Here is a 71,843-nt window from a genome sequence, read left to right as displayed (position 1 = left end):
TTGATACTCATAGGAGACCTGACCTTTCCTGGAGGGAGACAAAGAAGGATGGGGATGTGGGGGAGAGACTGGGGGGGGGGAGGCTGCAGCCGAGATGTAAAATAAATAGATGAATAAAAAAAAATTTTCATGGAAGCTGAAAAAAAAGAAGATAAAAGGTTGTGAGGAGGGTAACATAAAATCTGGAAGAGTGTGTTTTGTTGTTTTTGAGAACACATACTTTGGCTTCTGAACAAGACATAGAGGAATCCCATCAGGTACTTACAGAAAGTTGAGACAAGGATCTGGAGCTTATATGAAGTGAATAATGTGGTCAGGCTGTATGTTTTTAAATCCAAGGCCATTCGGGTGGAAGATTTGTCACAGTGGGCATCTCAGTTAATTGAGGCTCTGACAGTAGTAGCCACCGAGACATCTGAAACCAGTCACAGCCCTGAAGCAGACTGACACAGCTTCAGTCACATCTGGCAAACCTCTGTATTCAGGTCTTGTGAAGTCCAGTTACCCCAGCGTGTTCACAATAATTGACAATCTCCAGGCCTGGCCTCACCTAAGAGCTGCTCAAAAATGAAGAGCCCCAGCCTCCCACAGTCTACTTTTAAACAGCATTTCCATGATTTGACTTATTTTTTCACTGAAGTGTGAATAGCATTTTCCATAAAATACTTGATAGTTTTGTAAGAAAATACAGGATTTTGTTCATGTATCCAATGGCAACTATTTGCTTCACCAACACTACCCTTGCATACCTCTGGTCTATATTTCAATGACCAAGTATAATGTATAATTTAAAATAATTAAAAATACCAATTACACTTACCAGGCATGCTCAAAATGCACAAACCTCATAACTGAAGCGACAAAATACACAGCTAAGAGCGAGTTTTCACAAACACACATGGTGACAACATCAGCTCCATGGCTGCCAGCAACCACGAAACGCCAGGAATTTCAGGTCCTGCTCTGTGGTTTCCCTTATTGCTTAGAGACGAGGCCTCTCACTGAACCTGAGGCCAGATGGCCAGAGTTCCAGAGATCCTCTTGTCTCTGCTCCCCACAGCGCTGGAGTTACAGGCACGCGAGTGGGCACACTCAGCACTTTATGTGGGTGCTGACCTACTTCCCCATCAAGCACTCTTACCCACAGTCATCTAGCTGGGATTAGTTTAACTCATCTTGTACCCACTCCAAATCCAAATGATTACTAAACAAATGCCAATCAGCACATGTGCCATGAGTTGAATAGAAATTGGGTTGTTGGTTTTTGGTTTTGGTTTTGTTTTAGGTTCATTTATTTTTATTCTGTGTGTATGACTGTTATGGCTGCCCACGTCTATCCACTATGTGCATGCAATGTTCTCAATGCTCAGGTACTGGAGTTACAAGTAGTTGTGAACTGCCATTTGGGTGCTGGGAACCAAACCTTGGTCCTCTGCAAGAGGAGTAAGTGATCTTCATTGCTGAGCCATCTCCCCAGCCCTGAGAAACTCATTTTTAAAGATTTTTGCTTCAGCTCTACTCCTAACAGACACTCTTTCTTCCCTCAGTACTAAGGCAGAACAGAGCCTGACCTCCTTTTGTTGGCCCATGGGAAGCGGCCCGCACTCCAGCAGGAGCTCTCCCACACGACCTGGATTGGCAAGCCACAGCACATGTGTTTCTCTGTGTGTTGACATGGTATTGCTCAACCTCAGGGGTAACAGGCGTTGGAAACTGGAGCGGAGCCATCATCTGAAGCCTTGGCTACTCTGTGTGTGCAGTTGCTTTGGAGGATGATTCTAGGGCGAGAGCTTTGGGTCTCGTCCACTCTACATGCTGAGCTATTGATGGAATTCACGGTGGCACTGGTCACTCTCCACGCTGTCACTGACACGTGGGCTGGTTCCTGCAGACGTGTAAGACAGAAGCTGCCCAGAACTCCACTGGGAATTTGGTTTCTGTTCCGAGAAGTCAGTCATGCTAACTGGTCCATTCCCGTACTATGAACACTGGAGACAGAAAACTATGATCATGGCAACAATTTACAGCTGATCTGTCACCACGGGTTAAAATTTCATGTCTTCTCTGACCACCTAGTCAGAAGTGACCTTTCCACAGAAATATCAAAGCAGTCTCTGCCACAGAACAAGGCACTTGGGTCATTGGCCAGTGTGTCTCTCCCTTCCTAAACGAAGCCCCTTAGGAGCTGAAGACTGCCTCGTTCTGTTCATCCCAGTACCCAATCCAGGGTTTCCACGAAGTGGATGCCTCGTGTGCTTGTTGGAGGATCCTAGAAACACAATGTGCTGCTGGAGTGATCCGGAAGTGACTGAACTAGAGGTGACTAGAATATCACTATCCAAAATGGTCAAACATGTTCTCATGGGGATGGAGAGAGGGCTCAGCAGTTAGGAGCACTGGCTGACGTTCCAGAGGAGCAGGGTGCAATTCCCAGCACCCACATGGCATCTCACAACCATCTGTAACTCCTGTTCCAGGAATCCAATTCCCCCTCCCGGCTTCTACACACACCAGGCATGCAAGTGATGCACAGGCATGCATGCAGGCAAAACACTCACAATATATAACATGAAAAGCAAAAACGAAACAAGTTATTGTTGTTTTTGTACTAGAACTGTTTGCCCTTGGTCTTAAAGTCCTCTTGTGTCCCTTAAACATCCACAGACAGAGGAACTAGAAATGACCGTTGGAAACTTTCCTTTCAAAAGTTCAGCTGAATAGAAAAGAATGACAGACTCAGGTTTGATATAATTTTCTAAAATATTTGCTAATGGATGGATGAATTTGTGTTCTTGAGTGTCTCTTCCCATCCTCATTTGGAAACACTGATAGCTTGAAATCAGTCAACTGGCAAAACACAAACAGAACTCTTCTCTTTCCTCCAGAGAGCCAGTCATTCAATATTTGTCACCATGCCACCAATTAAAGATTAAGTAGCTGGCATAAAGGGAGTCTGCACATGAGACCCTGCACTGCAGCTCTGCTTGCCAAGGAGGCCCTTTAAGGCCCTCCAACAACCTGTGCTTCTTCAACACCAGCACCTTCACAGGGTGGACACCTCACCCACTGAAACTCCATGATGGAATTAGCTGGAGGTCAGACTCTGACACTAATGTTGCCATTCCCACCAGCTCAAGTTGTTGACACCAGCTCCATACACACAGCCTCAGAAGCTGGCTGCCTATTCAGCTCAGAGCCTGGCTTGACAGCCTTCTTGGAATTAGGTTCCGATCATAGACTGAGAGCTTCCCACAAGCTCCCCACAGGGAGGGAACAGCCTGGACGCTCTGCTCCTACACCAGCTAGAATGAAAAGTTCCAGAAACTGAAGGTGTTTTCCTATGCCAGCTCCTGGCATCCAGTCCCCACAGGGAACAGATGTCCATGGGGCCACTGGGATAGAAGGGTAGGCACTGGAGTCAGGAGACACAGGTGCAGGCAATTAGCAGCTGTTATCAAAGAAGGCTGCGACAGCAGTGGCCTTCACTGCCTAGGCAACACTTGGCATCTTCCCATGAATAAGGAACTCATCTGCCTTTAGTTTTCTTGACTCCCACCATGAAGTTTTGGCTACTTATTTTTCAAGGTGCAAGACCCAGGCCTGCCATACAAAAACACTCAAAAAGCATTTGTTGAGTGAGCTGGCAATGAGAAGAGCATTGGAGAGCACAGATGGCAATCTCTTTGGAGATTCTAAAAATGTTCATTTTCTCCAAGAGACTTCCCAAATTCAGATGCCAAATAAATCTCCAGCCTAGGATACCACGAACACCTGAATCACCCATTCCTTTCTCAAAAGCTCCACAGTGCAAGTCAGACCAGCCTGGCCCTTACTTGGGTTTGTCTTGTTTCTTCAGGGAGAACATGAGTTCTATGACATCAAGGACCACAATCTTCTGTTTGGTCCTGGGTTCTTCCATGGAGTCTAGCTCAATGTTCTTGAGTTACACATGTCATAGGGGTCCCATGAAATCATGACAGTTGGTCATTGGCCAAGATCTCATTCACTGGATCCAGTTCAACTCTAGAAGAGGCTTTACATACACACCTTTTTTAAATATAACATTTTATTAATTCTTTGGGAATTTTATATAATGTATTTGGATCATTCACTCCCACCTCTAGCCCCAAACTCCTCCAAATCCACATATATCTTCTTTACATCCCTCAGCTTCATATCACCTTTTAAAAAAAACTAAATAACTATTGGGGCTGGAGAGATGCTCAGTGGTTAAGCGCACTGGCTGCTCTTCCAGAACACACAGGTTCAATTCCCAGGATTCACATGGCAGCTCACAACTGTCTGTAATCCAGCTCCAAGTGATTTGACACCCTCATACAAACATAAATGCAGGCAAAATACCAATACACATAAAATAAAAATCAATAAATCATTTTTAAAAAACTAACTATCAAGACCAATTTATGCTCCCAGGAGAATTGTAGGTGTAGGGCCACCTACGGGAGCACGGTGCCATCAACCTGCCAGAGGCCACATCCCTAAACAAGACTGACTCTCCCTTCCCAAGAAGCAATCAGCTATCCATAGCTCCTCAGTGAGGGGGTGGAAGCTAATGAGATGCTTCCCCCTCCATGCTAGAATGTTGCTTGGCTTGGTCTTGTGCGATAGTTACTGTGAGCTTATGAATATAGCGGTCTGCCATGTCCAGAAGACACTAGTTCTCTACAGTCCAACCTCTGGTTCTTACAACCTGTCTACCTTCTCTTCCATCATGGTCCCCCAGCCCAGAGGGGGTTGATAGTCCCACTGGTGGCTGAGTACTTTACTGACAGTCCCTGCACTTTGATAAGTTGTGAGCTTCTGTCTTAACCGCTCTCCACTGCACAAAGAAACTTCTCTGATGGGATCTGAGAGCTACAATTGTCCATGCCCCACCTTTATTAACACACATTGCCTAGGCGAGTCCAGAAGATGTTCGGTTCTTCACCTTTGGTTGCACAAAGGACTCCATGTTAGCATTGTTACCCCTCAGCCCCGAGGTTAGCGGAGCAGCAGTCACAGCCCCAATGAGGAAGATGCATGACCCATGGGCCAAGGACAAACAGCACTGCCGTTACTCAGCCAATGCTAGAGTTGGTTCCTCCATCATCTTGTTAGTGAAGATCATGGGCTGTGGAAGGGTAGACCCAGGAGCAAGGTGCCCCACAGAATCATGGGAGCTGCAGAAGGCACCTGGCTTTCCCCTATTCTAACTCAGGCTCAAAAAAAAAATCTCCAACTCTGGGAAGAAAATATTTTCCTCACCACTGAGAGACTAAGTCATGCAGGGAATATGGCAGGCACTTTGCAACCTAAGATATAAATTACATTTTTAGTTCCTCGTACAGCTTACAGTGCTAGTGTAGATACTAAAACTGAACAACGAAAGTATCTGCTACTTCACTACTGCAGAACAAGATAATCTCTCTTATCCCCTTTAATCTTCTTAGATAAAAACTCTAAACCCAGAAGACTTGGTATTTGTAATTGATTCCAAACTTGGCTCCATGGGAGCAGATTTGTTTGTTCAAATCAAATACTCTCATTCTATTATCCTTACATATACTTATCTGTCTTAGTCAGCATGGGCTGCCTTAAGCAAGCATCACAGATGTTTATTTTCTCAAAGTAACAGAGACTGGAGGTCCAAGATCAGAGAGCTGTCACCATCCTAGAGTGGCTTCTTCCCCTTCTAGATGGCCACCTTAGGACGTGTTCCCATGGCTTTCCTTAGCATGTGCCCATGGAGTGGGGGTAGAGAGACACGGGGAGAGAACATCAAAAGCTGCCAATCCTCGTGAGTCAGGACTCTATTCATCTGGTGTCTTTAACCCTAATTATCTCCCCAAAGCCCAGATACAGCCACACTAGGCCGAGTTTTCAACATAAGCATTTGGAGGTGGGGTACAACTTGGTCCTTGGCAGCATCTATGAAAAGTTTCACTGTGCCTCAAAGTCCAAGGTTCTTGCAGCCCCAGGAATCTTTCTCAGGGTGGGGGGATGCCTGTGATTAGACTGCATAACCCACTTACAAGAAACCTGTAAAAATGCTCTCCATCCGCAGCCTCCCCCTCCAGAAGCACCACTAAAGCACAGAGGTAATTAATTACCCATCTGGGGCCTTCAGTCCTCCCACATCACCTGAAGCCATCGCCTTTTGTCACAACAGATCACCTCATGAACTCTGACAGCCAGCCCCAGGAGCAGGAAGAATGCTCATTTCCCTCACCCTGCCAGGGTTTCAGAAAGAACTCAGCTCAAAATAGATGCTATTGAAGCCGGAGACACACGAGGAGGTACACACGCAGCCTATCAATACCTCCTCCCGGCCCCTCCTCACCCTCCAATCCTATTGACTGTGAGAGCCACCGCTGGAAGCTTTGTAATCCAAGACCATTAGCGTTTGTGGGGCTGGCAACCGCAAATAGAAACGGAGTTGGCTCGCTCCCTTTCAAATTAGTATAATGACATTATCTGGGAAATGATTAAAAAAAAAAAAGAGTTCAGAATTGGTTTGAATTTTCTTCTACCCTTCTGTTCAGGCCGTTTCCTCTGTTTTTCACCGTGTTTCTGTTGTGGTTTGGAGACCCTGGTGTTCAGTGGCCTGTCCCCAAGGAGGGAAGCTCAAGTCAGCTTTAACTTTGTGCTCCCATGCTGATATGACTTTTCAGTCAATCCCCACACACACCTTAATACACACACACACACACACACACACACACACACACACACACACACACTCACACACACCAAGAAGCCCTCTGAAGTTTTACATCTTAGTTGTCCTTGAATGTGTCTTTCCAGCATTCTGTCTTCCCCTCTCTCAGTGCAGGGACCACGGCTGCTTCCCTAACAGGTCTCTGTCTGCAGGTTCTCCAGGGAGCAGCCCATTCTCCGAATGGATGCCCAGGTCACTCTTCTTTAGATGTCGCATGTCCTTCCTCAGTCCTGCAGGAAAGCTCGAGTGCTCCTGTAGCCCTCCAGATAAAGCCCATGCACTTCAGAATAGCAGTCAAGGCTTTCTGACCTGATCACCTGCTAACTACGGTGTGACCATGGTCCAGGCCTCCAGTGCTTGCTGAAAACCACCACCAAGCTTCATGAGATGTCACTGAGGTCTAACACACCTCTTCATCCTAACCTTGGCAGTCGTGCAGGTAAGAGACCTGATGAGGCATCACATGAGGACCCTAGTCTCCAGCAAAGACACAACTGCCATGTCTCAAAGAGCCTCTCCCCGACTCGGTTTGATGCTGAATGTATCCCTTTGCCCGTCAGTGTTTGGATAAAGAACAAAAACACCACACGCAGTGCTCTGCCCGGTGAACTTCACATGGAGCAATGGATTGAGAAGCTCTCACATGGCTGCCCTTCCTACAGAGCTAACTGAAAGCTTCGTCACAGCACAGTGCTTTAGATGACTCACCCAAGAGACATCTCCTCCCCAGGGCAGCCCGCTCCATTCAACTGCGATTACAGTGGTTGTCTTACACAACACGAGAACCACACTCTGACAGTCCTGCTGATCCGAGGAGAGGAAAGAGGACAAGGCAAGCAGGACAGATTCGTTCTGGAAAATTAGGCATTTGCTGGGTTACCGTGGAGCCTTCAGCTTTGAATGTGGCCTCCCAGAGCAGTAAGTCGGCCTGAAATCTTTCTAAAGTAAGAACCATTACAGCACCAGTCACAAAGAGCCATTCTTGGGCTGCCAAACAGATAGGAGCTGTGTGGAGATAGAGGTTACAGAACAATGCAGGGCGAGAGCGTGTCTGGTGCATGGCTGCATCTCCACATCTTAAGCGAGAAAGTCACAGTGTATCCTGGGTACTCCCAGCTCCCCTCCTAGAAAACCCATGCTCCCATTGAAGGGGACCCCACAAGAGGCAGCCAGAGCCTTGAGTGGGGAAGCTTCACTTGAAGTTTCTTCCCCATTCATTTGCCATGACTTCCTAAATAATCCATGGCCCCAAGTCATGGAGAACCCCATACTCAGTACAGCAGACCATTTGGTCATGTCATAGACAGCAAAAGAAAAAATGGCCAAGGCTTTAACTGGAGGCGTCATGCCGGAAGTTCAGGGCCAATACTGGGAGCTAAAGGCACTTAGCCCTCAAGTTACAAGCCTTCTTTCTATCTGGTCTTTTGTGGGTAGATTCCAACAGCACAGAGGTGGTGCTGCCACCTTCAGGCCAGGCCCAGCCAGGACCAAGCTTGGATTAAATGTTGCTCCGTCCTCCCTTCCTGGTCCCCTCTTACTCTTCCACCTGCAGGCCCAGAAGGCAGAGAACGTCTGAGACTCCACTAGCTGGCTCTGTATTAGTCACAGTTCTGCCGCTGTGATAAAACACCACGGCCAGCAGCAACTGTGGAAGAGTTTGTTTGGGCTTACGGTTCCGGAGGGATGAGAGTCCATCGTGGTGGGGAAGCATGTCAGCAAGCAGCAAGCATGGCAGCAGGCACAGGGAGCTGAGAGCTCACCCCTCAGCCACAAGAACAGAGCGTGAACTGAAGGAGTGTGGGGAAGACTAAAAGCACCAAAGCCCGCCCCCAGTGATGTACTTCCTCCAGCAACAAACGCCACATCTCCTAAACCTCCATCACACACATCACCAACCAGGGACCAAGTGCTCAAAAACCAGGAGCCTATGAGAGACATCCATCTCTCATTTAAGCCACCATGGATTCCATCTTGTGTCCAGAGCTCTGAATGCTCAAGGCTCTGCCCAGGCTTTCCACACTGGGTTTTATCATCCTTGAGAATGAGCCTCACTGTGGGATTTTCTTCCAGGGTTTTCCTCATGAGCCAGGCAAGCCTGTGTATCTGCAGGAACTGGCTGGGCTCCAGAGTACCTTCTGGTATCAACAGACTAAACATGAAAAGAGAACAGTTACCTACCCTCAACCCCAGCAACCCACAATATTCTACTGAGCCATCTGTTTCTTGGAGTGAGCATGTTCCTTCCCTGTCTTCAGAACGGACAAATCCTCCTGGTAGATGTGAAGAGCATGACCTACTCCCAGAAAGTTCGTTCATGTGCGTAAACCAATCAGATCCTGAGTCCCTTGGAACCCATCACTGGTGGCACCTTGCCTAGTCCCCTAGACCACTCTCATATCACCATATAACTTCCCACTGCAAGTTCCAAAATCTCTTTACAGTTTTTCTGGACTAGTGGGGCCTGCCCAGCTCATAACAGAGAAGCCCAGAAGGCCAGACAGTTAAAAGCTGAACCTATTATGATTGGGAGATGAGGTTCAGTGCCCCAGCTTCCTTACCCTGGTGTGACAACTCAGAACCTATTTCTCCTGTCCTCAGGAGTTCTCAAGCCAATGCATCACCCATGAAGCTGGTCTGCTGGATAACATGGCCTGCACTAGATGACATGTCCTGCTCTGGATGACATGGCCTGCACTAGATGACATGTCCTGCTCTGGATGATGACATGTCCTGCTCTGGATGACATGGCCTGCTCTGGATGACATGGCCTGCTCTGGATGATGACATGGCCTGCTCTGGATGACATGGCCTGCACTAGATGACATGTCCTGCTCTGGATGATGACATGGCCTGCACTGGGTGACATGTCCTGCTCTGGAAGATGACATGTCCTGCACTGGGTGACATGTCCTATGCTGGTTGACATGTCCTTCACTGGTTCCCATCCCTTCCCTCTTTTCTCTTCTTCTCCACCCCACCCTCAATGTCTCTTGGGAGAGAAGCCAGGCAGGTCTTTTGTGACTCCCAAGTCCCAGACTTTCACAATACTGACAACACCCTACCACTCTGCCCCCTGGTTATCCCTCAAGAGGTAGACAGGGAAGTGGGACCCCATAGAATCCTGTCTTTGAGAGCCCACATTGCCTAAGGCAACAGCTTGACCACAGGTGCTGAACTCTTGGCATTCCATGCCTCGCCTCTGCATTCAGAGTCCAACCCAGGTGTTTGGCTGACTACCCAACCCAGAAGGTTTTTTCTTTTCTATCCAATCCAGAAGGGTTTTTTTTTTTCTTTCTTGAAGCTAGGCTGCCTCAAATCTCTTCTAATGTCAGAGACTCTGGCCTTAGGTACCCCGGAGGTCACTGTGGCCTTCATGTTCTACAGAATTATTCCATCACCCAAACAAAACTAGAAGTGCAGAGCATTTCCCTTAGAAGTCAGGGTTGAAGGTTTGTTCTAATCTTGAGGTCCTGATGCAGAGAGACCACAGCATAATTAACCTAGCCCCAGCTGCAGCCTCCTGGCCCCCGTGAGGTGGACATATATCGTTGTCTTCACACATGTGCTCATCTGGATTTGGGTGGCCTCGGGGGACTGAGGCATGCAAGATGAAATCCCACAAATCTCCATTATTAAATCCACAATACACTTGAAATCCCATCCTCCATCTTGGTCATGATGCCTCTGACATCCCCCCGAAGTGAGAGGGAGAAAGGGAAGACATGGGAGGGAGAGGAAAGGGGCCTCCCTGACATTTGTCCAGTACCTACAGCCGCCTTCCCGTCATCTTCCGAAACTGCCCCCACAATGACTGTCACAGGGCCTATCACCCGGGGACAGGTGTAGATCTGCTCAACTCCACTTACCCTGGTGCTGTGTCTCCAGGCTGCCTTGTGCCACCTTAAGTCAATAAGAGCCCTCTACTGAAGTCCAGGATTCTCCTGGGCCTACAGCCAGTCTCCCTTCTGAGCTCCTCACACCTCAGTGCCAAGCTAGACCAGGACCAGGGCAGCCTGTGTGTGTCTGTTGTGAGAGGATGATCATCCAGGTCTGGATGATGAGTCTTTAATCAGAGTGCACGAGCAGGCCAGCAGGAAACTGAGGGCAGAGCAGTAAGGGGATGTGCCCAGGCCTGGCAGCAGATCCAGAACAACTAGAGTGGCAGCGCCTTTATCCCACCACAAACATAAAGTCAACTCCAAGGCTCCTATGGTCAGTCTGGTCTCTCAGGATGCATAGACTTAACGCACAGATCTGGGCACTACTCCAATTCATTCCAATGAAAGTACCCAAGTAGTGTGGTGCATGAGAAGGTAGAATCTTGAAGCTTGCTCTACAAGAACACACACACACACACACACACACACACACACACACACACACAAAGTTCATAATACTGATTCATTTCCTGCCTTGATAGGGCAAGCCTCGCTGGCTTGAGAGCCCAGTGTTCTAACATTAATAAGCCACTGCTCACCAGGACCTAGAAGTCAGTGGTCAGTCATGCTGGAAATACAGGGTAGACACTTAAGCAGAGCTCACATGCCTGTGGACATTTAGAGGATGACTTGGAGGAAGTCCTGTACCGCAGGGTGACAGCTGAGTGCTTAAGAACCTTGGTGGATCTGAGCATCCCCCTTGGGAACTGACCTGTTAAAACTCACTGCCATCCACTTTGCTCCAGCTCCCACAGAAGACAGGTGGGGGCTGGTGAGAGCTGGCAGGTCTAGTTGCTTGGCTTGAAGTCTCAACCACACCACCCCAAAGTAGCTGGCCCACTTTCTTCTCGAAATGCGGAGACTTTCTGTGTTGAGAGTCATCCTTGAGCGTGGGGCAGGTCATGGGCTTACGGATAACTCATCGGTAGTCCAAACCACAGGAGATGTGGGAACGGGGAACCCAAAGGCCAGTGGTGGCCGCGCAGCTCGTGGAGGAAGCCAGCCTTGGTTTCTGGGCAGCTTCTTGCTCACAGGGTGCTGATGCACTTCTACGGTCAGCCTGTCCCTGCCCCTCATCCTGTGACCCCAGGGATCCTCTGTTTGGCAAATGTTACAATTAGCACAGGTAGAAATGGGGAGGGGGTCCCCCACAAGCTTGCCCCCCCCCATCAGTCACTTTCTTCTGTCTGTGCTTCCTGGGGACAGGAAAATGAGACTTTAGAATATGTCTGTGTCTCGCGGCTCAGAGAACCTCTCGGGGTACCTAGGGGCCCTGAGAACACTTTGGCAACAGCGGTGACGGGAAGGTGGATGAGGAGGACCTTGCCCATCAGAGCCTGTGAACAAGTTCACCTCTCAACAGGGAGCTGAGGCCTCCTGGGTCTGGACCCAAGAACCTTCCCAGCATTATACCCTGCTGCCTCCCCTCCCCCGGCTCCCAGGGGTGCTCATTGCTCACACATTGTGCTGCCCCAGTGTGCTTGCCCTGGCCTTTTTCTGTCCTCCTGTGTGGCTCTTCTCCCTGGAGACGTCCTGCCTTCAAGAGCTTTGTCTGTTCTCACTTCTAAGTCATTTCCTGGGCTCACACTCACTCAGACCCTAAAGTTGCCCTAACTGGGCTAAGTCCCCCACCCAATCTCCATGTCTGCTGTAGCCCTAATCATGAACATGGGAGTGAAAAGCTCTGAGCATGGCGCTCGTCCTGCTGACCCCACAGACAACACCACAAGAGGCATTGCGGGCCAGAGCAGGGCACACTTACCTCACACAAAGAGCCGCCACCCCACTTCATCAGAGCTAAGCCGCCTGATCCGGATGAACAATTCACATTTGATCTGTTGGCCACAGGCATAAAAGGAAGACACTTTCTCTATCATCGGCCAAGAAAAAAATATTCACCATCTTCTCCACACACACAATCAAACAAGCTTCAAAAAAAAAAAAGGCACAAAATTAGAAAAAATGTGATCTGGCCCCATCCAGATTTAGATCAATATAAGGGCTCCTCTACCTTACAACCAGGCATTTCAGAAACCTCATGGGAAAAATCAAGGAAACATTCACTTTACCAAAAAGGTGGGCACAGAATCGCATTTCCTGAGGGGTCCCTGTCACACCCACTGTCACTGTGTGCTCCACCACATAAGCATCACCGAGCTGTAACTTTCTATACATTTTTCTTCAATTAGTGTCATTCTTTCAATGTACTTCATGTTCTTGATCTCCACTAATCTAAGTCTGAGACCGTGGGCATTTCAAAAGACCTGGCTGTGTTCAGTCTGTACAAAGCCACCACACGGTAGCCCATTTGCTCTGCCGACCTCTCGATGCTGGGGGTTGAAATGTCAACATTGTACTCTTCTGGATCAGGGACCACGCACAGCGGTCACAGCTCTCAGGATGACTCATGGACCCTGCCCAGCGGCTCCTAAAGGCCCAGCCAAGGAAATTTCTGTGAGCAAAATTTACAAATGCTGGAAGGCAAGGCAATAGGTTAAAGCCAGGCTTTGTGCTCATTTCAGGGAATAACCACACCCACCCCAGTGGAGGCTCACACACATCCACTGCCTCCATCCTCAGGGCACCCCTACAGTGGAGAGAATCCGTACAGGGAGTCCTTTCATGAATGCCCAAGAGCTGCAGACTCTGCTGAAGGTGGGCTGGGAAACCTACCACCCCCTTATGGGATCCCTGGGGCAGAAGCCACAGCAGCAACTGAAGCATCCCTAACGGTCATGATGACATTGTGCCTTCCCAGAAGTCCTGTTGCACAAGTGCTGGGCTACTTTGTACAGCACCTGACACTTGGCATTGAGCATGGATAACCTTTACCAAGGCTGAGGAAGAAAAAAAAAAGATCATAGTAATTCTAACTATGGGCGCTTCCTCAGAATCTTACAGGGAGGAGAACTCTGACTTAAGCCTCAGATAGCCCCTCAAGGTAGTTATAACCAAAGGAAACCTGTTTCTAGAAAGAGGGCCCGAGGCCCAGCCTGCTGAAGCAATTTCCTTGGCTGGACCTTTAGGAGCCGCTGGGCAGGGTCCATGAGTCATCCTGAGAGCTGTGACCACTGTGCGTGGTCCCTGATCCAGAAGAGTACAATGTTGACATTTCAACCCCCAGCATCGAGAAGTCAGCAGAGCAAACCGGCTACCGTGTGGTGGCTTTGTACAGACTGAACACAGCCAGGTCTTTTGAAATGCCCACGGTTTCAGACAGCCCACAGTAGCTTCTGATCCTTGAGTAGCCTACTGCTTTTCCAATCCCAAGACTAGCCTTCCACAGCCATGCTAGTGCCCTCAGGTAGACACGCCCTCAGGGTGTCAGGGGTGACTGACACCCCACCCTGTGGTGGTATTGTGTTCCCCAAAATATTGTGTACTCGAATAAATTTATCTGGGGTCAGAGAACAGACAGCCACTAGATACAAAGGCTAGAAAATGGTGGCACTCACACCTTTAATCCTAGCATTCCAGAGATAGAAATCCCTCTGGATCTCTGTGAGTTCAAGGCCACATTGGAAATAACCAAGCATGGTGACTCACGCCTTTAATCCCAGAAAGCCAGCCTTCAATCCCAGGGAGTGGTGGTAGAAAGCAGAAAGATATATAAGGCGTGAGGACCAGAAACTAGAGGCATTTGGCTGGTTAAGCATGTGGCTGGTTAAGCTTCAGGCTTTGGAGCAGCAGTTCAGCTGAGATTCATTCTGGATGAGGACACAGAGGCTTCCAGTCTGAGGAAACAGGACCAGCTGAGGAACTGGCAAGGTGAGATAGCTGTGGCTTGTTCTGTCTCTCTGATCTACCAGCATTGACCCCAATAACTGGCCTCGGGTTTGATTTTATTAATAAGAACCAAGATTCCTGCTACACCACCCCCAGGAGATAAGCACCATGCTAACAGAGAAGCAGCAGGCTTCAGCTGACCTACCAGCTATTCTAGGTCAATGGACAGCCAGGATCCGAGCCTGAGGTAGAATTCTGGGAAAGAAGAGGTGAGAAATCTTAGTCAGGAAACTCCAGGACTTCCCAAGAGCAAGCTCTTGATGCTAAAAGACTTTCGCCTTTCAAAGCAATGGAGCCAAGAAGGGCTGTCCATTCACCACACATTGTTGCCATGGCAACATGTGGATAGGCAGCTAATACGATGCTGCAGGCACCTTGGATACATGTCTTTGTGCTGGGTCCAAGGAATCTTCGGTGCAGGGTGACTCAAGAGGGTTCTAGCGTCTGAGGCTCTGGTGCTCCCTATCCACCATGCTCCCTTCTGCCCCTCAGCCTTCTGTCTGTCCTCGTGGCTCCTGGACAGTCACACAACCTAATTCTGTTTCTGCTTCACTGAGCTACAGATCAAGTCCAAGACTACTGACTTTCCCATTATCATCACCTTTTAGTTAAACTCATGTCAAAAATCTCTTGCCCGGCCTCATCTTTTCATTATCTTCTAACATTTTTTCTCATTATAAATATATGTACATTGTGCAATCAGAAAACCTGAAAAGGAGCGTGTGAGAATCTCCCAAGCCAGCCACCCAGACACAAGCTCAGTTCCCAGGCTGCTATCACGTCTTTGCTTCTTTCCACCACTGTTTCTGTCTCTGATTATTTTTTATTTAAAAAAAATGAATCATGCTATCTGTAGCTTGTATCATGCACTTTTCAGTTAGTATGTAGTGAGCATTCTCTCATGTCATTTGGTGAAAGGATTCTTCAGAAACATGACTGCGAATGACAAGACTATCCATCATGTGAATGGGCCATGACGTAGCTAACTCTTACCACATTGTTGGAAATTTCATCTGTTTCCAATCTTTTCATATTAAAATAATGCAGCAATGAATACCTAACTATCTGAGCCTAAGTGTGGATCCATGACTCTTCCTCAGACTAAAGTCGTACAAGTTCAATTGTTTGGCCCTCACTATGGCTAGTTCTCAGATTCTTACTAAAAAGCATTTTAGAAAACTAGTCCAGGATGCCCCCTCAACACCTGAATATCAAAGTGGCCATTTCACTGTATCTCTGCATGCCTGGACCCTAAAACACTTAAAGCTTTCCCTCATGAATTCTGAGAAAGGATACATTGTTATACTGTGAATTTTTTAACTTGAGTGAAGCTTGGCATTTTCCTCTTTTATGTTTTCTTTTGTGGTTGGATTGTCCGTGTCCTTTGACCTTTTTGCTATTATTTTTAACTATAGAAGTGATAAAGAGAAGTGTATCAACACACCCTCACATTGTCTTCAGGCTTCAGGAGAGCAGTTCTGACGTTCACTCTCTCATGCATCTGGAATACATTTGGATGGATCCTAGTTAGCAACAGTTCCCACACGCTAATGGCAACTGTGTACCCTCCATCCCACACTCTAACTGGAACTTGAGAGTTTATAAGTGCCCTCCCTAGAGGCTGTAAAGCCTTTAGACACAACTTGATAAGCCCGGATATAAAGAAAACTTTTTTCAGCAATGAATGAATTGTCTGGTGTGTTTACTAAGTGACTATCGCCAATTGCTGTGAAATGGGAACAATACACTGTCCCCTTCGTTCAGTTGGATATAGTCTTAAGTTTCACTCTCTTCTGTCCTCATATCAAAACCACCACCTTGTGGTTAGCAAGACCTGGGACTACACATAAGCAGCTGCATACAAATGCCCCTGCATCCCGGACTACACATAAACAACTGTACACAAAAGCCCCTGCATCCCGGACACACATAAGCAGCTGCACACAAATGCCCCTGCATCCCAGACTACACATAAGCAGCCGCACACAAATGCCCCTGCATCTCTCATTCTGGACTTTATGTTAAAGACTTCCTTTCTGACTATTTGCACGTCTGTGGGTCTGTGTGTGAGTATGTGCATGTGAATGCCAGTGCCAGCAGAAGCCAGAGATGTTGGGTCTCCATGGAGCTGAAGTTACAGACAGTTGTGAGCTACCCAGTGTGGGTTCCGGGAGCCCAACTCAGATCCTTTTTTTTTTTTTTTGTATATCTATGACAATTTTTATTTTATTTTTTTTCCTTTTATTTTATTTTACAATACCATTCAGTTCTACATATCAGACACGGATTCCCTTATTCTCCCCCCTCCTACCCCCCTCCCCTTCCCCCCAGTCCACCTCCCATTCTCACCTCCTCCAGGGCAAAGCCTCCCCTGAGGACTGAGATCAACCTGGTAGACTCAGTCCAGGCAGGTCCAATCCCCTCCTCCCAGACTGAGCCAAGCGTCCCTGCATAAGTCCCAGGTTTCAAACAGCCAACTCATGCAATGAACACAGGACCTGGTACCACTGCCTGGATGCCTCCCAAACAGATCAAGCCAATTAACTGTCTCACCTATTCAGAGGGCCTGATCCAGTTGGGGGCCCCTCAGCCTTTGGTTCATAGTTCATGTGTTTCCATTCGTTTGGCTATTTGTCCCTGTGCTTTATCCAACATTGGTTTCAACAATTCTCACTCACATAAACCCTCCTCTTTCTCGCTAATTAGACTCCCGCAATCTTAACCACTGAACCATCTTACCAGCCCTGCATCTCTCAAAATTTTCTTGACTATTCTTACCAACTTGTTAAGAGTAGATAACCTCAGCAAAGTTTCTCCCAAATCCTTTCAGCATTTTCCTGCACATTCCCATAAACTGAAATCATTAATTTAGAGAAATTGATATAAAAATAACAGCCAACATGTGCTGTGGGATGTTCTGTATGTCCTGTGGGAGCCCTTCTTGGGTTCTTTGTGGCGTTACCCAGCAGGTCCGCATAGAGGATGATTAGGACCATGGGCCTGAGTGCAGGTGTCTGAGATGGTCTGCACTTGGCTGTGCTGGGGGATGGTCTGTATGTCAAGTTGTTCTGATTGATCAATAAATAAAACCTGATCGGCTGTGGCTAGGCAGGAAGGATAGGCGGGACTAACAGAGAGGAGAAATAAAAGGACAGGAAGGCAGAAGGACTGACTGGCAGCCACCGCCATGACCAGCAGCATGTGAAGAGCTGGTAAGCCACCAGCCACGTGGCAAGGTATAGATTTATGGAAATGGACTAATTTAAGCTATAAGCACAGTTAGCAAAAAGCCTGCCACGGCCATACAGTTTATAAGTGATATAAGCATCTGAGTGATTATTTTATAAGTGGATTGTGGGACTGCGGGGCTTGGGAAACCTGGAGAGAAACCCTCCAGTAACAAACATGTACTGAGCCATGTCTCCACCACAGGCAGTGTTCTCAGTGCTCCACAAGTACAGACTTGCAGTGATTGTATGAGGTAGACGTCATTATCATCTCCATTTTATGGATGACAAAATTGAGACCATCGTTTAGTAACTTACCCAGTAAGTACTTAGCTAGCACTTGGGTATAGTGATTTAACTACCAGCCCCTTGACAGGCTGCATACAGCACTTGTCTCAGACACTCAAGCTACATTCTGCTCTCTTCATGAACATAACATGCATTTCTGTTGATTCAAATAACCTTTAGTGGCTTTTGGAAATGTTCAGTAGTTTTTCTCAGTATCCATCCTGTGTCTTAATTTCATTTTTTCCTTGGTTATTTTATACATTAAGACAATTAAAATGAGATCAATATTTTGTATTAAATACTTTTCCAACTGGTTTATTATTGGTATATAAGAAAATTATAGCATACAAAGCATTTATGTAGTTTGCCAACTTACTGATCTCTTTTATTTGTTTATTTATTTTTATTTTATGTGCATTGGTGTTTTGTCTGCATGTATGTTTGTGTGAGAGAGCCAGGTCTTGGAGTTATAATTGTGAAATGCCATGTGGGTGCTGGGAATTGAACCCAGGTCTTCTGGAATAGCAGTCAGTGCTCTCAACCTCTGAGCCATCTCGCAGGCCTGACTTCTTTTATTAATACTAACACTTCTCTTGATGCTTTCAAGTTTTTGGAAGATAATTATACCACTTTAAAATACTGGGGAGTTTCTTCTTCAGTTTTTTTCTTGTTTTTGTTTTTTCAACAGTATATATTTCCTCTGGTTCTAAGCCTTTTTGCCTGGAGGGATATGAAATAGAAAAGCTGTGGCGGTCAGTCACACCACACTGGTGGTTTACAAAATAAATACAGAAGAATGTCTCTATTTACTTTTCCTATTTTCTACAGTTTCAGCTATTAGTTTAGACAATATTCTTTATTGTGTTAAGGAAACACTGTTGGCACCATGGCATTTAAAACTTTTAACTATTTCTGGGCTTGGGAGATGGCTCAGTCATGCAAGTGCCTTCCACAAAGAGCAAGAGGGTCTGAGTTCAAATCCCCACCACTTGCCACGGCAGCACGTGCCTGTATCCCAGCCGTGGAGACAGGACAGAGGGATGGGCAGATCCCTGAAGCTCATTGACCTTACAGTCTAGTGGACTCAACAAGCGTCATGTTTTGTAAGAAACTCTGGGTGGAGGACATACAAAGACATCTGATGCCAACCTCAGACCCCCACATCTGGGCACACACATGCACACACAGAAGATAATTTTTAAACTATTTCTTTCTTTTTTCTTTTTTCTTTTTTTTTTTTTTGGTTTTTTTGAGACACGGTTTCTCTGTGTAACTGTCCTGGCTGTCCTAGAACTCACTTTGTAGACCAGGCTGGCCTCGAACTCACTGAGATCCGCCTGCCTGCCTCTGCCTCCCAAGTGCTGGGATTAGAGGCATGTGCCACAACCGCCTGGCTAACTATTTCCGATTTTAGAATCTAAAACTGCTGCCTGCCTTCCTTCTTTAAACAGCGTTTATGGAACATAGCTTACACTGAATATTCAGAATAATCGATCGCAGGCCCATTGCCATGTGACTTCAAAACAGATGGCATGCTGCCGCCCGCTTACCAACCCATTCCCCAACATTGTGCCTCTTGGAATCTTGTCTCTGTGCTTATTGTCATGATTCTGTGGTGTCATTTCTTGCTGTCAGAGGATCCATCTACTTACCCAGCTTTGGCTTCCTATTTTTGGTCAACATAGGAATTAGAAAACTCCACCCAAGAAAATAATACATGAAGTGTGGATAAGCCCTCTGGAAGTGATTTTATATGATTAAGAGTCAGAGGTCATTTCCTAGTGCACCTTGAACCATTTGGACCACTCAGCAAACTCTTACCTCTGATTGCCTCTGATGTGGACAGGAAAGAACTCCGGGTGACTGAAGGACTGTGCAGAAAGTAAACACAGCATGCCTCGAGAGTTTCAGCAACAGCAGTGAGCAGCACAATAAATCAGGGGAGAAGATTGATTCCAACACATTCTGCAACCATCAGTAGGCATCCCACAAGCTTATTGGAGGTTTCTATAATAAAATATAATGAGAGATATTTTCATCAAAATCCTTACTGCCTTGGAATGGGTTTGGAGGGAGGGGATAAATAATCTGGAACAAATAAGCCTGTTTTGTTGTATGCATTCTACTCTTGCTAAATTGCTGACATGGCATAAGGCATGAGACTCTCAGGGAATTCTGGGGCCATATAATTCTGTATGAGAATCGGACTCGTACATAAATAATTAGAAGGAAATCAGCACACATGTGAGGGTAGGGGGAGTAATTTTTCAGGCCCAAGAAACACAATTTAAGTTGGAATACAGCCATGGGGGATAGGCAACTCCTTCATGTGCAGCAAGAAGAAAAGGCCATAAAACTGTGTCTGTGCGCGTGGGACTGGATGTGGGGGTCACTTACTCCCCTGCCTGGGCTCTGCCTGCCAGAGCTGGCCTCAGGCTGTCTTTGATTGGACCAGGCATATTTTATTGGCACCTACCAGATCCTCCATACCCCTCTCATTTTTTGTTACCAAATGGCCTACAGACATCTACTTTAAATAATTACGTACTTATAACTGACTTTTAAAACTGAGTTTTTCACTGTAAAGTGATATAAGCACATGGGTTTTTAAAAAAAAAACAAAAATTAAAAATAGACACACATTTAAAAGTGAATCTGTTTTACCTCAGCCCCTCCAACACACACTTCACAGTACACCCATCAATTTCTAGTGTATCCTTCCAGAGAGGTCTGCATATATGAATAGACAAGCAGTTCCATTTTACACAGCTTACAGCAGCCCACATGCTTTGTTCTTCCCCTGGCTTTGGTCGGTGTTGCGTGGTCCTGTTTCCAGGAGATGTGAACAAATGTCTACTCACCCCAGAAAGGAAACCACCAACAGCACAAACCATGGAAACTACCAGAGGCCAACCTGGGAAACCAATGAGTCCTACAGGAGTTACTCAAAGGGGTGGTAGTGAATGGGCAGTCACAGGAGCAGAAATGGCCCAAAGACAGCTGCACCACCAAAGCCCACCCTAGCATGACTGACAGCTCATGAAAGCTGGAAACCTGAAGCTCACTGCACAGCCTACAGGCAGCTTGTCAGGTTGGAGAGTGTCCTTTCCAGGTAGTTCAGTTGGGCTGAGCCTCTTCAAGACAGCTCAGCTGGTCTCTGCTTCTTCCAGGTACCTTGGCTAATCTGAGCACCCTCTGGGCCACTCAGCTCATCCCAGCTTATATATGCTTGGGGAGGGAGAGGTCCAGTGAATCTCGTCAGCCTCAGGGACTTCCTGAAGTTAATGAATTGTTATTCCTCCAGTTTAATAATTTTCCCTGAGGACGGAACATCCCACCTCCCTCAGAACACCCTGTTGTCTTACCTCCTTCTAGTATCCTGTGTCCTCCAACTTGGAAGGTTTATCTCAGAGAACTGTTAGGCAACAATTGGCTCTCTTGAAGATGAAGCTAATTCTACATTGGATGGACTCAAACCATTGCCAATGGTCCCAGTGGGGAGGATTTCTAAACCACATCCTGGAGATGGTAACAGGACTGTGTGTCTTCTCCACCTCAAATGAGCTCTGCACCCTGCCTCCTTGAGCCCATGATTCAGCATCAAGTCCCCTCAGAGATGAGTCTTCTCTGGTCCAGGAAGCACCCTCTTCCATCCCACATGACTTCTTCACTACATGTTACATAGTATCCAACTATTTTACATGCCATTTATTATTAGTTTATCATTAATCTCTTCTCATGAGACAGGTAGTTCCATAAGGGCCAAGGCTCTGATGACCTGCGCACCATTATATTCTTGGCACTCAACAGGTACACCCTATGGTAGATGCTCTATGTAGCCTCAGTGAGTAAATAACATGACACTGCCTACAAAGCTCATTGATGTCTCAGGGGAGCATAGTTGAGGTGCTAAGAGATGGCTGGGGTAAGAGGGACCCCAATTTACGGAAGGATAAGTAGGTTTTAATCCCATCATGGATCTCTGGCGAAGCCAATGGTACAATTCAACATGATCCCAAAACCCATGTTCCTTTCACCTGCAGGAAATGCCAAGTCATGATGATTGAATCTCGGCATCCAAAATGCTAGACCCTGCTTTCAAATAGAATGTCCACTTGACAAAAGTCCCCAAAGGCCCGTGACCTCCTTCATACTCTGTCCAGTTAAGACTAAAGATGTGCCCCAGGTCACTTCAGGAAGCAGCAGGTCTCTCAACAGACACAAACCACCCTCTACATATACTCCACTGCCACCCAGCCTGCCTACTTCCATGAGTCAGTGACGAAGACAATGAAGCAGGCCAGTCTGTGACATGCTCTGTGGGTGTTGTCACCCTGCATGCTGCAACATATGCACTGCCACTGCATAGCCAAGGTGGAGAGGAATGGCCCAGGGCGAAGCCTGCCCCTCCACAGATGCACCCGCCTTCTGAGAACTGCCTTGTTAGCTGGCCCACTGGGAGACATGCCAGGCCAGCTACACGTGAGTAAAGCTCTGCTCCCTAGATAGCAGTGAAATGTGCTACACAAGCTACACTCATCTTCATGGAGGAGCCCAATCCTGCTGTGGGCATCATCGAATGAGCCTAAACTATAATAGCCATTTGAGGTATTGCTGTGGATATCACTGTATAAATAAAATGCTGATTGGCCAGTGGCCAGGCAGGAAGTATAGGCAGGACAAGCAGAGAAGAGAATTCTGGGAAGTGGAAGGCTCAGGCAGAGAGACGCTGCCAGCCGCCACCATGACAAGCAGCATGTGAAGATGCCGATAAGCCACGAGCCACGTGGCAAGGTATAGATTTATAGAAATGGGTTAATTTAAGATATAAGAACAGTTAGCAAGAAGCCTGCCATGGCCATACAGTTTGTAAATAATATAAGCATCTGTGTGTTTACTTTATAAGTGGGCTGTCAGACTGCCGGGCTTGGTGGCACCCGGAGAGAAAACTCCAGCTACAAGGTATCTTTCAAACTAAGACCGTTCTGAGAATAGACAGAGATGTCGTAATATTTGCACAGGGATTTCAGGGCTATTTCAGGCAAACCAAGCGTAGACTAAGGTAACAAATCTGCTGTCTGGACTCATTTCCAAGCTTGAATCTTTTCGCCAAAGGCTCACTAAGCTGCACATCTCCACTACCTTCACTTATTTATTAAAAAAATTCCTAAGCCTTTTCATAGCCAAGATATTTTTGGGAGCCATGAAAACAAGTGTAAGCCCTACTTTAGAAACGAGGGCACAGAGGTGAGATAAGGCAAGGACACTTGTCCAACCTACACAGAGGTCAGTGGCAGAGATGGAAAAGAAACTCAAATCTAGTAAGGAAACTAATGCTGCCTCTCTTTCCACTGCCATACTGATAGCCAGAAATGTCAAGACAGAAAACCAGCCTGCTCTGAAGTCTCCAGATAAATTTCCTAAGAACGAATTCAAGTAAGAATCTCCACGAAAAGGAATTCTCCCTCCACCTGTTAGGGTTTGAATAGGAAATCTCTTCCATAGACTGTTTTGAATGCTTGCTCCCCAGTTGGTGGTGATATCTAGGGAGGCTGGGGAGCCTTCAAGCAGTGAGACCTACTAGACAGGTCACTAGAGGCCAACCTTTGATGAGAGGCAGGCCCTGCCAATCTCTGTGTGATATGGTCTGCTGTGATATGAACAGCCTTTGCCACATGCTCCCACCACCATGGGCTCCTCTGCCACCCTTCTCCATCATAACAGACTGGAACCCTCTAAAACGGTGAGCCAAATTAATCTCACCCCTGCTTGAAGGTGTTTCTGCAAGGTGTCGTGGCCACGGTGACATAAAGGTAGCGAACAAACTACTTAACCAATCCCTAGGGGTTTAACTTATTTCACGTAGAAACAGGAAGATACACACACTCAGAGATGCACATGCAATCGGCGTCTAAGCCAATCAGCAACAGTACAGAGAATCTACACAACATCTCTGAGCACTGCCAGTCTCATTCCAGAACACTGTGTGAACCTCATTCTCCTGAAGGCAAGAATCTGTGTCACACACAAAGCCCAGTCCAGGTCCTCAAATCTCACAATTGGATGGATTGTGGAAGAAGAAATGCACACATGTCCAAGTATGTACCTGCATGGAAATGAACTTGTCTCTTCTGATTGCTGTTATGCAGCTTTCTGTCATGACAAAATACCTGAGAAAAATCAACCTAACAGGAATATGGCTTCTTTTGGTTCAGAGTCGTCAATATTCATGGGCTCTAGAGCCATGGGCCTGTGGTAATGGACGATATGGGAAAGAATGTGGTAAGGCAAAGATGCTTACCTCATAGCAGCTAGGAAGCCAAGAGAGAGGAAGGGGTGAGCTCCAAAATACCCTTTAAGGCCACACCCCAGTGACCTAAACTTAAGTTTCCACCATCTCCCAGCAGCTCCACAGCCTGGTCACCAAGCCTTTACCCTACAGCTCTTTGGGGACACTAAAATCAAACCAGAGGACTAAGGATCAACTATAATTATCTATCCAGTAAAACTTGAAAGTAGATCACAGTCTGGTTTAGTCTTTGATGTCAACTGCTTTCCCCATTGATAATTCAAGGGCAACGACCCAGGAAATGAAGGAAAGAGGCTAGAGGCCATTCTACCTCACTCAGTGAATACAATGAACACAGGAACCCAAGCTGCTGGGCGGCCTTTGGAAAGCAGCCTAAGAGGTGACAAGCAGACTTGGTGACACTTTGAGGTTGTGGGGTCCAGACTATGTCCCCTGGGGAAGAGTTCTTGAGGCTGAGATGAGCCCAGGGCAGGTCAAAGCAGGACACAGAGTGAAGAGGGAGGGAGTCCAGAGAACAGAAAAAGAATTACGGGCTTCGCAGGCAAGGAATTCTAATTTACTGTTCACAAGCCATGGGGTAATTTCATCTGTTTTATTGTTCTCTGAACTATAAAAGCAAAGCAAACACATTCAGGCCTGCTTCTCCAGGCCTGGAAATCCTCTCCTTTATGGTTAGGGGGGTTTGCTCAGAGCCACAAAAACAAAGGTACTGAAGGCAAAGACGCTGTTTTCCCAAGAACCCCCTTGCTGGTCTTCTGTAGAACACAGGCCCCAGACACTTTTCCTGGACAGGAACATGTCCTGTGTACCAGGGAAGATCCTGGATCCTAGAAGCTGGGCTCTGGTTCAGGATCTGCCATTCATTAGACCGGGGCCCTGGCAAGCCACTTAACTTCGAGCCTGGGTTTCTTACATGTTAAACGACCTTGACAATGGTGCTGGCTCCGGGGCAGTGATGAAACCATCATGAAACACAGCAGGCTATTTCTTCACCTCGAAGCATTCTATACGTGTACACTGGAATCACCTATTTAGAGGATTAAAAAATCTGATGTTTTGTCTGAAGATAAATGCTTCTCAAATATCAAAAATAAAAATTAAAAAACCAGAGTCAGACTCTAGCAAACAGTGAGAGGGTCTCAAATTAATGTTGAGTTGAATCCTGATTAACACACTGCCCTGCTTTGCCCAGATAGACAATAACTCTTACTCCTGCTCCATAAAGATGGGCATTTACTGGGAAGAAAACAAGACTGCTAGAACACAAGTCTGCGCAAATACCCGGGTCCCTGTCCAGAGGCAGGCCTGGACGCGCCTGGGTTGCGTGTCTATGCAAATCCAGCCCAAAGAGTTTCGAGCCTGTCTGCCCTGACTAAATGGCCAGATGTCATTCTTTCCTCTAGGGCTGAGACTGTCCTCAGAGTGCTCTGCAGAGAAACCTTGGGCTCTCTCTGCCACCGGTCTGCACTGTGTGTCATTTCGAATGGAAGAAGAAGCTGCCAAGCTCATCACTGACAATGACTCTGACATGTGCGAAGCAGGCCTTGCAGGCGGCAAAGCTTCCAGTGCCATGTCCCCCGCCATTGTTGGGTCCCCCGACACCAGGGTGTCATGGTGGGCATGGGCCAGAAGGACATCTGTGTAGGTAGGTGGTGAGACCCAGGGCAAGAAGGATGTTCCAACCCTGAAGTATCCTAGCAAGCATGGCACTGTCACCAACTGCGACAACATGGAAAAGATCTGGTGTAGCAGAAATCTTAGGTAGTCTTATTAATAAAATCAAACCTGAGGCCAGTTATTGGGGTGAATGCTGGTAGATCAGATGCAGAACAAGCCACAGCTAACTTCACCTGGCAAACTTCTCAGCTGCTCTTGTTTCCTCAGACTGGAAGCCTCTGTGTCCTCATATCTGAATGGCTCTCAGCTGAACTGTGCTGCTAGAAGCCTGAAAGCTTAACCAGCCAAATGCTGCTAGTTTCTGGTCCTCACGCCTTATATACCTTTCTGCTTTCTGCCATCACTCCCTGGGATTAAAGGCTTGCTTTCTGGGATTAAAGGCGTGTGTCACCATGCTTGGCTGTATCCTTGAACACATGGATTTCTGCCTCTAGAATGCTAGGATTAAATGCGTGTGCTACCACTGCCTATCCTCTATGTTTAATATTGTGGCTATTCTGTCTCTGACCCCAGATAAGTTTATTAGGGTTCACAATATTTTGGGGAACACAATCTGGCACCATCCCTTCTACAACAAACTTCACACAGCCCCTGAGGGTCACCTGGTGTTTCTGATTGAGGCCCCCAGAGCCACAAGGCTAACAGAGAGATGATGATGTAGATAATGTCTGAAACCTTCAACACCCCAGCCATGTACGTGGCCATTCAGGTGGCGCTGTCCCTGTATGTCTCTGGATGTACCACTGGTATTTTCATGGACTCTGGTGACCAGGACATATATATAGTGCCCATCTATGAAGGCTATGCCCTTTTCCATGCCATCTTCCATTTGGACCTGGCTAGCCAGGTCCTGACAGACCATCTCATGATGATCCTACTGAGCAGGGCTTACAATGTCACCATCATGGCTGAGTAAAAGTTTGTGAGTGATATTAGGAGAAGCTATGCTATGTTGTCCTGGGTTCTGAGCAAGAAATGGCTACTGTTGCATCCTCATCCTCTTTGAAGAAGATGGGTAAGTGATCACCATCAGCAATCAGTGGTTCCAGTGTCCAGAGGTGCTCTTCCAGCCCTCGTTCCTGGGCATCCCTAAGACTGCCTTCGACCCCATCATGAAGTGTTATGCGGATATCTGCAAGGACCTGTATGCCAACACAGTGCTGTCTGTGGCATCAGCATGTACCCAGGCATTGTGAACAGGAAGAGAGATCATATCCCAGCACAGTAAAGATCAAGAGGGTGAGTACCCATCTGGATCGGTGGCTCCATCCTGGCCTCCCTGTCCACCTTCCAGCAGATGTAAATCAGCAAGAAGGAGTATGGTGAGTCGGGTCCCTCCATCATCCACTGTGAACGAATGCTAGATGGACTGAGCAGCTTACAGGCATCTTCCGCATGAACTTGATCACTTGGTGGCTGGGGAGAACATGCTGAGCAAGAGAAATCCCCAGCCTGGTGAGCACCGTGCAGTGATTGTGCAGGGTATTAACTGGCAGCTGACAGTTCCCTGATTTCTTGAGCCTGCTGGGTTTCCGGAAGTCTTGCCAGCCTAACAAGGTGGGAAATCAGAGCCTTAGGACCCAGTTTCCGGTGCAGTGATTTCCCCTGACCACCATGGGTTATTACTTGCCTTGAATTAGGAACGTTTGCATTTACATCTGTAAAATTATTCATCCTTGAATTTATGCAAAGGTTTTGTGCTTGATTCTTTTTTTAAAAAAATGACAAAGTTTTGGTTTTCTATGCTTAAGTGAGAGCATTAGGACCCAGAAACACATCAACACATTATTGTGCAACAAAAAATAAAAGGGGTGCAATTAAAAAGAGAAAGAGAAAACTTATTCCATCTTAGGCATGATACACATGGCTCCACTTGGGCGTTGTATCTGAAAATACAGAGGCATGAAATGCTGGCTTTGACCAGCCAACTCACTCTCAAAGCAAGGACTTCATCACTCCAAACTCGCATTTTCTGTGTCCACATAGATATCTCTCTGCTCAGCACTGAGACTCGTAAAAATAAGCATCTTCCCAGGTACCCATGACAGTGCAGAAGTGTCTCATCTAGCTAGAGATGTCATGATATCTCTCAACATGGGGCAGTCTTCACGTTCACTAGCACATTCAAAGACATCAAATGCTCAGCAAGAATGTTAAATGCACATAGTTTTTGGAAAGCTGATATTCAAAGAAAACTCAGTCTACAGTGGCCATTGTAGATGAGGGTCCCTGCAGCATTTCTGTAGGCGACAGGAACCACGCAGGACAGGACAGAGGAGAGCCTGGACGAGGCATGCCTCAACAGCCATACCCTCTGGACATTCAAACAGGCCTGTGAGTGTCTCCAGACGAGAACTCCCAGGCTCTCAGAAGATCACGGTACTCGCCATTTAGAATTGATCTTGTAACAGGGATGGGACTGGAGTCTGGCATAGAAAAATACTCTTTGTTTTTAAATGTCATTTTTAATTTAAAGTAATCCATGCTTATTGTAGATAATAGAGAAAATATAGAATGTTATAAAGAAATCAAAACCATTCCCTTTTTACAACAGAGACAATCATTTGCATGTATATAAATGCATGTGTACACATAAAATTAGAAGCATAATGTATATAATTTTGCAGCCCACAGTTCTCACCTAAAATTACTTAAAAGCATCTTTCAGTGACACTCAGTGTTTGCATTCTACGAACACCCACACAACACTTACTCTGTGCCAGGGACTGTTCTAAGTACCCCACAAGCATCCATTCCTCACGGCACGTCCATGGGCTGTTATTATGAGCCCATCTGCAGCTGGAGACAGTAAGAGGCCATGGAGTTGATGGAGAAATGAACTCATTCTTTCCTGACTCCCAAGGCATGCCCTTGACCACCACACTGGACACCTCTGTGGACTCAGGGGCCTTCCTGCTCATGACTCTGTAGTGCTCTAGGGTGGTCATCTATGACTGGGACAATGCCATATTAAAGATCTTGATGTCCCTTCTCACTGCGGTCCCTCCAGCTCTGTGACTACAAGGTGTTAAGTGGGATAAGCAATTCATCATGAACTGGGGGAGACACTGCCCAGGCACTGTGCTGCAGGCTGTTCTGATCCTGGCCTCCCTGTGCCGTGGGTCTGGGGACTGGCTAACCCCACTCACTGGTGAGGTCCGGCACTGAGTTATTAACCTCATTCCTCAGCGCTGACATGAGAGCTTGCAACTGCCCATCTGGGCACTGAGATTCCTACCAGGCACCTGGCCCACGCCAGGGCAAAGGAAAGGCCTGTCTGCCTTTTTGTTTGCTTGGTTTTATGGTTTACTCATTCACTCAGCTGGACACATACTTGTACTCACCTACTGGGGTTACACTGACAGATTCTGGAGACCGACACCCTGGGATAGACCACTAAGCACGTCTGTGGGACTCAGATGAGTTCCTCCCTGCCTCGAACCCTGGGATAGACCACTAAGCACGTCTGTGGGACTCAGATGAGTTCCTCCCTACCTCGAACCCTGGGATAGACCACTAAGCACGTCTGTGGGACTCAGATGAGTTCCTTCCTGCCTCGACCACTTTCCTCTTTTATGATCAGGTGAACCCACACTCAAGGCTCCTGGGAAGACTGAGAGAGTCAAGTCCAAGTCAAAGAAGTTAGCCTGCCTAGAGCAAGGACTCAGTAGGCCATGGCTGTGGGCTCTGTTTCCTGCCCCTTGCCCACTCGTTCTGCCCCCCCCTCCCGAGGGCATCTGCTTGCCTCTCCACTGGGACGAATTGGGCGGGGAGTAAGGCATCAGCCACCACCTCCAGCCCTGTGATTCGGGAGCCCTCGGCTTCCTCTCTAGCTCACAGCTGAGGTGGTCGGTGTGCCCAGTCACCACACCATGTGGGACAGTGAAGACTCTTCCAGAAGTGCCCAGAACCATCAGCATCCTATTCTTAGGTGTCCTAGTTTGCTCTATGCTGTTCTAATAGACAAATAAATAGACATGGTGGCCAAAAATACTTGGAAAGGGTTAATATGGCTTAGGCTTCCTGATCTTAGTCCATTACCGAGAGAAGCCAAGGCGGGAACCTGAAGGCGGGAACTGAGACCGAGAGCATGGAGGAATGCGGCTTGCTACCTTTCTTATGCAGCCCAAGCCCACCTGTCTAGCGATGGTACCATAGACCAGGCCCTCTACATCAATTAGCAATCAAGAAATGCCCCGCAGACATGACCACAAGCTAACCCGAGAGGGGCAATCCCTCAATGGAGGTCCCTTTTCCTCCTTCCAGAGAGTAAGCTGGGGAGCTGTGTCCAGTCCCTAGGCTAGAGGACCTTGCTTCTGACACCGTTTGTTCCATGGGTCCTGAGGCATGCAGGAAGCTGGCTGTCATCACCACTCAAATCAGCCAGCCTCGGGACACTGGCTCCCCAAGCTCTGAGCAGCATTTGCACCCAAGCAGAGGCACAGGGAGCCGCCCTCTGAGCACGTGACCAGAGGCAGTGCCGCCTGCAGGCTTTGCCCTTCTTCATCGGGATTTCCACTCCGCCCTGGAGCTGAAAGGGGAGACTGGGCTTCTCAGAGCCTGAGTGGTAATTGCAGGAGACACTAAGCTTAGAGGCTAGCCTCTGCCTGAAGTCATCCACCTGCCCTCCTAAGAGGAGCTTCACAAAGCATCCCAGAGCGCCAGGGGCTGGATGGTGCTGTGGAGGGTGGCATGGCCTGAGGAAACTTGAGGGGCAGGGACCAGGACAGTAAAACAGCCCCAAGCCACAGTGTGGGTCACTGAGGGCACATTTTTCTTTTCCTTGAAGCCTATTTGGCCTAATCAGTAGAGAGCCAAGGAAGCTACCTGCCAGCCAGACCTCACAGGTCCCTCCAGGTTTCTGCTGCTCAGATGTTCCACTCTCTGTGTTATCTCTAGCCTCCTGCTGTCAGGCCCAGACAGACAGACAGCAGTATTTAAGGTTGTGTGTCTAACCAACAGAAAGCCTGGTACTCATCTGGGGGCCTGGCTCTTTATCCAGAAAACTGCATGTAAGGGTTGCAAAGCTCAGCCGAGAGTACACGTACTTTGCAACAAAAATAAACGTTCCACACAATAACCAAATACACCCCAGGACTCAACAGCTCCATGGAAAAGAGACGGCCAAGCCATCGCACACAAACTCTCTATGGGACAAGGGCAGAGGCAAAGCCCCTTAGAAGCTGATCTCTTCCTTGGGACTTCAGAAGCCCATACCCCTCCCCTGTGGTAAAATCCACTGAAGGATGTGGAACATCTGGCTTTCTCCCCTTTGCCTGCTGGTGAGCACATGGTGGGAAATGGTCAATGTCACTGAATCTTCTCTGCTTCTGCAACGTGCAGTAGCATGTGAGGATAAAACACAGCTCACCCATCAAGTGCAGCAGAGCTGACTCTCTCCACAGCAGAAGCTCGGGTTATTGACTGTGGGCTCTGGCTGAGTACCTGTGAGGAGACAGGAGGTTTAAAGACTGGTGCCTGACCTGGGCTGGAAGGAAGATCCATGCCTACCATGTGCTAAGGGGCAGGCGCTGCACGAGGAATCGATATTGGCAGCCTCCCTCCCAATACACCTATGGGGTGGGCACTGATAACTGTGCTTTGTAAAGTGCAATGACCAAAGCCAAGAAACATTAAAACCCAGGGCCATGAGCAGGGAAGAGGTTGTATTCAAACTCAGATCTTCCGGCTTTACTTGGGGTCCCAGGAATTTGAAACTGCAATGCCTTTTGGCTGGCCAGGCCCTGACCCAGGTGACAATGGGGGACAGAGAGATTGAAGAAGGCAGAAGCCACAGTGACAAGTCTTGCTGAGCAGCTCATGGCTCTAAAGCCCAATAGAAGGGGGTCCGGGTAACAGTGGGATGGGACCAACTAAACAGAGCTGGAAACCGGGGGCCAGAGAAAAATATTCAAATGCTGTGTGACCCTGGAGTTCCAGTCAACCCAACATTCCCTCCAGAGGAGCCCCACTGGGTTCCAAGGTACATCCCCCAAGTGCTACTGGAGTTGTTGGGCCAGAACTGGGCCCTGGCAGCCCTAACAAGCTCATTCGGCCACTGGTCTTCAACATACCAGTGAAAGACACAAAGTAATGATGGAAAGGAGGGGAAATTTAGTCTATGTGGCCACACTTGGGAGAACAAAGAGCTCACTGCCCTTCTCCCCATCCCCAAGTCCATCATCTGGGTTCTGACACAAGATTTACATTAAATAGAAAGCAAGAAACCTTGGGTGGTGAAGATGGCTCCTTTGGCAAAGGCACCTGCTACCAAACCTTTTGATTGGAGTTCGATCCCCAGGACCCACGTGGTGGGAGGGGAGACCTAACTATGACGTCCACGTGTGAGTTATGGACACACATGTAAAAAAATAAGTGTGAGTGGGGAAACCAAAGTAAGTATTTGTAACTAAGCAGTTCTGGTCCAAAGGGTGATGCTCCCCAGCCTCACCCACGCTGTCTCTGCTCTGGTCTCTCCAGCTAAGCGGGCTGACAAGTTGTCAGAACTCTGTGAATTCTTTTTCCAGGAGAAAGCTAGCTCCCACTCTGGCTGGTACCAGGCTCCCCGCAGGAGATTCCTAAGGACATTCTAATGGGGTGGCCTATTGTTTTCAAAGTCCACCAGCCAAAGGGAGGGGCATGAGTGTCTCTTTAGGACATTGTTAGGATTTCTGCCAGGGCCCTACAGGAGAATCCCACCTCTGCCACTGACCTCTGGGTTCTCAGACCCAGCATCCCCCAGCCTTGGGAGCTGTGAGCAGCCTGCAGAGAATGTGGGGACAGACCTTGCCCAACCTGGAGCAAGAAGACAATATTACTCATCTACTTCCCAACAGCTTCTAGTTGGAATGTTCCAGAACCACCAACGTGGCCCTGGAGCTATGAAAGCCTGGAAGCATCGTTCCTACCTTAGTAGTTTAACCTACTTTCAATCAACCAAGTGCCAAAGACAAGTCCCGGGCATGAGAAGCTATAATGAGGCCAGCATAGGTATCCTTGACTACTCAACACAGCACAGTGATGTACTGAGCCCCAAGGAACATGGAAAGAGACAAATGGATTTTTTTTCCTTTCAGATATGTCGTGGCAGGGACAAACAGGAACGGGCTCTTCCCAAGCTCCTTGCCATGTTCTCACTTCCCACAAAGCTTCTCAAGTTTCACAAGTTCCCGGAGAGGCCACCCCCATCCTTCCTGGGCAAGCCTTGGAGTACTGCAGCCAGGCTAGGGCTGCATCTTCTCCATCACAGCTGCCTGCACAGGGACAAGCCAAGGTGTCACCAAGAAATGTGGGCTGGATGAAATGAGCAGAAAGGCAGGACACAGCTCCACCCTCTGCACACCCCCTCCCACACCTCCTTAAACGCATCCCGGACCTGCACTCTCACACAAAAAGCACCTTACTTCCTGCCTAGTTCACCTCCCATACCTCTCAACTACCAGGTGTCCTTCCTTCTCTTGTTAAAACCAGGTGACTTGATATTTTAACTCCTTTACTCCTCAAACAGCCTGATCAAAAATGGCCGTGGGCAAGTCACCTGCCTTCTGCCTTTGGTTTTTACTACTGGCAAGCTGTGGTTCATAGCCATCTGGCCCAAGGTGCTGGGCACTGTGCTGGCAGGTTTTACATGTGCTAGCTCCTCCTCCACAAATCTACTCTTTTCAAACACAGAGTGAGTCATAGAAATGCTAAGTAATCCAACCAAGTCACACAGGTAGCTAAGTAGCACTGGATTTCAGCCCCCTGCCAAGGGCAGCCAACCCCAACACTCCAGCAAAGGGAGCAGAGTCCAGCAAAAGCTGCCACGTGGGCATCTGGAGGCTGAAATCTTTCCGTGTATCCACTGGACAGAGGAGAAGGGAAGGCCAATTCTGGGATCATGGCTGCTGGATGACTATGTTCTGTATTCAGCCTCTAAGGGTCACTGAGGAAGAATGGGTAGTTAACACATGACACGTGATGCTCTGCTTGCTCAGCAGCTGCTACAGGATAAGAACCCCCTCCCCTGTTCTAAAGAACAGTGTGGGGAGGTGACAAATGGAGATGATGGCCAAGACAAGGTGGCTGGCCACCCTCCTTCCAGGCCATGAACACCTGAGCATATGTGGTCCCTTGAGGGCCTGCATCCAGCAACTCTGGCCCCACAAATCAGGCAAGAGACCACTCAGATGATGGACATGAGGAGAAGGGACCAGGGTGCACCTGACTGACAAGTGCAGAGGCTGAGCCCTCAGGCCAGATCCCGAGCCCCTCAAAGACCCTCCCCTCTCTAAGGGACAGGGGACACAGTTTTGCTGGTAAGCCTTGCTAACCTTTTCCTTTCCCCAGATTTTCCCTTGGCTGCTTAGCCCAGGGGTGAAATCATGCGTCTTTGTGCACAAGTTCAACAACTGTAATTTGCAGGGAGTTAATTACCTTCAGACTTTGATCTGGTGGCATTTCATCTCTATGGTTACCAATCTAGCATAAACAGTTATCACTTGTCTCTTTCTCATAAAATATTCTCAAAAAAATACCCCCAGGGCTCCAGTCATGGAAATCAAATATACAAAATGTTCATGGACTCTTAAATGTTTTATGTGAAATATCTCTAACTGCAAAAATAGAGAAAATTGAACTATAAATTGGCTATAAATAATAAGTCAAGGATTATGAAAGTTTGCTGTTCAGCCCAACCTTCCAGAGCGTGGGCTCCTGTGTGAGGCAAGTGTGGAGGGGAATAAGAGGTTGACTGAGTGATGGGCAAGGTGTCCTGAAAGCATGCCTAGCCATGAGTATGTTCACACTCAGTGACCAGAGTACGGAGGACCGGTGCTCAAAAGGACCATTGGGTAGGGGATCACATAGTTGATTGTACCTGCAAGGTGCCCCATAAGACCTATACAACTAGAATCAACTCACGTTGCATGAATAAATGAATAATGATGATGATAGTTAGCATGTCTAACATGTAGAGTGTATGCCAGCTGCTGGAATGTACACTTTATAAGTAATTCTTCTTGTGACCCTCACAGTATTCCTAGGAGCTAAATGGGCTTAATGCATAATTTGCAAATGAGTGAGCAGAGATTCAGGAAGGCCATTGCACCTAAGGGACAGAGCCAGGGCTCACACCCAAGCCCATCTCCATTCAGAGCTCCTGTTCTCTCTGCCCCTCCTCCACTGTCACCAAATAGCAACCTCTCAAGTGCTGATGTCAGGTCTGCTTAGCCCAACTGAGGTTTCCGGTGTGAGAGGTAACTGTTCTGCTAACCTACTGAGGGGGCTCCTTAGACAAATGACCCAGTGTCTCTGGTCAGTGGTGTCCATCTGTACTGTGCCCCTGGCAAATAGCATCTATTCACTGGTCATTCTGCATCCCTGGCCAGAAGTACCTGTCCACAGGTAAACTTCTAATATAGGACCCATGTCATAACTCCAAAGGTGTGCAATGGTGTTCTATTTTGCTTTCTGATACTATAATAAATACCATGACCAAAAGCAACTTTGTGAAGAAAGGAATTACTTAGCTTACAGGGTATAGTCCATCACTGAGAACAGCCAAGGACGGAGCTTAAAGCAGAACTCACCTAGGGAACACTGCTCACTACCTTGCTCCCAGGCTCATGTTCAGCTACATTTTTTATATAGCTCAGACTCACCTGCCTAAGGATGGTACCACCCACAGTGGGCTGAGCCTTCAACATCAATGAGCAATCAAGAAAATGCCCCACAGGCATGACCACAGGCAAATCTAGGGGAAGCAGTTTTTCAAGTGAGGGTCCCTCTTCCCAAGTGTTTCAAGTTGACACCCAAGATCAGCCACCACTAATGAGAATATGGTACCCAGTGGACTGGAGTAACACCACAGCACTGCCCATACTGCACACAGCAAAAGATGGATGGAGGCACAGCTGGGGGAGGGAGCGAGCACTTCAACCATGACATTGCCTCAGGATGCTAGATGCCACCTACCTTGATCAGGGACCATTTGGAAATGAGTCCTAAGACAATGCCCACAAAGCCGAGGCCTGGGGTCCTAGACAGGAAGTTAGGAGACCACTGTTCTAGTCCTAGTACTGTTCCTGGCTCGGAACTTTAGATTTCTTATCTTTGAAATGGGTGTAAGGATCAAGGTGGCTCTAAGGGCAAGACAAAGGCTTATGTAAATGCATGCGTGAATGGGTACTTCCCCCTCTAAAGACCACCAGATGAGGCTCCTGGGCGTCCTCCAAGCTGTGATGCCCAAGAGAAGGAAGCATGGACTCCACCAGGCTTTATGGCCCTCATCCTCATTCACTCATCTCTTCTGTATTTCCCCTTCCTCTTGGAGGCAGCTGCCATAACATTCATAACACTCAGGAAAAGTCCAACTGTCAACGATGCCCCCAGTCCAGACCTTCCCCAGGCCAGGCACTGGGCAAATACTGTCTCATGTTCTCTCCATGGGCATCCTACCTGGGGACTGAATGCCCCCATTTGACAAAGTAGAAAACTGAAGTTCAGAGTTTTAGTAACCTGCCAAGTACAGAGGTCATTAGCCAGCAAAATTTGAACTGCGCACTGGTGGGTTCCAAATCCCACAGGTCTCACCATACACCATCAGCTCTGCACTGGGACAGGGCCTAGGACCCCAACCTTCCAAGTTTTCCCAAATCTTGGTTCTATCCAAGATTCCCCAAAGGAAGCCATTTCCCGCAAGGAGAAACCTGCACAGAAAACCATTCCACAGTTAGAGAGCGGCCATCTCAGCAAGACTGAAAGGTGTTCTTGCTGAAACCCTGGTGTCCTTAGACGAAAAGACAAAGTTGCTGTGGTGGCCCTCCAACCGTCCTCCTTGACCACTGAGGTGACTGTGGCTCAGAGTGTCTTTCTTGCTCTTGAATGAGCCTTATTCCTCACCCAGGATGCTCCCTCCAGGGAAGTATTCATTTACCCAGCGCTATTTTTGCAAGTCCCTGCTGTGTATGAGACGCTAAGCCCTGACAATGAGATATCATGGCTCCTGGGGCACGCAGCTTGTGGCCCCGAGTGATGATCACATTCCTATAGAAATGCTTGTCTGTCAGTCCACCCTCACATACCATCCTCCAACATGCACCCTGGAATGCCCTGGAAACTCTGTCCAGAATGGGAACTGTAGATGCTACTTAATTCAACGCCATTGCTGCCCCAGCTCCATCAAAGGCCCTTTCATTTCTTATTTCAACTGTACTTGCCAAAGTTTAGAAAGGCTAAGTGTCCACTCAGGGGGGGCCTGAGATTGTGACATGTGGGTTATGACTGATGTTGACTCTGGGTCACAGCACAAAGATCCAGATATGGCTGAGCCTCAAGGAACAAAGTAAACAGGTCACTGTGGTTGACAAGTATCCATGAGGGTGTGTTGTATGCTTGAATCTGTAGCCATCAAGGCTGAGAAACCCTGGCTCTGCCCTCTGGAATATGGATGCTGAGAACTTAGCACAGTCAGGAGGAAGAGGAGGAGGAGCAAGGAGAAGCTAGAAGAGGAGGCCATCAGAGGCAGTTGTTGGTGTCACTGATATGAGCAATGAGGGTCCATTTTCACTAGGATCTTCTGAATTTGCCCGATCAGAAGCAGAGCAAGGTGCTGCCTTTGAAAGGAAGGGCTGACTCTCTCACCAACACCCATGTCTAGGGGGCAGGGGGTGCGTGCGCTGGCCTCTTGTAGCCATCCCCATCTCCAGGCTGAGCCTCAGAAAGAGCAGCAGGGGACAGTATGGTGGGAAAATGTCCATTGTGAGCTGCCCTGCCAGACATCCAGAGAGTCCGGATCTGAAGTCTTGAGCAGACAGGCTGTTGTCTTTCCTACAAAGCCTCCACCCTGGGAGGGAGCAGTGCAGGCCGGGCCCAGGTGGTGGGGAGGAGCAGGCCAGCAGCAGCAGCCCTGGAAATGCTCAAGCTTTACAATCCCTCAGCACATCTCTGTTCTCCTCCACGAGCTCGGCCCTCAGCCCTCCGACATTTCAAAGCCATGAATTTAAGCAAACCAGGTGCCTTCATTTAAAAAATAAAAATCTAAAATGCAAGTGATTTTGCAAGGGGAATGTGGTGTGTTCTTGGTGTCCCCAAACAGTTTTATAAGCCCAGACACCAAGTAAAGACACTCAGGGACCATGCAACATCCCCAGCACCCATAGGCTGCCTGCCAAAGTCAGGTCCTGTGGGCAGAGACAGAGTGAGAAAGGCCTCTCCTCCTTTACCCACCCCCTGTCCACCTGCAGCCCTGCACCTTGCCAGAGGGCTGCGATGCTTTGCACAGTGATGGGGGGTGGGGAGGACAGAGGCCCAGTACATGGGAAGCTCCTGTTGGGGCCTGCCTTCCCCCTGAAACTGCTTTACCCTGTGAAGGAGAAGATGGTATTTTGGAAGCCCCAGATGGGAACATTCCAAATGCCAACTCCTCAGGCACCTAGGGAAAGCAGCCCCTGCTCTACTCCGAGCAGGCAAACCTGGGAAACGTTCTACATCAAGAAAGACAATAGACTGGGTTGAAAAGACACCTGTAAAATCTTCCATATTTACAACCCATGAGACATCCAGAATTCAAAGTACTTGAGACAAGACTGTGGCCGCCACCCAGTACACTGAAAATGGGCAGCTGTGGCAAGACCCAGGGGCCATAATGTTATCTTAGTTATAGAAACCAAGTTGTGGTTAGTGGATACTTCAAAACCCCAGCCCTTCTGCATAATAATGTTTGGGAAACTCCCCTGGAGCCCTAGTGGACTGAGCCCAATGCCTCAGAGGCCTTAGTCAGCCCAGCTGCCTGGCAGGGGCCCGGGGACACAGCTCACCTGGAGGCAGCATGCAGCTGAGAGAGGTGGGGAGTGAGCTCTGAGGGCTCCCTAAACCCATACTGCAGATTCACACTGGAGAACTTGATTTCCACTCCCAAACTTAAAACCACTAGGCTGAGGTTCATATATAGTTCATAAAGCTTCATCTTACCCCAGGGTCCTGTTAAGCCTCTCTGGGCATTTAAAATAGGAATTAAATACAGTAAGAGATCTTGTGAAATGATACATAGGAAAGAAAGATGGGTAGAGGGACTATGGTGTCATACTGTAATTACCAAAAGCCCCTTCATGCAGGGACAGCCTGGGCTGAGTCCTGGAGCGACAGAAGCTTCCACGGTGCCCCTTCTTCCATGTTGCCGCACTGATTTCAGAGTGGTGGGACTGACTTGGTTTGGGGTTTTGTTACACTGTTTTGTTTTTGGCTAATTTTAGCTTGTTTATTTCCTGTTTGTTGGTTTAAGTAATAAACACTAAGCCCAATTTTCTAGTACAATTAAGTACATGCTCCTGGACCAACACTCAAGACTCTGGCCAAGACCCCCTTGCTGTCCACCAGTTCTTGCTCATCAAGCAATATCTCCCTGGTCACAACCCACATCTAACTTGTAGTTCCTGCCTCCACTGTTCTGCCCTGCAGGCTGCTCACTTACCCTCCTCTACCCACGGAGGTACCACCTGTCCTTAAAAGTCAGTCACTACTGCCGGCCCAGGAATACTTTCCTGAACCTTTAACTAGAACCCACAATACTGTTCCAGGCTGCTGGTCTGGGATCCCCCTCCCTGGCAGAGCTGCTGGCTGGCTGGCAGCCCTGCAACCAAACACAGTCCATCCCCTAGCCCAGAAAAAGATGGCAGCCTAGTCAAGCATGTTTCCTGCCCATGGATTTCTACATGCCTTCACTGCTTTTCATTCCTGTTTGGAATAAACACAGTTGGTCTCTAAACACGTTTTCAAGAGTTATGCCAAGTGTTGTGCCTTCAAAGACGAAATCACAGAATCTTGTGAGATGCTTGTTAGTCCAACACATGTAAAAGCTTCTGCCTTTCCCCTCTGACCCTGAGCTTCCGGCTGAGGCATGCAGACCGCGGCCTGAGCCGACTGGAAGTAGAGGTTCCTACCTTTGCAGAGCGGCTCTTGCTCAGCATCGCTCCCTCTTGCCCCGGCTCCCAGCATCCACATCTGGTTTCCCTTCAGCACAAATGTCACAATGGACAGATTTTGCACTTCGAGGATTTATGATTCTTGCCGCCCCTCTTGCTTTTGATATGATTCCATTATGTGCTTAAAATCTGGGCTGTGCTCTTGGCTCCCAGGAGCTGTTTATGACATTTCTTTTATGGCCTTAAATTGCTCACTGTTAAGAACCTGGTCTTGTCAGAAGCAGTGAGTAGTCGGCTAGACACAAAATTGCAACATCTCTCAGCAGCCTGAGAAGTTTTCCTCATCTGAGGGTAGTCAGAGCTAACATTTACCTGGCAGGCAACACCTTTGACCCTCTTCTCCCACCTGAGGGCCAAATGCTGATTTCAATGCAAATTAGTCAAAGCGCCCTCCCCGCAGGCCAGTCATTCCCTCTCCTCCAGGCTCCTGGCTCTAATGGTAGACATTCCAGGCAGAAGATCTTTAACCTAAGATCGCCAACGTCACAAAGGCTTCGCTCTTAATAATTTTCCATGTCTGCATTATATTTTTCAAGAAAGGGCCAAGAATTCCAAGAAAAGGAGACCAACTGTTAAGCTGTCAGCAAGATTTCTCCTGCCTCCCAACCCCCTTCTGCCAGATTTCCCTCACACAACAGCCAGAGTTCTTCCTACAGGGCTTGTGAGGAGAACCCAGCCCTCCTGCCTGGAATTCTCTGTTGGGTCCCTGATGTCAGTCAGGGCTGAAGAGGGAGCTTCGCAGCAGACCACACCAACAGGGATGATTCTCCATAGCCAGCCTCACACTGTCCCCATGACTCGCACTCAGCACTCACAGCATTCCCGTGTTTTCCAAGAGTACCCTCCCCCCCCCCCCCTGCCCAGCACTGCAAGGCTGTTACCAACTCTAACATGCCTCTTGCAGCCCATTCAGCCTGCCTCCCCTGCTCCACTGCATCAGGATCAGGAATGCCAACAGAGCCTGCAAGGGAGTTCATAGCATGCCTGTCCTTCCTCTCCCACCTCTGCCCAGCCACACCCCAGAGATTTAAGAATCCTCTTAAAAGATGGGTGGCCCAAGCCACATTACCACCCTCTGGTATGGGATATGGGGTGCCAGTTAAAATACAGGACACTCAGTTCAATTCAAATTTCTCATAAGCAATGGCTAATTTCTAACATAAGGTCTCAAGTAGCACATGGGCATCCTGCCTTCTCTCCCGCTGACTCTGGCAGCTCAAGTGGATGGGAGCTCTGAAATGCCCTGGCGGGAAAGCCCTAAGCATGGGACAGCATCAGGACCTGGAGAAGAGGGCAGGGTAGTGAGAAGTACCCCCTCCTTCTGGGAAATAACACATGCTGTACAGAGCAGGATTCCAGAGCCAGGCTGCTCAGACCTGAATCTCAGCCCTGGGACCTGTGCCTTAGTTTCCCTTTCTCTAAATGAGGCTAGCTACATCATGCGGATGTTCTAAGAATTAAATAAGTTAACATTTGTCTATCCCTCAGAACAATCAGTGACACATAAGTGCTACCCCAAGCATTTAATGTAAAGGAAAAGAACACAGCCAAGCGAACTCCCAGGCCAGGCTGGAGCTGAGGGGGTTGAACGCTGTGACACCACATCCATGCATCATGTACCACATGACAAGGCAACACATGCATGTCCTGTGTCGGCTCCTTTGTCCTCATCACAGCTTTATTATTTATTTATTGCTATCGTTTTCCTTTTCTTGACCACCTAGCAATAAAGGCACAGGGCTGCTGAATAGGATTCTAAACCAGGAAGCTTGGCTCCAGAGTTCTCCAGAAGGCAATAAAGGGAAAGGTGAAAAAAAAAAAAAAAAAAAAAAAAAAAACGCTCCCAATGTCCACGGGGCACCTGTCAGACGGACCGAAACTGTGTGAGGAAGTTTCCGAGAGCCTGTGAGAAAATTCCAAGTAAACAAGACAAGAGTCTTATAACCTCTGTTCCTCCACAACATGGGCTGTTCCTGGAATGTGCTTTCACGCCCCTCCCAGGTGGTGTGAGTTCGCTTCAGATTATTCATTACAGCTGGCTGTTGCTATTTGTTTATATGTCTCCATGGAAAAACATGTTTTCGCCACGAGTGTCCAGTCCTTATGATTGTACACTTAGGTGACTCTTCTTAACCCTCAGAGTATAAACTGTCTGATGCTCTGAATAAAGCTGGCTATTGCAGGAGACTTCAGTCCTCCTCCTTTTTAGGCCTTGTTCTGCCAGGTGCATGCCACCAAGTAGAGTGGTAAAGAGGCACCTACCATGTGCCAGGCCCTGGAGTAAACAAGAAAGCCACAGAGCAACCTGTGCCATTAGATGTTCAATCCATGGAGGGGAAGATTCTGGAGGGTAACAGGAATAAGCAGCCAAGGGCTAGAAGAGCCTGCCCTGCACACAGGCAGCTCGAAGGCTTTAGGTTGGGAAGCAGCTTTCAAAAAAAAAGCCAAAGAACATGTGGTGTGGTTAGAGGCAGGGTGGCAGTGCAGACCCGTGAGGTCCGTTACCAGACACCTGGATATTAGGAGAGGGCTTGGCAGGGCCTTCGTGTTGTGTCTCCATGAAGCACATCCTCCAAGAGAAGCCCGAAGCAGGGCAAGACACACGGAGGCAGGTCTAGCCACATGGAGTGGGCTGCACAAAGTGGGCATAATTCCGAAGACAGGGCCCGAGCCTCGAACGTGGCATGGTCCACCAGGGACTCCCCTCTCCTGCAGCATCTGCCACAGAGCCTCACATGCCTCTCACAAGTCCCCACGAGTGGCTAAGTGGTCTGAGTACAGGGCTCCTGGGTTTCTATGATAAGATCATTCTCATAAATCCTAGGACACCCAACCTTCTGCCTCTCAGAGGAAGACTACTGTGTCCCTTTCTCTGCCACCCTCCCCCTTGCCACTTGATGACCTTGTCATAGTAACACTCAGCCGACTTTTCCTGCAGGTGTGACCATGCAGCCTTCCACAGTCACTGCAATCAGGATCTTGAGACCGGCGTTGTTATTATTCTTCAGCTCTCATTAGCTACTTGATCCCTCCTAGGGCTGTGCGTGCAGACACAAGGAAGTCTTCCAAGGACATGTCTCTCTGGTACAGATTTTTTTTTTTGAGGCAGAGTCTCTCTATCTCTAGAGAGATATGTAGACCAGACCGGTTTCAAACTCGCAGAGATCCGCCTGCCTCTGCCTCCCAAGTGCTGGGATTAAAGGCATGCGCCACCACACCCACTTCGTCACAGATTTTTAAATAGAGTTTTCTCAAGTGAATGAGGCGAGCTCACTCACGTCAAGCTGTAACATAAATATCACTGCCCCAAACCGCGTGCCCACTGATGGTCCCAGCACGATGCTCCCTTCAAACATTGCTCTTTAAGCCAAGTGGTTCCTTCCTGCATAGGATGCAGGTGTAAATGCCACAACACCACACCATTACTGGGTTTTTTGTTGGCCACTAATAAAGACACCGGCATTTGTGAATTGTTTGATAATTATTTCTCCTGAAATTATCCTTTGTTCATTTATATGTTAAGGCCTTCGCTGACAGCATTTTTTTTTTCTGTATTAAGATAGTAGGATGTCTGGTAAATAATAGCAGAATAAATGCTATTTGCTGACAAGTCATATTTGCTTCCAGCCTCTTCTGTCATGTTTGGGCATATCCTTCAGAGTTGCCCTGTTACTTGTCTGAATGTAATAACCCCTCTGCTGCCAAAGCCACCTGGCTGTCCGGAGAATCATTCCCTCCAGGTAGAAGTTCTTCAGAAAATCTAAATATTCCCAGTATAAAGAACAAGCCAGGATCTGTCCTTGGGGACCTCAGCCCTTTGTCCCCTCCATTTCAGAGCAAGACCCTAGGAAGGGAACCAGTACCAAAGACCTGTGACTAGAGGAACCCCGCAAAGGAGGTGCACCCCTCCTGACATTCCACAGGCTGGAGTCGCACTCAGAAAGAGACACACAGGCCAGCAGGCAAAGGAGGCGCTTCAGGGCGGAAGGTACTGTATTAGTTTAATGTCTATTGGTTGATTAAACACTGGCCAAAACCTACTTGTTGGGGAGAAGAAGGCTTGGTTGGGTTACACATCTGGATCACAGCCCATCATGATACATATCTGGATCACAGCCCATCATGAAGGACAGTCAGGGCAGGAACTCAAGGCTGGAACTGAAGCAGAGGCCATGGAGGGTGCTTCTTACTGACTTACTCCTTATGGCTTGCTCAGCCTGCTTTCTTATTCAACTCAGGACCACCAGCCCAGGGGTGGCTCTGCCCACAGTGGGCTAGACCCTCCCACATCCATTGTTAATCAAGAAAACGCCTCACAGACTCACCTACAGGCCAACCTGAGGGAGGCAATTCCTCAGTTGAGGTTCCCTCTTCCCAGATGACTCCAGCTGTGTCAACTTGACAAAACTTCCAACCAACACAGGTACCCACCACCACACTCCGTCGGTGGAACCGGGTAGAAGCAAGTATTCACCAGACCCACCGTGTCAAGTGTCATGAGTGGCAAAGGGCTACACGTGTATGTGGCTGAAGCGTGGCATCCTGCTGTCCGCTAAACATCTAGGGAGAGGACACAGAAACAGGATCCTGGCTAACACTAATGTCCTTTTTGACCTGTATGAAAGCCTACTCCCTTCCTAGGCCTCAGTTTCCCTGTGTGTTCAATAAGGGTGGATGAGGCTTACACCCCTCTTGGAGCTTGATTCTAGGATTCCTGTCCCAACAGAGTAGAGGACCCTCCTTCTGAGAAGAGTCATGGAGACAGCTTGGGGTAAAGAGGGAGAGAACCTCCTTGTCTTCTAGTTCCTGGGGCTGGAAGGTAGCTGTGACCAAGCCCCGCCTCCCAGATGGAGTGGTGATACCTGGGTGGAGAGCTGTGACCTCCAGGACACTACCCCATTCCTCCTCCCAACCCCATTGGAAACAATGCTGGAGAGAGAACTGGCTTTCCCCAGACCTTGGCCAGGCACAAACACCGTTTCCCCCTTCCAATGCATGCATATACACACACCCTTACACATAGTCTCATGCTCTGCACAGCCTAGGTTCAGCAATGTTCTCAACGGCCCTAAGCTACTGCCTAAAGCACGCTCCTATTTACCCAGTGGATACAGAACAAGGCTGTAGTGGTTTTCTACTGTGATAAAACACCATGACCAAGACAGTTTATAAAAGGCAGGGTTTACTTGGCTGATCGCTCTAGAGGGATAAGGGTGTGAGGTGGCAGAGATGTACCGCAGCACCACCAACTGAGGACTAAGGACTCCAACAGCTGAGTCTGTGGGGGATGTTTTCATCCAAACCACCTCAGAGGCCAGGCTGCACACAGCGTTCACCTGAGGATGCTGAGGATGGAGATGACTTAGGGACTCCCCTACAGTACACCCCCCAACGAACACGAAAGTAACAGTGTGCCGTGGTAGTGTGTGATGCGTCTGAAGTGATCTCGGCACGGGAGCAGCTGCTGCTGGCTGCCCAGTGCTTGGGTCTGAAGCGTGGACGTGGGCACGGAGGATGGGAGGTACCGGGAAGAGCAAGCACTGTGGGCAAGAGGGTTGGCGAGCAAAGCTTCCCCAGCTGGGACCATTGCATGCCAGAGAGAGACGTCAAGGCAGGGTCACAAGCATGGCCAGTGGAAGGGATGGCAAGCGCTGGCCACCGGGGGCGGGCACTGTGGGGCATTCACCCGAGGCTCCGGATCAGGCCACCCTATCGGCCACCTTATGAGCCTTCATAGGCAGCCCAATAGTCACTTCATCCCGAAAGCCATCCTTACTTCTGCCCAGGATCATACCACACAGCACCAGCTTCTTCATGGTATCTACCTCTGAGGAATTTTCACACTTATCCCACACTTGTGATGGCACCATCAACCCTCCCCTGGGAACAGGTGCATGTGCTTGCTCATGTGAATCCCCGTATGTGCATAGAGCCTGGCCCACAGCAGGTGCCTGCTCATGTGAATCCCCAGTATGTGCATAGAGCCGGGTCCACAGCAGGTGCTCAGTGAGCATAAAAAGAAAAAGATGCGCAAATTCCCAGGGGAGTTTCCTCGCTGGGATGGCAACTTGACCACATCTGAAATTAAGTGAAAAATCCAAGTCACTGGGCACACCTGTGAAGGATATTTTAGTTTACAGGAATCATTTGAAGTAGGAAAACCCGCCTTAAAGCCAGATCATTTGAGATCAGAAGCCCCTCCCTAAGTCTGGGCCACACCCTCTCAGAGCAGCCTATATTAAGGACATGGAAGAAAGCAGCTTTTGCTTTCTGCCTCAGTCTCACTGGCAAGTTCACATACCCTGCTGCTGAGGCATTCCTTCACTGGTATTAGTGAATCCTTCTTTGGGATTCTGATGTATACTGAAGACCAGCTGAGACCTCCAGCCTCATGGACTGAACACCTACGGGACTCTTGGACTTCCCATTGGGAGACAGCCATTGCTGGACTACAGTCTGTGAACCTCTCTAACAAATCCCTGTTTAATACATAGAGATGCAGCCTATCATTTGTGTTCCTGTAGAGAACCCTGACTGATCCACTCCCTCACTGAGTGCTGCTTCTTCTGCTCTCTCTCCTGTCCTCACTCCTGTGTCTACCCTCCTGTAGAACCAGCAGGCCGGTGTCGTGCTTACGCACACACGCATCAGGCCGTCCTCTAAGTGACAGGCATAGGTGTTGCCCCGAGGGCAGGCAGCATTATTGGACAAAGGACTTCCGTCTTTGTGCCCGCCTAATCCTGTCTCCACACCCTACTCAAAGCCCCAGCTTGAACCCAGTAGGAAGTTCACACCCTGAGGCAACTTGGGAGTCAAGCTTCCTCCCTTTCCCAGCTGGGCAATGTCGCATACATAGTCAGTGGAAGAAGGGATACCCCCTTTTTCTATGCCCTGTCGCCAAGAGAGCCCACACAGAAAGGATACAGTGCATGCATTTTGCAAACCAAAGATGGGCATACATAGAGTGAGGTATACACCAGGAGGCAAAAAGCTGGCACGTCGGACCTTTAGTCTAGCCCAGGAAACTGAGAAACTTTGCCCCACATTTTCAGGGTCTATAAATCTCAGCACTGTGTTGGTGTATTGGCTCGGCAGGCAAGCATTTATTGCCAAGTGTGCTATCCCAAGTTCAATCCCTGGAGCCCACAAGGTAGGAGAGAACTGATTTCCATAGGTTGTCTACTGACCTCCGTATGTAGGCCGTGGCACATCTGTGTCTTCATACACATACACAAATAATTATGTGTAATAAAAATAGAAAAATGGGCTCAGGGCCTATAATCTTTAGAGCTGTCAGACCTCAATCTATTATTGAGCAATATAGTGAGTAGCACTTTTTCAGTAGTAAAAATACTTCACATACTTTGACAAAGTGTAGTAGTTAAGAAATTCCCTTTGTAAGATTGAAGTGCATGGGTTTTTAAAGGTGTATGGTAATTGTGTACTTAAGTCTTGCGATGGGCGAGTACTATGTGGTTCTGTTTCTGAGAACTGGTCTGGTTTTGAAAGACATCTCTCCAACTTCAATGGTGAGACTATTTGCTACACAGCACCGCTGATGATAATATATGGTGGCAAACAGCCCAAGAGCCCAGCAGGGCGTGATCAACTAAATCAATCATGGCATATCTGTGCAATCAAGTATTTACTATCCAAAATAATGACCAAAACCAAAAAAATCAAAACTTTTGAGAGCTTATTACTATTAGGGGCCACATTAAACCCTTGACATGAGTCAATACTCTTCTTTCTCACCATACTCAAAGTACTTTTATCCCCATCTCACGGATGAGGAATTGATTGCTAAAAAATCATTTGCCCAAATTGTCTCCATCTTGGTATAGACCTCTGCACGGATAAGATTGCCAGGTTTTCTTATTTTTATGAAATAAACCCATGCTGTTGTACATGAAGAAAAACAAATTTTAATTTTTTTAAAAGTAACATAAATGGCAAAAATCATCTCTCATTCCCTCTGCTGACCCCAGTGTCCAGCTGCCAGCCTGGCTTCAAGGACAAGCACAATGGTGGGCATGGATGGGTTCTGCTTGCTTTTCAAGCACAGCTTCCCCCAGAGGCAATAAGCACTCTCCAACTGGGAAGAGAGAACGGATTCAAGCACATTCACCAGTCAGCTCCCCATGGCCTCCCACCCCAGAAGCCCCAAGGATACTTGAACTCCTGGGAGCTGCCAGCCTAACACTGCAGGGAGCAAGCTCTTGCCTGGGAGCCAAGGCCAGGCCTCCATGAGCCTAAGATACACGGACCTTGTCTCTGGGTCTCTCAAAGCAGCCCTTCACCAGAATGAAGGGGCCTGAAGACAGTAGAGCAGCCCCCTCCAGGGGCAGCCACATCTCCAGAGACCCTGCTGGCCTAGTCACCTGCTTCCTGGCTGTAGAGCCTTGGGTGGAAGGTCTCTTCCTCCCTATGCCTGTTTCTGGACTGGCCAATGAACAATTTAAGAGTACCAATTTGAAGGAAAGCTGTCCCACTCAAAGTGGAACACAAAGTATGTTCCTAACAATGTCCTGAAGTAACAGTGCCCGAGCACATTCTGCTAACTGCTTGGTGTGATCTTATGTACTTCTCACGGGTGTCTTTGATGGGCACTATGACAACCTACAGCTTTACAGATAGGGGGAAAAAAGACTTTTTAATGTAAAGTCACATGCTAATGAATAGTGGGGCAGGGTAGAATTTCATCCACCGTCTACTGCAATGTACACGAGGTGGGATAGCCTTCATCCAGTTACCGTGGTCATAGCTGCCTACTGGGCTCCACCTGGCTTTAGAGAGTCTTATAATGTTTGTGATGAGTACCCCGGGGTTTCCACAGCCCCTGGGCAGCCACCCATGGACACCAAGCCATAGACCCCTGTAGGAGTGTGTAGTCCCCTCCCTTCTTCACCCCACTGCGGCACGCAGTGACCCAATGATCAAAAGCTTATACAACCTGTGACAAGCCCCTAACTACACCTGGCCTTGAGCTGCTGGCCCAACAGAGACCCACACCCCAGGCCAGGTCTGCTGGCACTCTCTCTTGGCACCTGCTGGAAGACTCTAGGCTTTTAGCCAGACCTGGGACTCTCGGTGGCTTAGGACAGTAAACCTGTGTGGCCTGAGAAGTATCCACAGGAAACAGAAAACTAGCACCCTTCCTCAAGCTGTGCACCCGCCTGGCCTCTCCAAGGCAGGGCAGTGGCCCCGAGGTCTGGGTGTGCAAGTGCGTGAAGGCGAGCGAGAGGGTAGCGGATGTGTGTGCGTGTGCACGGGTGGCTCCGAGTGTGTGCCGCTGTGATCGCGATGGGTCTGGAGCGGGCGGCAGGGCGGGCTGGGAGATCTCCTCCCCACACCACATTGAGAAATCTCAGTGAGTCACCGAGTGGTTCTGCATATTAATGAGCTCGCTCTCGGAGAGGGCAGGAGCGAATTTAAAAGAGGCCAGGGTGGGCGGAGGGAGGTTGTGGGGAGATCGCAGCACCCAGCGCCAAGCGCAGCGCAGCGCGCAGCACCACACAGACGGCAGGAGCTCCCACCGACGGGCGCAGCTGGAGTGAGCCGAGCAGGGAGGCGTGCTCTAGGCAGAGAACCGAACCGCGCGGCATCCCCCGGCCGCCGCACGCACAGGCCGGCTCCCTTCTCGCGTCCCTGCTCCCCACCGCGCCCCTCCGGCCAGCATGAGGCTCCTGGCGGCCGCGCTGCTCCTGCTGCTCCTGGCGCTGTGCGCCTCGCGCGTGGACGGTGAGTGTCGCGAGGGCCCTCTGTCGCCGACCTGTCCCCTCCTAGGGAGCCCGAGCACCACCTAAGTATCCTGGAACCCCGGGGATCCCGGGCGGGCACCTTGGGCGGTCGCTGAGCTGGAGACCCCTCTGGCGACTCAGCAGCCTGGCCGTGCTCTCCCGCAGGGTCCAAGTGTAAGTGTTCCCGGAAGGGGCCCAAGATCCGCTACAGCGACGTGAAGAAGCTGGAAATGAAGCCAAAGTACCCACACTGCGAGGAGAAGATGGTTATGTGAGTTCTGAGGCGGCATGTCCCGTGGCCGGGCACAACCTGGGGCTGGATCGGGCTGATACGCCTTTCCGCTTTAGCCAAGGTCCTGGGGAGCAGTTTATAATCGTCTGGCAAGTCCTCGGGACACTGCCTGACAGTCTGGAAAGGGGGTCTCTGGCCGGTCCCTCTGAGCCTGTCCTTGTTAGGATTCCAACGGGCAGGCTGGGTGTTACTGTGGACGAGTGGTTCTGGGTCGCCCACTTAGAGCATCTACACCAGATCCGTTCGGGACACACACCCAGCGCTGCCTTCCTCTTCCTGAAGAGAGAAGTAACAGACCCTTGTCTTTAGTCGCAACTTTCCTTTCAGAGGCGCTTTTCAGTCAGGGTTTTGGCCACAGGGGTGGACAGTTTGGGACTCCCGGGGCTTTCATTGTGAGCACGTCCCTGTCTCTTCTTCCTTCTCCGGCAGCCTGGCTCCTTGTGGGTCCGTGAGTGTGAGCAGTGTTGGAGAGAGTGCTCTGCCGGGGTTAATGTGCCATGCCACCACCGCAGCTGCTTGGTGGGGATGTCGGCAAAGTCTTTAAAACTGGGGCAGAGAGAGAACACTGAGTTTCCTTGCGCCTCAGCCTTCCCAATTAACCACTTGAAGCCAGCGCGGCCGTTTCCCCTCAATGCACTCTTGGCCAGGAAGGCAGCCCTTGGCAAAACAGCTCCCAAATATTTGCCATGGACCATTGGCCCCTCTTCCCCTCCCCCAGAAACAGGACACACTTCATTCTCAGTCTGGGCAAGTGCCTTCCACCGGCCGCCCTTGCCGGCCCAGAGGCCTTCAGGCAGTGTCTGTGAAGCAAGGGCACACCCCCACCGGGCACCTCAAACCTCCACCGGGCAAGTTCGGGAATTCAGAAAGCCGCGGGGCCTGAGCTGACCCGAGTCATGAGCTTCCAAATTAACCTCCTTACACCGCCCCTTGTCTTGCAGGTCAGATAAAGGAAAACTACCCATTAGGTGTGGGCTGGCTCAGGGTTCGAAGAGCTGTAGCAGACGACACAGCGCCTCAGAATTTCTAGTTTGGGGGTTCAAAAATGTTAGAGAAGATTTCGAGGTGTCTCTCAGACCTCCGGGAATAAAATAGTGCAACAGCAACTCAAAGAGACGTTCTCTGCCCTAGACAGGCTTCTTCTCTCCTTGACTAAACTCTGGGTAAAGAAGGAAACTGCAACCAAGCCAGTCCACTGGAAGGCATCATGCAGGGGAAACTTGCAGGGGCCTCATGAGACCAGCACCTCTCCTAGGCCTCCCTCTCCACCCCATCCTTGACAGCCCCAAGACTCCTGCCCCTTTGATCAGACAGGGGACCGCACTTTTTGCCAAAACGGGTTTTCAGCCTCAAAAGCTGAAGGAGTGTTCTCTAGCTCACCCTGAGTCACCCAGAGACCACAGCTGGGGTTGTGGGTCAGTGGAGTCAGGACATGGAAAAGCCTGGATTCCTTTTTAAAAAATATGTATTTGTTACTGGGGAGGGAGTTGGGGCCATGGCACATTGTAGGGATCAGAGGGCAACATGCAGGTTGTTCACCCCTTCCACCAGGTCTGTCCCAGGAACCAAACTCAGCTCCAGGCTTGGTGGCAGGGGCACTTACCTACTGAGCCATCTTGCCAGCTCAAGTCCATGTTCTTGAAGAGCAATTTGTGTCATATGTCCATGGAGTTCTCGTCCAAACCATTGGCACCCCCAGAGCTGCTGTGACCCAGAATTTCTGATAGTTATTAGCCCTTGAATCCCAGACTCTGTATCTTGCTGATGATTTGCATAACCCCAGGATTCTGAGCAGGTCTGGTAGAGGGGTGGGGGAGCGGGATGAACTCTTTGGTGCCCTCCCTGACTTTCAAAAGTGGGATGCTCAGTCTGCACTCGAGCCTACAGAGAAAGGGCTTTTTACTGGAGCTGGCCACTGGGGCAACAGCAGCATTGTGGGTGTGGAGGAAATACAGGAGGTAATTCTGCAGGATGGCAGGGGGGTAGAGGGAGGGCCCCATGCTTGGAGCCTGCAAGGATCCACCTGTCTCCAGTGAAGCGCGATCCAATTACCTGGCATTATCAAATGTCCATCCCTGGTCTTGGATGAGGGAGAACAGGCTCCTGAAGCAGTATCCTGTCCCCATTCTGCGGGCAAGAGTCTGTGTTCTGTCCCTAGATTGGGAGATCGCATTCACAGCAACCCTGCCCCCTTCTAGAATTTGACCTATAAGCCCTGACTCTTCACCTTGGGGACCAGGTAAGGAACGAGCTGACCTCCCTACCCATCTGTGACCCCTTAGGAAGTCGGGTCTCCACTTTACATGTTCCAAGTGGACCCTCGTTCTTGACCATAGTACATCTCCCCCTCCCAGAAGTTTCCTGTAACTCCCACCATCCCCCTGGTCTTCCTGGCTGAGAGAGGTATCTCAGACCATCCAGGACTGAGCTCACACACGAAGCATTTCTTCCCCCTGGCTGCCTCGTCTTTCCTGACTAATTAGTAATAACAGTGGTCACTGGATGCCTACCAGGGGCTGAGCACTGTGCATAGGTTATACCTTTAGCTCCTTCTATAACCCTGAGATGTAGGTCCTTATCTGTATCTGTTAAGCAGTCAGCAGCTTACGGGGATTCAGACTCAGCTGACTGTCTCAGTACCCGGCCCTGCTTCTCCCCTGCACAGCTAGGCCTCCGTGGAGGTGGAGTTTTGGCTGAGAGAGGCCCAGAGAAGGAAGGTCTTATTTTTCTGCCCCCAGATGAGATAACTGCAACCTCACGCCCAAGCACAAAACTGGGCTAACAGGCCAACAAGGCCCTTGCTCCAGGATCAGCAAATGCTCAGCCCAGGGACAACTGTGGAGGGTCCGGGTGCTGGGGTTAAGGGCCAGAGACTATGGTATGTGAGGGTATGACTCGACCCCTTGATAGAGTTCCTCAAATCCAAGGGTGGTACTTGGCATGCGCACCTTCTAGCAGTGGTTCTGTCTACCTCTGGACCTCTGGAAGAACCCCCTGGTCATTGCTCCCCAAGGGAGCCTATGCTGGGGATCGCAGATCACTGGGTGCTGACGGGGGTAGGAATTCCCAAGGGAAAAGTGAAACTCTCTCCATGCAGGCTAACCCCATCATGGAAGCTGAGACACAAAACATGAGAAAGCTGACCTGGGGTTGAGCACTTGAGACTTGAGGGAAGGACCGAGCCCCCCAGTCCTGCAGACTGTTGCTAAGACATTTAAACCTGTGCCCATTCTGCTCTGTTTCAGCATCACCACCAAGAGCATGTCCCGGTACCGGGGCCAGGAGCACTGTCTGCACCCTAAGCTGCAGAGCACCAAACGCTTCATCAAATGGTACAATGCCTGGAATGAGAAGCGCAGGTACAACAGTTCTTCTCGCCTCCCCATCCCCTCCCGCCCACCCCACCCCAACCCCCACCCACCCAGAAGGGCTTGGCTATTGCTGTGGCTTTCAGGGCAGGAAGGGACCCACACACCATATCTACTAGCCTCATCTCATGTGAGACACCCACAAAAGTAGACACTCTGACACTGTTTCCACCTACTGCTCTTGGGGAACCCACCACCTAACCAAGGAGGCTGCTGCTCTCTGGACAGCTGTGAGCACTGCAGGTGTATCCTTTTGTGAACTAAAAAAATCTGCCTCATTCGAACTTTCCTATTCTAGTCCTTTGTGAACATTTTTTTCATGTTCACATGTTTTTAATCCTGTGTGTACCGGTATTAAACCTGCATGTATGTTTATGTGCCCCCTACATGACTGATGCCCAAGGACTCCAAAACAGCCTCATCAGATCCCCTGACGCTGCAGTTACAGGTGGCTGTGGGCCTCCATGTGGGTGTCAGGTCCTCTGCAGGGACCGATGCTTCTAACTGCGGAGCCATCCCTCCGGCCCCTAACTTACATACTACCGTCTTTATTGTTCTTTTTATGGAAGTCACATACGCTGAAAATGGCTGGGTGAGCACCAAGGTGCCCGGTACCCTGTTCTTCCCCGACACCTTCTCAGGAAGGTTCTGGAAGCTGCTTGATTTCAGCCCTTCCCATCAGAGCCATTTTACCCAAAGGAGCAGCGGCTAAAATGATCAGCGCCTTGGGTCAAACACCTCTGCTGGCTGGGCAGTTTCTCCATCAGAGGGGGGCTTCTTAGTTCTAATCTTGGGGTCTCCAGGTCTGGCCATGGAAGGACAGGCTACCTCCCAGCTCCTTTGTACCATGTGACAATGAGCCTGTCCTGGGGCAGGCCACTGCTCAAACACCCAAGGCTTGTTCTCTTATACCTTTACCTGCAAAGCTGGGGAAGGTCACACACTTGGGTGACTTCCAAAGACCCCAGCACCTTGCCCTAAGACAGGGGAACCAGATGGGGACAGGGTGTGACCTTCACAGCACCTGGAAGAGTCAGGGCAAGAAGCCAGGACCCTGTGAGGTTTCGGGCTCCTGGTGCTGCCTTTCCTAGCATGTGCTCCCCCAGGCCCAGCCTTGTGACTAGCTCTCTCAGAGCTGGCACCCCTGTTCAGCTTCTACACCTGAATCCTTTCTTGTTCCCTCCAAAACTGCCTCGTCTGCAGTTGCCTGAAATAGAAAGTGGTGAGGTGAGCGACTGTTCCCGACGTATCTGACAGGAGTGAAGCCCTCTTTCTGGCCAGAGCATGCAGTTCACATGGCGAAAGCAGAGCCTGCCCCACCCCCACCCCCCACCTCCCACCTCCCAGGCCTGTGTCATCAAAAGCAAAATGGCTGCAGGCTTAGCTTCTGGAGGGTTGGGAAGTCTTGCCCAGTGACTGGAGACATCGGACCTTCCCCCCACTGCGTTTCTTCCTCCACCTAGGCCATGTCTTTGAAGAGGAGGCCCCTGTGGGGGTCCTGCACCCCCACCTCACTGTTTCACTTTTGTAAATTGCTCTCATGAAGGCTGTGAGAGCTCTCTGCTACTAGGCCCCTGACAATTTACTACATCAAGAGTCCGGCCCTTTTGGGGGGTGGGGGAGGTGCGGGCGCTATTTGCTTGTTTATATATCTGTTAAGACAAGGTCTCACATAGCCCAGGCTAGTATCGACTCAAACTCAAAGCAAAGGATGACTTTGAACCATGAATCCTAATCCCACCACCTCCCAAGTGTCAGGATTACGTGATTACAGGCCTGAGTTCTGGGTTCATCCATTTCTTGGGACACTGAGGCATCCCAGAATAGGAAACTGCCATGCCTGCCCTTTCCCTTTCTACCCTTCCCTGGTAAAGGATTAAAAAGGACTTAGTGAATATAGATGGAGATAAAAGAACTGCTCAAAGTCAGAGGAGAGCGAACATATATGCTCAATAGCCCAGGGTGGAGGACAGAGAAGGATGCGTGGCAGGGCCTGGCCCCTGGTCTATGGCACCAATAAGTGAGCTCAGAGCCCCTTAGAGACCAGAATCTCTGACTGTCATGAGTCAGCTATATTGAGCATTTCATTGCATTCCCATATTATTTATATGTATGTGTCTGTCTGCCTGGCTGCCTGGATGCCTTGTGAGTGCAATTCCTGAGATGGCCAGAAGAGGGCCTTGGATCCCCTAGAGCTGGAGTTACAGGTTTTTGCAAACTATCTGATATGGGTGCAGGAAGCTGAACTTGGGTCCTCTGAGCAGTGACAGGTCTTGGATGCCATCTCTCCAGTCCCCAGGCAGTTTGTTTCAATGCATAATTAGGGGATCTTACTTGGAAATCAGGATCAAGGAAAAAGGAGCAGTGAGCTGAGTGCGCAGTACAGCCCAGAGCTAGGATTTTGGGTTTGGGGGAGCACACCCATCCTTGTGTGAACTTTTGCGTTGGCTTCAATCCCATCCTCAGAGCCACCTCCCCTCTCCGGGCCCCAGGCCTGCGAGGGGTCCACAGATGAAGCCACTAAGCAGCAGCTATAAGTGGCCTGCACCGCGTCCTGAGCCACTGACAACCATGTCCTTTCTTCCCAGAGTCTACGAAGAATAGGAGGACTGATCTCGGGAAGAAAAACTCCAGGCCAGTTGAGAGACTTCAGCAGAGGACTTCGCAGATTAAAATAAAAGCCCTTTCTTTCTCACAAGCATACGACAAATTATATATTGCTATGAAGCTCTTCTTACCAGGGTCAGTTTTTACATTTTATAGCTGTGTGTGAAAGGCTTCCAGATGTGAGACCCAGCTCTCCTGCACTCCAGACTTCATTTCCAGTGGCTTTTTGCCGAACGGGGGGATGGGGGTGGGACAACTCAAGCCTTTCCTTTTTAAAATAAGGGGTTTTGTATTTGTCCATATGTCACTACACATCTGAGCTTTATAAGCGTCTGGAAGGAACAATGAGCTTGGTTGAGGCATTTCATTGCACCATTGCTCTGGACCAGGCTTGCGAAGCTTCCGCTCAGAGGTCCTGGCGCCTCGGCACAGCTGCCATGGCCTCTCCTGGGCGTACGACTGGCCAGGGTTTCAGTGGGACTCCACAGTGGCCCCTGTTGCGGGGCAATTGGGAGCAGGTCCTTCAACATCTGTACCTCCAGAAACTCAGTCTAGTTACCAGGACAAGCTTCTTCCCCGCCCCCAGCCCAGTTCACAGCCAGGCAAGCGATGGTTAGGGGAGCTGGGTCTTCCTTCCAACCTAAGGGTTTCTGAAAAGTTCGCTGCTTTGGTAGATGATGCTTCCAAAGCCCAGGAAGTTCCAAGCACTGTGGAAAACAACCTAAGGAGGAAAGATTCAGGAATAAATGCACAACACACAGCTGGAGAGTCACATCCTATCGGCAAGGGGAAACTTTCAAAGCTTTGTTTCTATCCCTCACCCCAACAGAAAGCACACTCCCCCTCTAGGCAGATGCAAGCAGCGCAGTCCTCTTTGGGGGTTCGGATGATCCTGAACCCACTCCTGTGTACATACCACCCTCAGGGTGCCCTACCGCACCGTACGGCTGTTTCTCTGCTCTGTACATGCTGAGAGCCATGAGCTGCATGCAGGTTTCATGTTCTTTCTAAGATGAAAAAGAAAGTAATAAAATATATTTGAAGTTACCAAAATTCTCGACTCCTGGGCTCTTTTCTCTCTATTTAAGCCAGAGAACAATAAAACATTTGCCTCGTCCTAAATAAATGGGCACAATGTGTGGGAGAGAAAATGGGTGTCTCACAAATACCTGTCAGCAGTCTCTGTGGAAGGCGTGGGGCTGTTGCTGTTTCTAGAAGCCAGGCGGCCAGGCCTGGAGGCGAATGCACCCCGTATCCCAGCAGCTTGGTGGGAGCAGGCGGGTGGAGGTTGGCAGGACTGGGGGGTCCCAAGGAAGAAGCTGTTCAAGATGCCTTGGGGCCCTCAGCTCTGAGAGCCCCTGCGGAGGGGCTGTGTGGTCTGCTTCCGCTTCTGGAGGATATCTGTAACGGCAGAGCCCACCCAATGGTGTCTCTGGGAAGTGCGTGGTGGAGGGGAAGCTCTGGAAGGGAGGGCCCTGGGGCTGGTGACCTGCGTCTTACTGAGTGTAGCTAAGTCAGCTGCATTGGTCCTCCAGTCCTGCCGCCCAGGGCGAGAAGTCCCTAGACTAGGAACCTGGAGCCACACCCCTTCACTTCCACAGACCGTTTCCTGACATTGGCTCTGCTCACATTTGCAAGGACACACAGCAAGTCTCTTCTGCTGGTGCGAACCACAGGACGATGCTGTGGCCCTCTCTGTCCCAGCCAGGCTTCCTCTCAGTAGCTCCAAGCTGCCTCTCTTGAGCTACTGAGCACACTGAGGACTGCATCCGAGGGTGCCAGGGTCTTACTGTCTCCCTCCCCAATAGCTGGATGGCCACTTTCTGCTGAGGGCTGGGACCATGAATCCGCCACCCCACCTCTTCCTTTCCCTCATTAGAGAGGAAAATGGCGTAGTAACCCTAACCTGAAGCCGGAGACCAATAGATGTTACAGAGTAGGGGAGCCCCCAATAGATGTGACAGAGTAGGGGAGCCCCCATAGATGTGACAGAGTAGGGGAGCCCCCAATAGATGTGACAGAGTAGGGGAGCCCCCAATAGATGTTACAGAGTAGGGGAGCCCCAATAGATGTTACAGAGTAGGGGAGCCCCCCAATAGATGTGACAGAGTAGGGGAGCCCCAATAGATGTGACAGAGTAGGGGAGCCCCAATAGATGTGACAGAGTAGGGGAGCCCCCAATAGATGTGACAGAGTAGGGGAGCCCCCATCGACAGTCACATCCCAGAGCAGGGACAGCAGAAGACGGGCTCCACCTCCCAGGGGCCCCAAAGCCTGCTTGGTCCTCGTGTAGTACCAACAGGGTCTCCCAAGCGAGGGCCCTGTGTAAAGCAGTCCAGAGAAAGAGCTCTGTTTCATTCCAGCTGACAGCATGGGGTGCTGGTCACTCATGTTCCAGGTTCTAGACTCACTTGGCCCCTCCACACACTCTACACACCACACACTTTCTCACACTTGATCCACCGAAGGGCCTGTCCTGCTCACCTAGGCTCCCATCAGAACAGGCCACAGGGTTTACTCCCTGTTCAAATGAACCTTTATGTAAGAATAATTAACTTACTGCGTGTTTTAAATAGGGTGTTTTGAATGTTTTCATCATGAGGAAATAGTTAATGTTTGGGGTAATGGATATGATAATTAGCCCGTCTGATTAGTATGCGTGGTACCCATGTATGGAAATATCACACTGTACCACATGAATATGTACAACTCACTTCTGTCAACTGAAAAAGCGTTTGAGTGACAAAAAGAAAAATGACAAGTTTCAAGCTGGTAACAGCTGAACATTCAGCCCAGCACGGGTCCTTCCTAGACAGGCCCAGGGCAACTCACGGGCTGCAAACCCAAGAGGCAGCCTGTCTCCGGTGTCAGCTTCAACACTCGCTGGATGGTCACTGGCCTCGATTACTGCAGGATTTGCTCCACAGTGTGGCCATCTTGAGTGTCTAGTGAGATGTGTTCTCAGAGGTCATCTTTGTTTAAAACCTCCCCAGATCTGTGAAGGTACAGGGCACGATGTTCGCTCCTCACCCATGAGCACTCTCTGCCACCATGAAGGCCCGAGGCTGAGGACGATCCTGAGCCTGTATAGACCATGTCGTTCCTCTGCAGACAAGCCTGGAGTTAAGTTTAACTTACAAACCGGGTACGACAAAAGACCAAGCACACCTCGCTGTACATTACCAACCCCGGCATGGCATCGTTTCTTTACCGTGGTGTCTAAACCTGGGGGTGGAGCTCAGTAGAAGAGCCCCTGTTGGCACATGTGAGGCCCTGGGTTTGATTTCAACAACACGAGTCAACCTAAAACTCGCCTGTCATAGTTAGCTTCAGCTGTTAACTCAAGTCTAGCGCCTCCTGGAACCACACGGCAGAGTTGCCTTCATCAGACTGTCCTGTGGCCATGTCAAAGAGGACACAATTTTCTTAATTGCTGGTCAATGCAGGGAGTCCAGCCCCTGTCAGAGGCGCCATCCCGAGGCTAGGCCTGGGTTGTATAAGGAAGGTAATCGATTGATCGAGCAAGCTATGGGCGTGAGCCGCCGTACCTCCACGGCTTCTGCGTCACCTTCCTGCCTCCAGGTGTCGACCTTGGCTTCCCTCGATGGTGACCTGTAACCTGTGAGGTAAAATCGTTGCTTTGCTCCCTGAGTTGCTTTGGGGCACGGTATTTACCGTAGCATTAGAGACTCAAACCAGGACATCTCCTCTTTCACTTAAACGAAGCCCTTTCAGCTTCTCCTTGGTGTATCAGACATCAGCACTGTACACTGTGGGGTCATTACTAAGTAAAATAAGAGGTACTGCCACAGCACTGCAAGGGCTGGTCTATAACCAAAACAACGGCTGATAACGGAAGGGCAGAGCATACAGCATGGAAACACTGCACAAAAGGGTCATTCATGTCCCTGAAGGACAAAGCAGAAAGCTGCAAGATCTCATTATGATACTAAAATGGCCTACCGGCTAAGATAGTGCTTATTTCTGGAATCTTCCACCTAATATTTTTGGGCCATGATTGACCACAGTTGACTTGAAAGCACCGAAGGTGAAACCGTGGTGAGGAGACTGCTGTTCTCAAGCACCACTGGCCAGCTGTTGGCATTCTGGCTGCAGGACCCTTTCCAGGAGCACTGAGCGGCTGCTGTGTGCAGAACTCTGCCCTGAGCCCCTGAGTGGGGATTAACTGCTGTGCCCCAGCATGAGCTGCTGGGGACAGGGAATTCCCATAGTGAGAGGACTCTGAAAATTAAAGTGAGAGGGCCAGCCAGCGTCCTTCCTGGGGACTGCAAGTTGGTGTAGATCCAAACTGAACTTGACAAAGAAAGAGGAGACGGGAAAGGTGTTAGCTGGGTGGGCAGGGGCTTGGGAGAGCTTTCAGAGCTAGGACCCTGGCTCCTGAGATGGGATGGACCGACTGGCCAACCTGAGACATCCAAATTCCCCTTACCCCGGACCTCTCCACCACCATGGGCAGACAGGTGGGAGCTTTTAGGAGATGCCCAGGCTCCTGTCACTTCTGGCAAGTATGACAGTACGAAATTCACATCCCCGATGAGGAATCATCCCAACTTTCTCCTATGAGTTCAGGCCATCCTACCTGCACACTGGGCAGGATGCATTAACGTTCGCATACATTCCTCACGTGTTCCTCACACGGGGCACCGGAATGTGTGGATTCAGTGAATTAGTGATTGATTCTGAGCCACAATAATGCATTAGTGTGGAATTAAGGACAGAAATAAAAGCACACCCCGCCCCTGAAATCATCTAAGTGAGTGCAGGTTTGAATTCTGTCCTTCATGCTTCCGTCCGTGTGTCTCCCTCCCTGACACAGGTCTCTGCCCTCTTTTTATCCAATAGCACAGACACATCACATGGGGATGATGTGGGACACTTTACAGAAGAATGTAACAGAATTTTACTATGGATTATGTCACTGACCCCAACTGATCCAGAGAACAAAGGGTACCACAAGCATCATCATTTATCAACCTGTATCCGTAACCGGTTGCTTCCAACTTCTGGATTTGCTGCTTTCAGCAAATGATACACACGCATTGTCTGTGTCAGGACCTGGGAGAGAGAGTACGTAACTTAAGACCGCAGGTGTACACTAGCGTGGGCTGTAAAAGTTATTACATGGCAAATCCAAGGCCGGTTGGTTACATTGTTCTCTTAAAGGCAGGTTAATAATCAGGTTGAGCGCACAGTAGGACAACAGTCTGAAGTGACCTCGAGGTGTATTATTAATGCTGGCTGTGAGGTCCAGCAAAAGTTTTAGTCTTTAAGGATGTAAGAAATATTTCCACCATATTTCACCGGCACAGTGAGGAACAGCGTTGGCCCAGGTTGGTCCCCTTTCCTTAGAGGCAGAACTCACGTACCATGGGCAGAGCCGCCACCGCCTCCTCGTCTACCAGGCCACTGCTACACTCTGAGCCGGACGCCAGAGATGCTTTGCTGTCTATGGGACAAAGGCACTGCCTGGATTGCGTGTTGGTCTACACACCATGCAACAGGTGCACACCACAGGCTCCAGAGGCTCCTCCAAAACCGTGCCTGGCCCCAGGTTCAAAGGGGACCCCTGACCCAGACCTTGAAATTGCCAAAGAAAACGACAAGTTGTTGTCAAGCACAATGCACTGCTCCCATACCTGCTCTGACGGGCTGTGGCCATGAGCTATGACCAAACAGGTTTAAGGGGTACACTCCATCACGACAGGAAGGCATGGCAGCAGTGCAAGTTAGGGGGAACCCCCAGACTAGACAGTTCCATGGGTATAAAGAAAGGTTTATTTGGGGGAATTCAAAACTGCCATGGCTACCTCTCAGGGCAGCAAGAATAGCAAGAATGGGCAGTTATGGGTGGGGTGGGGGCAGAGTGGGGGCAGGGGGGCATGTCATGCTGCAGAGGGAGGAGGTGCTTAGCTGGAACAGCCTGGGAGCTAAGGTGGGGATTTGATCTGTTGGAGGCTTGTTTGCATTAACAGGGAACTAGACGCCCTGGTAGGGGGCTGCAGGGCAAATGAGAAATCATGGATTTTCCCGGCAGAGAGAAACCCACTTTACAAGCTTCCTGAGGAATGCTGATTTTAAGTAGCAACCCTTCTGTTTCCTGGTCAGAGTCTAGCTGGAGCTGAGCCAGACTGTCGTCATCCATGACACTGTCCATGGCACTGCTATTTTAGGGGGTTGGGACCTGACAAGCAGGAGCATGGGGCAGCAGTAACATCTCATCCACTGTCAGGAATCCGAGAGAAGTGAAGGCCATCCCGAGTCTACATTATTCATTCAGTCCAGTCCCCCAGAAGGGACGGTGCCACCCACATTCCAGGGGGTCCTCCCTTCTCAGTCAAAACTCTTTAGCAACACCACTGGCTGTCTCTCTGGGGTCGTTCTCCGACAATGAAGTCAACCATCACTCATCCTCCGATGTCCCAGGGTGGTCAGGGTATAATATATATGGTTACTGTCTGGCAGGAAAGCACACAGGTTATCTACAGACTGATCAGTCACTTCCATCACCTCCTCCAGGTGAGCCTGCATGCCTTGGAAGCGATGGTTTCTCAAAGCCCTCCAGAGTACCCAGTAGTCTTCATGGACCATCCCCCGCTGCTCCCTGTTCCACACTGACTTGCCTCAGCTGCTAGGTGAAGACTGGATCTGAGGTTGGCACACTGGTACCACTTGAGGAGGCAGGGAGCCCTTTGGAGAACCATCTGGTGAGTAAGCCCCTCCCCCACCATATGTCTGTCCACAGGAGATGCCCAGACAATTAGGTATCAGGTTCCGCTTTCCAGAGAACAAAAGTCAGCCACACAGCAGCACCCCCAGGAGAGCAGAGGGGAAAGGCTTCCCTTGCTGGTTTGGTTGGCATGAGCTTAAGTGAGGCATTAGCTACCTCGGCACCTGGGATGGGATGCAGGCCTTCGACAACCCCATTCCAACTCAGGGCAAGCGGGCAGTGCCGAGCACTGGGCAGCCTGGGGATCCCTGGAGACCCTGGACTGCACCACACTCGTGCACCAGGCCTGAGGGCTGATGGACCAAATCTGCAATGTTCCTTCTCCTTCTCTTGACCCTGGAAAGTGCTGAGAGAGAACAGAGAGCCAAATGCACCCTGTGGAGCCTTGCTGGTTCTGTGGGCTGGAGGAGCCTCCTGGAGCCAGGGGAGCTCCGGGGTGGCACATGAGCCCCCCAGGCTCTCCATTTTCCTCTTTATGTGTAGCCCTTAACCAATACCCGATTCCAGAACTTTGGGCTCTGTCCAGACCCCTGTGCTGGGGGCCACCCTACAGCCACAGGCCAGTGATAGTGTAACTATCCACTAATCAGAACTAAATAATCCGTGAAGTAGCCCACTCCATAGTTGAAAAGTCCAAATGTCATGTCCTTAAGCAGAACACAAAATGATGCATCCTGGAGCCGCCCCCGGGCTCCACAGAGGCAAAGCCTTTCTCAGATGGTAACCAGGGGAAGTGATGGGAAGGTAGAGTCCGGCTGTGACACACCTCCCTTCTCCATGCCTGCCCTGTCTGGCCTCAGCCACTCCGGGAGGCACCTCAAGCCCTGCACCATCCAGGGTACCCTTCCCACACCCCACCTGAGTCCATACAGCTGCCCCAGCCACCTGAGGACACACATCAAGAAGGTGTTTAACTGACCTGGAAGGCCTCATCACAAGACGACAGTCTCTGGCCCCAACGCCAGCTCCAGCCTTGGGTTTAGGCCATCAACACTTGGGACCTGAGCTACCGGTTCCAACTAAACTTGGCCCCCCTGGTTCTTCCCCACAATTCCAACCTTTGGGGAGAGTTTGAAATTCATGTCACTCATTGTGTGTTAGAGCCTTGAGCTGTTTGGGAACACCACAGAGGAGCAGGGAATGGGGAAGACTCACACTTGCCCATGCTGGGCCCACAGCCCTGTGCCTTACACATGGCCTCCCTCGGCCATGGCCGCTCTATGTAATGGACACGGACATCATCTACTACATTGGGGTTGTGTGCTGGAAGCTTCGGGTGGACACCGCAGAGCCTCTAAAAGCCAAGGCCCCGTGGAGAGCACTGATATTAGGAGGGTGCTGTCCTGGGAGGGGCGACATTGCCTCAGGGAGAGTCTGACTGCCTCAACTCAAGCTCACCTCCTTCCTGTCTCACCATGTGGAGCTTTCTACACCTGCTTCTGCCACCTAAACACCACGAGGCCCTCGCCAGCACCAGGCAGCGGCCAGTGCCGTGTTCTCAACCCTCTGTAACTGTTAGCTGAAGAAACCTCTTTTCTTTATACATTACCCAGCATCACATATTCCATTATAGCAACACAACAAAACAGACTACTAAAATGTACCCTTGGGTTTGGTTTTGTTTTCTTGTGTGTTGTGGGGTGTGTACACCTGTGAGTGCAGTGCCCACAGAGTCCAGCAGAGGATCCCCTGGAGCTAGAGTGACAGGCAGTTGTGACCCATTTGATGTGGATGCCGGGAAGTGACTCAGGTCTTCTGCAAGAGCTGAACCATCTCTCCAGCCCCCATCCTTCTTTGTAGTCAATAAAAGTTCAATCACACAAGGACACCCAGGAACCAAATCACCACATCAGGCTTTCTTTTCTTTCTTTCTTTTTTGGTTTTTCTAGACAGGGTTTCTCTGTGTAGCTTTGGCGCCTGTCCTGGATCTCGCTCTATAGACCAGGCTGGCCTCGAACTCACAGAGATCCGCCTGCCTCTGCCTCCCGAGTGCTGGTATTAAAGGCGTGCGCCACTGCCACCCAGTCCACGTCAGGATTTCTACCAATCAGGCCTGAGCAAGCCTCCATATTTCAACACACCTTGATGCTGCTACATGAAATAACATTTTCCTCGATGCATTTATGTCCTCCTAGGCTTTGGGAACCTTGAATATAGCGAATGAGTTTCTCTCTGGGATTAGTCTGGTGTGCATTATAACCTAAGGAACATGATTTACCCCCATCCCCACATGCCCGGAAGGTTCACTGTCCCTCAGAGCATGAGGACTGTAAGACAGACACATTCGTCTGTTCAGATCCTTGAAAAGCTGGCCGCGTCCCTCCCTCCCACACCTGGACCCACCTCTGGGCCCTGTGGGTGGACTCCCCCTCTTGCCTTAACCCTCACTCCACGGCACAAGGAGGCTGCAGGGCAGAAGAGCTGTTGAGGGGCCACCCACGCTCCTAACCTACTCTCCTTTCTAGACCAGACTCCCAGAACTATTTGGGGAAACTGGGCTGAGAAGAGACTCAGAATGAAGTGGCCGAATGGTACTGTTGATCGCAAACTGCGGCCTATTTGAGGAGCTAGTTCTGCCCACAAACTACTTGCTATGCTCATGGAATCCCATCTACTTCAGCTAGACCCTTTCTCTACAAGTTTTAAAGCCTTCAATCGGACAACTAGATACAAACGGCCCACTAAACTCCCCTCCGCGGGATCATAGGCCAAGGAACTAAATATGGAGCTCACATTCTGGAGACAGTGCAAAAGCGCCACCCTGTGGTCACTTTATTTATTGCATGCTTATGGGCAGCAGAAGTTGGCATCATTGGAAGGAGAAAGCAATGTGGCTTCTGGTACTTTGTTCACCATGAAACCTAAAGCAGAATGTTTCCTCGATGTAAAACCCATCTCTGGGAACTAATGAGGGGCCTGTTTAACCACCCAGGCAAAAGCACAACGCTGGAGTCGGACAGAGCCACCTGGGTTCAAAGCCCAGTGCGGCCACTTTCAATCTGTGCAGCTTTGATCAAATTATGTTCCTGGATGGAAACTCTGTTTAAATGTGAAGAATAACAGAAAACCTACCTGAGATCAAAGCCAGCAGACAGATAAAACCGCAGCAGAGAAATTGTGTCCCAGACGAAGAGCTGTGTATGAACTCGGGATTCATGGGTCCGTTATTCCCACCTTGCTAGAGCCAAGGCAGAGTCATTCTGGTTGGCCTCTCTCTGAGAGGTGCAGTCAGCAAAGATTGGGAGGAGGAGGAGGAGGAGGAGGAGGAGGAGGAGGAGGAGGAGGAGGAGGAGGAGGAGGAGGAGGAGGAGGAGGAGGAGCAAGGCAACAGCTGGGTGTGGTGGCATATACTTGTACCCCCAGCTATTTGGAAGACTGAGGCAGAAGGGTCACTTGGGTCTCTGGAGGTTGAATACCAGCCTAGGAAAGGCTATGAGGGCACACCCTCAGGCCCCCATAAATGAAAAGAGTAAGGTCCAATTGTAGAAAATAAATGATTGTTGCATTAACTTTGTGGTTGGCAAGTGAGGTTTTGAAAAACAAATAACTGAGTAAAGATTCCATGTAATCAGATTTTAAAGAGACTTAATGGGACGAGGCTGAAGCCATGACTTCAGTCTGATGGATTATAATACAGAGCTGGCACAGAAGAAAGCTCTGTGCTGAACGGGTGTGCTTTGGTTTGTTTTTGGTCAACATGACAAGCTACAGTCATTTGGTGTCTTAGGGTTTCTATTACTGTGAAGAGACACCATGACCACGACAACTCTTACAAAGGAAAACATTTAATTAGGGCTGGCTTACAGGTTCAGAGGTTTAGTCCATTATCATCATGGCCAGGAATGTGTCAGGGGTGTCTCTGAATGGAGGCCTGGAGAGGTCATTGCATGAAGCTGTAAAGTTGAAGCCTGGATTGCCTTGAAGAATCCGAGACATTAGAGATGCCAGAGTCATGGGATACCTGCTGAGGAAAATGGCTAACAGGGAGTGGAACCAGCCCAAGAGAAAGAAATGTATTGCAGTCAACAAATATGAAAGGAGCTGGAGATCTGAAGAGCATTTTGACATCGGATATGGAGATAGAGAGTTTGGAGTTTGCCCATCTGGTTTTCGCTCTTGCTTTGGTCCAATATTTCCTCACTATGCTCCCTTTCCTGTGTTTTGGAATGGTCATATAAATCCTGTGCCATTATATGTTGGAAGTATGTGATCTGCTTTTTTATTTTTATTTGACAGGGAATTAAAGTTAAGAGATTATATGAATCTCAGAAGAGACTTTGAACTTTAGACTTTTAAATAAGGCTGAGACTATGATGGACTATGAGGACTTTTGAAGTTGGACTGAATGCATTTTGACATTATGATATTCCCTGTTGCCTCTCAACTAGTCTGTTTGCCTGAGACTGTGGAAATACTTATCCAAAGCTGCTTTCACCAGCCATTCAGGTTGTACTACCTCCTGTGAGTTGCCGGTCTGGGAGATCTTGGACCCACAAAAGTAGACTAGTACTTTATTTTTTATATTTTTTTATTTATGTGTGTGAGCATTTGCCTGCATGTGTATGTGTACCATGTGTGTGCAGTCCTCACGGAGTCCAGAAGAGGGCATTGGATCCCCTGAGACAAGAGTTACAGGAAGTTGTGAGACACCATGTGGGGGCACTGGGACCCAAACCCAAGTCTGCAAGAGCAGCCAGTGCTCTAAATCACTGACTGGGTGTTCAACAGCTTTTCTAATCTACAGTCCCAAAGTCTGCATGCCTTCAAACGAAAGCATGGTCAGCATTGCCTATCACAGCAATTTCCGGGTTCCTGGTACCAACTTCTGTCTTTCTTAGGGTTTCTGTTGCTGTGAAGAGACACCACGGCCACAGAAACTCTTATAAAGGAAAAACATTTAATTGGGGTGGCTCGTTTACAGTTTCAGAGGTTCGGTTCATTATCATCATGGCCAGGAGTATGTTGGTGTGCAGGCAGACATGATGCTGGAGGGGTAGATGAGAGTCTTACATCTTGCAGGAAACAGGAAATGGCTTCTGACACTAGGAGTAGCTTGAGCACAGGAGACCTCGAAGCTCACTCCCACAGTGATGCATTTCCTCCGACAAGGCCACACCTACTCCAAAAAAGCTACACTTCCTAATAGTACTATTTTTCCATCAGCGCAGTAAGCCAGATCAAGGTGAATTGAAAAAGTAAAAGAGCAGGTATATTTGAGCTAAGCAACTCCCAGGTGAGCCCTCGGGTCTCAGAGGTCAGGGCCGGAGAACGTCACATTGCTGAACTAAAGCAGGGTGCTTTGTCCCTGTAGGCAAGGAGTGATGATGTGTCCACTACAGCGGGGGTTGTGCCCAATTAAAATGCTTGAGGTGGGAACCTGGGCCAATGGCAACTTCAAGGGAGGAGCCACCACGGGCGCCAAGAATTCGAAACTAGGCTTTTTGGTGGTTTTTCTTTGTTGGAGATTCTCTGAGAATCCTCTCTCTGGTTTGGAGAGAGAGGAGTGGAGCTTTCTGGATCAAGCAGGGGTGAGCTGGAGGTTACGGCCAAACAAGTGTCACTCCTTTTGGGGGCCATTTTCTTTCAACCCACCACAATGGGCATCATGCTGGTGAGACTATTGTTTGCTTCCCTCCCTTGAGAGCATGCATGGTACCTTTTGGGGCCACAAGAACACATCCTCAGGGAGGAGGCTTTCAGGTCATTTGCAGCTCAGATCCTGTGGGCGCGATGTCCAAAGTTCATGGTGTCTTTGTTATGCCGAGATTGCAGGGACCCTCAAAAGACCACCATGGAGACTGAATCCCATAGGTATAAGCAAAAAGCCTTTATTTCAAGCTCGGAGCTTGGACTCTCCATCTGACGCTGTTTTACTTAAAGTATATGATGTATCTGTTAAATGGCCTTCTAAACATTGATGTGTGTACCCATAAACTAGTGCTACTGTCAGTACTGGCCAGTGGGGCTTCCCTTTGCAGTAGGCAGCAGTTACTATGGTCAGTGTTGAGAATAAGCGACAGTGATAAACAGCTGATGTTTAGTCCCCAGTGAGAGGTCCATATCACCTCCAAGGCTCAGAGAACATCCTGGACGAAAGAGTGGAAAGAGTACTAAAGAATACTGGAGGGAGGGATGGGCTGATGTGGACTGCAGTCTTCTGGGCACAACACAACTGTTACACTCATGGATTCGCAGCAGCAGCAGCAGCAGCAGCAGCATTTAACTGTATATGACCTGTACAAGACTGGACCCATCAACATTCTGTGGCCAAGCCCCGCCCCTCCCTGAGGCTCTATAGGCTGTTAGCGGCCACTGGGAGAGGGAGATTTTCTTCAGTGGTGTAGCCACTGGCCGGTTACCCACAACTCTGCCCATAATCCCTCACCAATCCCCTGTGAGCAACCTTAATTAAACTATTAGATCCACCAAAAGAAAGAGTGGAATGACACTAGGAGGTGGCCTAGTTAGGAAGAGGATGGCAGCTATTAGGAGAAGAGAGGGAGAGAAGGGGTGAATGTGATTGAAATACATCATAATGTGTATAAAGATGACATTGTGAAACACACTACTATTTATAATTAATATGTGAAGATAGTACTTCCACCTTAGAAAAGTACAATCCAGAATCCCATCTTCTTTGAATGCTAACAGTGTTTAAACCTGGAGTGGTGAGCCACACCTGGGCAGAAGGCATCAGGTCCCCTGGAACTGAAATTATAGATGGTTATAAGTCACCACATGAGTGCTGAGAACCAAAACTAGGTCCTTTGCAAGGGCAGCAAGTTCTGTTAACTGCTGAGCCATTTCCCCAACCCCAAGAATTTATTATGGGCTGCGTTACATGTTTTGTATAATCCTTAGGCCATTTAAAATAAGCACTCTTTTGTTTGTTTGTTTGTTTTTGTTTTTGTTTTTCAAGACAGGGTTTTTCTGTGTTACTGCCCTGGTTGTCTTAGAACTCTATCTGTAGACCAGGCTGGCCTGGAACTCACAGAGTTCCATCTGCCTCTGACTCCCAAGTGCCGGAATTAAAGGCATGTGCCACCATGCCCAGCTTAAAACAGGCACTTTAAACAAACCACTTTATAGGTAAGCTGTGGGTTAGAAGAATCTATAACTTTTTGGTGAAAGTGGCAAAGAAGGATTTGAACCTAGCCATGTCAATCTGAAGTCCACAGACACGCACATTCCCTCACTCTCTGTGGACAAGGGAGCTGCTGGAAGGACCTACTGAGTTCCAGGTACAGGTCCACGTGGCCTGGTGGGAGGTGCCTTATTTGTTCTTTCCCTGCTCACTTTCCAGGTAGAGGTGAAGGGAACACCTGGTTCAGCAGCTTGTGGGGACCAGGCCCATGCTAGCTACTGGATTTCCATCATCTACCTGTGTAGTTGGACTTTCTTTTCAGCTGCTGGCTCACAAATAACAACACAGAGACTTATTATTAATTATTATTAATGCCAACTAGCTCTTATAACTTAAATTAACCCGTTTTTATTAGTCTATGTTCTGCCATGTGGCTGGGTTTCCTCTTCCTGTACCATATGTCCACCTTCTTCAGTGTCTTGCTGGCGTCTCCCCACAGTTCTCTCTCTCTGCCAGGAAGTCCCGCCTATTCTTTCCTGCCTAGCTATTGACCATTCAGCTCTTTATTAAACCAATCACAGTGACACATCTTCACACAGTGTAAAAAAATATTCTGCAATATTTCTCCCTTTTTGTCTAAATAAAAAGGAAAAGGCTTAACTCTAAAACAGTTAAACTATATATAAGAACAATTATCAGGTAAGAATGACATTCACAATGTCCACTTCCTTTGTTTTTGACAATTTCAGAGAAAATACTCTATTATCTATCCTATTTTGTTGAATCCAAAGTTTTGTACCTAATTTACTTTTTATCATAATTTGTATTACCAATCTAGAAACATCTTTTTAGACTTTAAAATATTTTCTTACATAAAAAACTTAAGCTTTTATGTCTCTCCACCTTATACACTTTGCAGCTCTTTTGTGAATTTCATTTCTGAATTTGGTAACAAGGAAAACTGTAACTGTAACTATCTTGTCTTCAACCCCATCAGAGACCTGAGAAGGATACATTATCTGAGTAAACAGGAAGTGCAGAGCAAACAGCTTCCAAAACTATAGAAACAACAGACAGCTGGCTGCCTGGACAGTCACCCAAGGTTCCTCTGCAAAGCTGAGGCATCCATCTTTGGCCTAGAGGCCTAGAATATCTGACAGACTTTTCTGTGAAGGACTACCCTACATTATCTTGGCAAAGTTCAGCAGTTGCCTTCTTTTGTGTCCTGCTTGTCCAATTTGGACAGCATACTGTCAGCAGTCAAGGCAAGGGCAGTTTCTTGCCCAGTGGCTAACTTTGCCACATTGAAAGCAAAGTCCATATGGAGGTTCTTCAATGCCCATCACCTCCTCTGTAGTAAATTGGTACTGCCAGGAGCAGATATATCTCAATGTCATGAAAAAACTTATGTTATTAAACCATCTTAAATGCCATATTCTGTAGGTCTCTAAAGTGTCTGAAGACTATCTGCCTATCTAAAATATATATTTGACCTTGAAAACATACCTAACATGACTATAAGTTCGATTGTTACAGATGACTAATTACTTACCTGTATTTCTTATCTTAAATAGTTTGTAATAATAACTTCTAAGGACTAGAAATTTAAATTATATTGTTAAATGAGCTGCATAGGCACAATACCTTTAACAAGACTAGAAACATATATATATATATATATATATATATAACATATATATATATGTTATAACAAAATAACCTTAAATTTATATCAATACACAAAAATCCATATCAATTTAAAATATTTGAGACAAGTAGTTGCTTTTGTTTAGTTTAAAAGTAGATTCAATAATCTACCTTTTTATCCTATCATTCCCATATGCCCCCTTAGAAGGAGATCCTTGAGTCCAATCTCCCTTGCTTAGTTTCTCCCCTTACCATGACCAGTAACAATTTGTAACCAATCCCACTAAATAATGACAAACATCCATAACCCACTAACCAACCAAAAACCACCCTTCCCACCCTCTTGGGAATGTGGACATCATGTTCTGAAAGCAGCAGCCAACTACTGTCATTGCTCAAGAGAGGCCCAGGCAGTGACTGCGTGCGACAGCCCCAGGTAGCACGACTTCCGT

The 71,843-nt window shown here is 49.0% G+C and overlaps 1 protein-coding gene and 1 pseudogene across 1 annotated transcript; both read left to right on the top strand.

The window, feature by feature from the left end:
- Positions 1-25,750: 25,750 nt before the first annotated feature.
- On the top strand, positions 25,751-27,343 carry LOC107401194 (actin, cytoplasmic 2 pseudogene; annotated as a pseudogene).
- Positions 27,344-49,400: 22,057 nt separating this feature from the next.
- Cxcl14 (C-X-C motif chemokine ligand 14) lies at positions 49,401-56,965 on the top strand. The gene is made up of 4 exons (XM_006976761.4): positions 49,401-49,646; positions 49,811-49,916; positions 53,183-53,296; positions 55,894-56,965. The coding sequence occupies exons 1-4, from the start codon at positions 49,583-49,585 to the stop codon at positions 55,907-55,909; spliced, it is 300 nt and encodes a 99-aa protein (XP_006976823.1). The 5' UTR covers positions 49,401-49,582; the 3' UTR covers positions 55,910-56,965.
- Positions 56,966-71,843: the final 14,878 nt, after the last annotated feature.

This window comes from Peromyscus maniculatus, chromosome 5 (genome assembly GCF_049852395.1).
Source record: "Peromyscus maniculatus bairdii isolate BWxNUB_F1_BW_parent chromosome 5, HU_Pman_BW_mat_3.1, whole genome shotgun sequence".
NCBI classification, from domain to species: Eukaryota; Metazoa; Chordata; class Mammalia; order Rodentia; family Cricetidae; genus Peromyscus; species Peromyscus maniculatus.
This window is presented reverse-complemented; position numbering and strand designations above follow the sequence as displayed.

Coding starts and splice junctions, on each gene's coding strand:
- Cxcl14 (XM_006976761.4), top strand. CDS start 49,583: ATGAGGCTCCTGGCGGCCGCGCTGCTCCTGCTGCTCCTGGCGCTGTGC. Junction 49,647..49,810: donor GTGCGCCTCGCGCGTGGACG/GTGAGTGTCGCG, acceptor GCTCTCCCGCAG/GGTCCAAGTGTAAGTGTTCC. Junction 49,917..53,182: donor TGCGAGGAGAAGATGGTTAT/GTGAGTTCTGAG, acceptor GCTCTGTTTCAG/CATCACCACCAAGAGCATGT.